Source organism: Helianthus annuus, chromosome 3, assembly GCF_002127325.2.
Source record: "Helianthus annuus cultivar XRQ/B chromosome 3, HanXRQr2.0-SUNRISE, whole genome shotgun sequence".
Taxonomy (NCBI): Eukaryota; Viridiplantae; Streptophyta; class Magnoliopsida; order Asterales; family Asteraceae; genus Helianthus; species Helianthus annuus.
Genome location: NC_035435.2, coordinates 148,170,408 through 148,242,496, shown reverse-complemented (window position 1 = coordinate 148,242,496; position 72,089 = coordinate 148,170,408). Strand labels below are relative to the sequence as shown.

Below are 72,089 nucleotides of genomic sequence, written 5' to 3'. Positions count from 1 at the left end.
ACTAAAACCTTTTGAATCTAGGTCCCTGTAGTTTCAATTTTGTTGCCATTTTTCATGCAAAAGCAAAATCTAGTCATATTTTACAGTAAACATCCAACTTTTTGTCTTTTTTTCCTCTCTTTTAATGAATGTCAAAATGGTTACATTTTTTTTAATTTGTTATAACAAAACGTTAACAAACCATTTGTCCTTCATTAAAAGAGAGGAAAAAGACAAAAAAAAAAATCTGGATGTTAACTGAAAAATCTAACTATGTTTTGATTTTGGATAAAAATGATAATAAAATTGAAACCACAAGACCCAGATTCAAAAAATTTAAATTTTAGACTAAAATGATAAAACTAAGCAAACGTTTGACTGTTTGAGGCTATTTTGGAGTTTACTCTAGAATCTATTAAAAATTTCTAAAACCGCCGTGTAAAAGTGTAGTTTTACTTATAAGGCAGAAATGATAAATACATCGTTTTCCTTTGTTGGAAGTTGAAAAGAAGAAATGATAAGTTTCCTTTCTGTTTCCTTTTATATAATTTGATGATGGATCATCACACGTAAATTCTTCTTTCTTCAATATCGTTTACTTTTTGGTTTACGTCCGATTCATCGCTTCGTCTACCAAAACCCTAACTCCCTCCCACACAATTAATTCGGCATCTCATCTACTCATCTGTTATGTAGGTATGTATGTATATTCTGCTTCTCATTCACAATCATACTGCCATTTTAGAATATCTTAGTGTTCTGGACCTTACCTTTTATGCAATCACAAAACTAGTAATTTAGTGTTATCAACATGCAACTACTGATTCTTCACAGAACAGTTGCTTTGCTTTGATTTCTAGCTCTTTAATTGCATTATTGATTCGATTTGATTTGATTAAATTCATATATGATAAACAACTTCCATTGTGACGTCATCTTCTACAACAAAAAACAAAAGGGTTTTGATAACCCTAGCCATAAAGAATGTGGAAAGAAGGAGATGAGAGAGAGAATATCTCATGTTTGTGTTGCTATATGCTTAAGATGTCATAAGTATTTATATTTTGTGTCTTGTTAGTGAAATAATTTCATTTTAGACAATAGGATTAAAAATCAAACATCAAATAGGAGATAGATACGAGTAATCGGAGGCCTACTCAGGGTGCAAATTGCTCTGTTGTCATGGAATCTGGTGATTGGAGGGCTGAAGTGTCAGCGGATTCACGGGAAAGGATAAGATACAAGATGTATGTACTTATATTGCTCTTAAGTTTCTTGTTTTATTTGTGCGATAAAAATTTGAAACGTGCTTGGAGTGTCAATTGCTTGGTTGAGTTCTGTGCACTCTTGATTCAACAAATGATGTTTTGCTCTCTGCTAAATATTTGCATACGTGTGTTGATCTTGTGTAGATCGGAAACCTTGAACAGGCATATTCCATTCTCTACATACGAGGGACTACAGGAGCTTAAGAAAGTAGCTGTGAGGTTTGAAGAGAAGATTTATGCTGCTTCCATTAGCACGGTTTGTTGTGCTGTGTCCTTTAATATTATATAAATAGTTAAGTAGGGTTTGCTTTTTTTTTTTTCTCTTTTGTGGAATGAAGATTTTGCAAGTGTTTATGTACAGATGATTTGAAATAGCACAAGAAAGTGATATCATGTTTCATTGCGGGACCTAAACTTATGTATTTTATTTGGTTTGCAGTCTGATTATTTACGGAAGATATCCTCGAAGATGCTGACTATGGAGACTAGATCAGAAGATCCCATGTCAGAGTCAGACCCCATGCAGTCAAACTCTGCTGCTAATAGTGTAAACCCGCCGATCATATTTCATAATACACCATCATTCAATAGCCAGGGTGTAAGTGGTGCTGTTGATGACTGGAGGGCTCCATTGGAACGGGAACGGGTCGTGAACAAGATGTATGAACTTTTATTTTTCTTTTGAATTTCTTAGTTTATTTGTGTTCTAAAATTTTAGTTATGCTGATCTGCTCGAGTGTCACTGTGTCAGTTGCTTGGTGTGACTGGTTCAATACACTTTTCTTTACTGAAATGATGTTTTCCATCTAATATTTGTGCGAAATATTTTCTTATTTTGACTGACATGCATTGACCTTGAGTAGAATGGATAGCTTGAAGGAAAATCTTCCCTTCACTAGATATGATAGACTACATGAACTTAAGAAAATAGCTCAGAGGGTTGAAGCGGAGATTTTCACTGCTGCCACAAGTCAGGTTTGTTGTGTTCTTTATATAATTTAGAGTAAAATGTCATTTTCGTCCCTGAGGTTTGGCTAGTTTTGGGACTTTCGTCCAAAGGTTTGTTTTTCCGCATCTGGATCCAAAAGGTTTGAAATCTTGGCATTTTCATCCGGCTTGTTAACTCCATCCATTTTCTCCGTTAAGCTAGGGGTATTTCTGTCTTTTTTTTTTGTTAACTTAAAGGGCAGTTCGGTCTTTTTTAGGGGTATTCGATATATGTACATAAGGTAAAGACCGAATTGCCCTTTAAATTAGAAAAAAAAAGACAGAAATATCTCTGATTTAACGGAGAAAAATGGATGGAGTTAACGAGCCGGATGAAAATGGCAAGATTTCAAACCTTTTGGACCCAAATGCAGAAAAACAAACTTTTGAACGAAATTCACAAAACTGGCCAAACCTCATGGATGAAAATGCCATTTTACTCTATAATTCAAGTAGTTTTTGGTTATTGCCTGTTTTGCTTTTGTGGACTGAAGCGTTTGCAAATCTTTATGACACAGAAGTGATATCATGTTTGGCGTACACCGTAAGGTGTTTCTGGACCTAAAATCATGTAATTTATTTGGTTTTCAGTCTGAATATTCACGGAAGATATGTTTGCATATGCTGACTATGGAGACTAGATTACAAAACTACGTGTCAGACTCCATGTACTCAAACTCTGCTGCCATAAGTGTAAACTCCTCGGTACCATTTAATACGACAGCAAATGGCGGAGATTGGCAAGAGGAAGTGTATCAAAAGGTGCTGTATGTTATCTTACATTTCTTAGAAACCGTGAAAGCACCTGACGTCATAAATGGCCATTGAGTTGAACAAAATCATCACCATTAGTATTAATTAAATTAAAACAATTATTATTAATTAATTAATTAATTAATTAATTAAATATATATTAAAAGGTGTAGGTCGATGAATAGTGCCATTGTCATTTAATGAATTTTCATTTTCACCCCCTGTAGTTTACTCAACTTACTTTTTACACCCTAAATTTTAATATAGTTATCAAGCAGCCCCTAAATTTCAATAAACTTTTATTTCCACTTTGTTTTTGTGTTTTCTCTTTCGGTTGTTATATCGGATCCTTTTTTTGTTTTTTAGTGATCTTTCACTTTCACCCCTTGTAGTTTACTCAGGTTAGTTCTTACTTCTTACACCCTAAACATTAATAAAGTTATCGAACAACCTCTAAACAAACAACCCCTAAACTTCAATAAAATTTTCTTTCAACTTTATTTTTATGTTTCTCTCTTTCGGCTGTTATACCGGGTGCCGGTATTGTATCGATACCATAATGAACCGAACCGATGTCGACCAAACTCCTGCCGCAACGCGCGGGTAATTTTACTAGTTGTACTATTAGTTTGAGTAGCATTAACATTATGACTAAAAATGATAAGCATTTAAAGGGGAATCATGTATTTTTACTTTACTAGTGTTTTTGATGAACTGTGAATGGTAACATTAATCTTTTTCCATTTACTGGCTCTATAACCGTGATCTTTTTTTCTTCTGATGACAGATAAAAACTATGAAGGATCTGTATCTACTAGATTTGAGGCCTACTCAGGGTGCAAGCGGTGCTTTTGGTGAGCCCACCTTGGAACATGGTGATTGGAGGGCTACAGTGCAAGCAGATTCACGACAAAGGATCGTGAACAAGATGTATGTACTTATATTCTTCTTTTAAATTTCTTATTTTTTGTGCTCTAAAAATTGGTTATCCTCCTGATATTTTTGCCAACCTTTTCCATTATGTTTGACTGACATACATTGACCTTGTGTAGAATGGAGACCTTGAAGAGGCATGTTCCATTTGATGGACCCGAGGGACTACAGGAACTTATGAAAATGGCTATGAAGTTTGAACAGAGGATGTATACTTTGTGCACAAGCCAGGTTTGTTGTGTTCTCTATATTATTAATGGTTTTGTAGTTTTTTCTTTTGTGGAATGAAGATTTTGCAAGTGTTTATGTACAGATGATTTGAAATAACACAAGAAAGTGCTATCATGTTTCATTGTGGGACCTAAAAGGCTAAAATCATGTATGTTATGTTGTTTGCAGTCTGATTATTTACGGAAGATATCCTTGAAGATGCTGACTATGGAGACTAGATATCCTGCTGCTAATAATGTAAACCCTCAGATCCAGGTATTTCATAATACGCAATCATTCAATGTTATGCCATTAATTAATTTTTATAAATATGATTTTTGCAGGTATAAGTTTATAAAAAATACAGTGAGTGTGCTCTGACAACTGCACTTTCATATTGTACGATATCTTGGGAAAGCTGCCTAATTTTGTTATCATCATTTGAAGTTCTGCTACACTGGGTGGTAAGAAGTGTAGCTATTTCCTCTTTTGTTACACGTGCATATTTCAACGAGAACTTATCAATCACTTATCTAAACTTTCATCTCGTATGATATCCTGGGTGTACGTGATGAAAGTTGATATATTTATGTCTGTAGATGTATTTGCATTTATTGTGAAATCTGATTGCCATATTGAAGCTTGCTTTAAAAGCTAGGCTCATCTATGGAATGGCCACTTGGGATATATGTGAAGTTCTTGATTGCTTGTTATGTGCACAACTTTCGTCGTGCCTAAATAGTGTTGTGGTTAAGAGGTAATTTGTTGAGATTGTTGATTGTGGGTATTTTATCGCTCAATTATACCTGACATACAACAAGGGGCGGTTTAAGAGGGAGTGAAATAAAGCTAAGACTTTGGGCCCCCACTTATCTACGGTCCTAAATCCTAAAAAGAAAAGCTAAGGTTTGTGGTCAATAATCATTGAATCAAAAACAATTTTTTTTTTTTTTTTTTTTTCTGATCAAAAAGGCCCCAATTTATTTAAACGAGCCGAGCCCAACCAATTAATTTAATTTAAAGGGCTTTAGGTGTTCCCTATGGTAATGATGATATATCTACCCTAATCCTTACACCGTGGTGTATGGTGGGGCAGGGGTTTAGGGCATGGATTGACACGTGGCTTGTGGGGGCTTTGCTGGGCTGACCCACATTGAAGACAGTATGGTGGGGCGGGGGTTTGGGGCGTGGCCAGCCCAAACGGGCTATTATATATCTTTTAAAACAAAAAAATTAATTTTTTTTAATGTTTTTTAAATAAAGAAAATTACATAAAAAAATTCCTAGTGCTTATATTTTTTCTTTATCTCTTCTCTCGTCTCCAACATTAGTTCCAACTCTTCACCTGATAGGTGATCGATGGGTTGGGCTAGAAATTTCATATCATCTCGTTTTTGTTTCAGGGCATCCCTAGCTTCTTTGGTCTTCTGAATTTCGGCCATTTGTTGTTGGAATACGTTGAATGTATCTAACTTGCTTGCAATGTCATCCAACTGATCGCTGTATACTCCCCTACGCGAGCCCGAACTTCCAACTGAAGGCGATGCCGTACCCGATCTTGATTTTAGAGCGCGCCTTTTTGCGGCATCTCTTCCGTATTAAGGCCGGTTTGGCGAATCATCCAGAAAGTCCTCCAACTCTTGATCTCGTGCATCCGATTGGGCTTGAAACGAGGGTCCTTGACCTTTTGGAAGACGTGTTAGTTTCGCTACCTGATGTGTGTAAAATGCAACATATAAATTATATCAAATGAGGCATAAAACTAACCCTTTTTTAGTACTAATGTTGGAAAAAGAGTGTTTTTGTCTTCCTTTTGTATTTTCAGGATTAAATGAGCTCAAAGTCACAAAAGAAGCAAAAAGACAGCTAAATCTAACATAAATACAAGAAAAGGAACATAAGTGGATTGCCCGACCCCTCAACAGCATCCTCCCAAGCAAAATAGAGAAGGCAGAAGACTGAACACGCCCCGTGCTCAGCCAGCACGGGGTCATGCCCAAGAAGCAGCAGAAAAGACAAACCTATAGAAGCTTCTATTGCCCTCCACGGGGCCGTGTCCAGCGGACACGGGGGCGTGGCGAAAGTACAGCAGGCGCATTAATTGTAATTGCGAATTACAATTAATGAAGAGAGAGAGTGTCGGACAGGCACGGGGGCGTGTCCAGCGGACACGGGGCCGTGCCCAGCCTTCTGTTCAGCCTATAAATAAGAGTGCTTGGCTTCATTACAACTCATCCCTTGGCACACCACCTCTCTCACACTTCATCCACCACCCACCACCATCACAACACCATCATCCACCACCATCATCCATTGTCCATCATAGAGTGTGTGAGTCGTCTCGGGATCCAAGATTGATCGTAAGAGTTCTTGACAATCAAGGCCATGTTTGCCTAAGTCTCTTACATCACTTGGTGAAGACAAGTGTTTAGTATAATACTTTTTATTTTTAATCTTTTACACTTTTTATTTGGTTTTGTATTAATGACTTTAATAACTAGTTGCTTATGTTGAAGGTGATCTTTCCTTATCGTTTGTCCGTGGTGTCTTGGCATTATTTTACTGTCTATATAAAATAAAAGATTTTCACCATTCATATCTCCACGGTCTATATGGAGGTATGTTGGCTACCTGGTCGGGGGTTAAGGGAACGGTTTGGTAAGGGTCTTGCCCTTGTTCAGCGTTTAGAGGTCCTGCAAGGGACCTGGGTCAAATTTAGTAGGATCTCCTTCAATGCCCATAGGTATTGGATGGCGGGGATCCAAACTCTTTAACCCCCTCATAAGTTAACTACTATTAATATTATAACCCGGCTATTTAAGACTGTATCCCTGCTGACTCAGACTACTTAGCCGAGGGTAACGTCACCGCCAAAAGCGGGGCCTACCATAATTTGCATTAATAACTTAATTCATTATCTTCCAATAATCCAACCCTTTAGGATTGTATCCTTGCTGACTCAAACTACTGGGTTGAGGGTAACGTCGCCTTCAAAAGAAGGGCCTACTACAATAACTAAGATAATCTCTTAAACAAGTGCAAAAGTGCGAAAATAATCAAAAGTTATACTAATACACGAGTCGGATCCAAGTGATTCATCTTGTCTATCTGTTTTTGCTTTTATTTTTATTTTTCAGCATTTAGTTAGTTTTTATTTTCTTAGTTTAAAAAACCTTTTCTAACATTTTGATTTGATTAGACGTTGAGGATAAACCGGTACTAAAAGCTCTTGTGTCCTTGGACGACCTCGGTATCTTACCAACACTATACTACGTCCACGATGGGTGCACTTGCCCATATGTGTGTTTAGTGTTAGTAAATATCGTGTTTTATAAATTTAAAACTTGGCTAAAAGTGTAAAAAGGGCTTAAATATACATCTAAAATATAACACACTTCACGCACATTACTACCACTGGGGATATTCGCCCACTTGGGATGGAACTTACAAATCTCCCAACAATGCATGAAACGAAAGTCGCTCCCCACATTCGTTTTGTATGTAACCAATGCATTTGTCACAAAGTCGGCTTCGGTTTCACCACTTTTTGGGATATGCTTTGCTTTATTTAAAAAACCACTAAATTTGGTGAGTTGCCCGCTTATCTCGGTCCACTTCGAGGATAAGCTATCGTTTTCACGATAAACCTCCCTTTCCGTTTCTGCGTGGAATGCTTTACTAATCGCTTCCCACAAATGGCTTCTATGTTGAGAATTTCCTATTTTAATCAAAACAAAATTTAATATATTACAAAGTTATATAAAAAAACATAAATATTAAAATAAGTGCTACAAAATATTTGAAAATACCTAAAGTTGGATGTTGAGATTTTTGAAGTCAAGCCCTCGCCAATGCAAGTTCTTCATTAACGACCCATCTTTGTTGTTTTCGTTTGGCGCTTTCAAGTGCTTTCTCGGCCTCGGTTTTTTTCTTGTGACTTCTCTTCTTGATGGTTTTGGATGCGGAAAGACCCTCGATGGGGGGTTGAGTTTCGGGGACGGTTTCGTTTTGGGAAAGGTTGATGGACGTTTGTGAAAGGTTGATGAGCGATTGTTGAAAACGGCTAGGTATAGAATCGTCGGTGTAAGAGAAGTTAGTATAGACACGATTCGAGAGATACGATGCGTAACCCGCCATATCAGGCATATTGGAGTGTATTAAAAATGGAGGATGAATTGGACGATTGGGTGGTGGGCTAGGACGATTGGGTGGTGGGCTAGGATTTTCTTGGAATGCCCACGGGTTGTTCGGGTCAAAACCACGATTATGAGGATTCATTTTTCGTATTGTAGAATGAGAATAGAGATGATTATAGAAGAGATGGAGTGTATTGTGGTTAGATGTGGTAAAAAAAATAGAAGTGTGAGTTTTATAGTGAAAAAATAAATTTTTTTTTACAAATAGCCGTTGGCCAACGGCTAGCCCAACGGCTAGTTGGTTGCCATTGAGAGTCCGTCATGTAATATTGATAGACCCGCCCAACACCCGGGCTGAAAGTCCCGCCCAAGGGGCCACACCCAAATCCAAACCCACCCGAGGTGGTGACTTGAGCGTTTTTACCCAACCCACACCCAAACTCCCGCCCCATACCCCATACCCACGCAACTTCTAATAAGAGCAATATAGAGATTGTTATGAATTTACCTCATCTTTTCTTAAATACAACCTACTATTATTTTAGGACGCAACTTCTAAGAGCAAATTTATTATTATTAAAACTAGGTTTATTCATACACACGCGCTGCGCGTGAACTTTGGATTAACCGAGATTGTGTGTGTAAACTTCATTTTCTCAAAAGGATTACTTACAGTTTCATATCAAAACTAAAACATCCTACAAAAACAAAATTCATCACCTTAACATTCTATTTCCTATGCTCCAACCTCCTACGCTTGTAGCCATTGTCACCGATTCACAGCCACAGTCAAAGCCCCCTCTCAGCACCAGAACCTTTTACCTATCAAAAACCTTGAGGTAAACGGTAGTGAATACATACATATTAGTTACAATATCTTACCTGCAAACTCAAACACGGAAATGAGTTAAAAAACCGGCTCTCACTAAAGGGAAAATAACAGATGCACAAACTTGTAAATTTGTATTATTTATTAATCCAAACTTCCAAATACCATGCAAGAGCAGCTCCTTGAAACTGTTTTTATATTCAAAATAAGGTCGCTGGCCAGTTTGATGAGTTAGTACGTGTCATAGTCTTGTCCAATTATTTCGGTCATCTTTTGGTTATTTGAGCTCTTTGCATGTTGGTTATCCGCATGTACTTTTTCGGAGAAAAAAGTTGATAAAAGCCTGTGCCGAATATTTTTAGATTGTTCATCATTTCTTGTTTTCAATTCGTGAGTTAAGAAAGAAAGCTCATACCAACAACCGTCACCGCCACACGCCCACGACCTCCTCTCACCACCGCAACCTTTCACCTATCACAAACATTGAGGTTATCATTAATAAATATATACAAATTAGGTGTAAGATTCTACCTTTAACTTGAACACGGAGATTAGTCAAGAAACTGTCGATTGCGAGAGGAGAAATTTGAGATGCGGAGATGAGGAGAGTCCACAGAGACTTACAACTATCGCGGATACGGCTTGCCTCGCCATCAACGTCCTTGCCATTTTACACTAGTTGCAACATGCGGGGGTTCGCCGATGGCAGACCACTCCCTCTTTCTCTTTGCAAATCCGTGAGAAGCATGTTTGTGAACTGTGAATGAACATTTTGGGAAGGAGTGGCCATTCTTGCCGAGTCTCACCTACAATAAGAGATGTAGTTTTTTAACCATCTAACGTATAATTCGTATCATTTATTGGCAAAATACACAGCTTTTAACCGTTTAACGCTTACATACTTGCCATTAGTTAACTCGCCATTGTGTGATAGCAAGAGAGCTAAATTTTTCCTTTTAACTTCTAATTCATGGTGACAACCAAGTCCCTATCAATTGAGAAACATATGGACTATTACCTGCACTTACAAGCTAACAAAAAATCAGTTTATATAGTTTAATGTAAAACTATCATGATCATGAAAATGAGCGGGCCGTGGTTCAGAATGGGTTTGGGTCAGAATTGGTCAATTTAAAATTGGATCAATTAAGTTCGGATAAAAACGGGTTCTAACCAAAATAGGTTCAGGCCAAAACGGGTTCTTACTAAATAATAATCAACAATCATAATTTGTATGCTTGAAAAATAATAACCTAATCATGTGTTGCTGTAACACAAAAACATATTAATAAATTATATAGAAAAATAGATTCAATTACCCATAGTGTATAAGTTTTTCTCTATGCTCAATACGTATTAAAAATTCAATAGAAGCTCCCAGAAAAAAAAATGGTGGTTTGATGGCCAAGAAACAAACATGATTAAATGCTCGAAATTAATTACAAAGCTTCATATTGTATGATATCTTGGGAAAGCTGCCTAATTTTGTTATCATCATTTGAAGTTCTGCTACACTGGGTGGTAAGAAGTGTAGTTATTTTCTCTTTTGTTACACCTTACACGGACATATTTCAACGAGAACTTATCTAAACTTTCATCTCGTATGATATCCTGGGTGTACTTGATGAAAGTTACAATATTTATGTCTGTAGATGTATTTGCATTTATTGTGAAATCCAGTTGCCATATTGAAGCTTGCTTTAAAAGCTAGGCTTATTTATGGAATGGCCACTTGGGTTATATGTAAAGTTCTTGATTGCTGGTTATGTGCACAACTTTCGTTGTGCCTAAATAGTGTTGTGGTTAAGAGGTAATTTGTTGAGATTGTTAAATTATGGGTATTTTATCGTTCAATTATACCTAACACTAGTATTAAGCCACCGCGTTGCAGCGGTTCTCATAAAACTGTGTCAAGTAGTATCAATGCTATACTACTATCAACAATCACCAATATCGGAAAAGCTCGTAAAAACAAAATAAATAAAAACGGAAAAAAATAAAGCCACGCGAAAAGCAGACGTAAAATCTTTGAATCACGCACATTCGTTGCAGAGAAATTAAACCGAAACGTAAAACATAGAAAAAATAACTAAGTCAATCCAGGACTCGCGCGTTGCGACGAACCTTTCAAATGGAGAAATATTGATGTGTTGCGACAGGGCAAACAGGAAAAAATACACGAAAAAATGTTGAACCCTACAGGCACGTTATGGTGCGTTAACTCACAAAATTTAGAACGAAATGGAAAACTTGGAATGATGAAAAATATGGTGGACCAAAATTGAAAAATAAAAAGAGTTGGGGTTAAATTGCAAAAGATGAAAAGCTTTATGTTAAAAGTGAAAAACAAAGGGTCTAAATTGCAAAAGAGTAAAAGTTTTGGGTTAGAAATGAAAAAAAGAAAAAAAACCTATACATGAGGTACAATACCATAAATTACAAAAAGTTAAAAATTTAGTTTTTGTAAAATTTGAATAAACTATTATATTAATAGAGTAAACTCTAGTTAATAGTTAAATAATTATTTATTATCTGCATAATACACAATATGGTTTCAAACTATTTATTATTTTTTTATTAGTTTAGTATTTATAAATTAATTATTTTCATATTAGTTCAAGAGATATAAATAATTTATTAGATATTAGATTTAGATATTTATAATATTATTAATTGAATTTATTAATCTTCATCTTCATCTATACTTTCTATAAAAGGAGAAATCCAAGTGACATAAGAAAAGCTGATGTGTCAGCAGGGGAGCATGTCCAACAAAGCTTTTCTTATCTCATTATCTATTACTTATATTAAAACAAAACAATTTTGGCCACTTGTCATTTGCTTAAACCTGTTTTTGCCACCTGTCAACTTAATATTCCACACAAATCTTCTTTGGGCGGCAATCCATTTCTCTCTCTCTCTCAAATTCCCAAGAACCTAGATCCAGATTTTCTCTTTCTCTTTATATTCATATTCATTCACACAAACAAATTAGGGCTCAATTCCGCAATTTCACCATTGAAGCAGCTTCAACAAGTTAGGTTTAATACATTCAGATTTCTCAACTGATCATCGTTATGATAACAACAACAACATCTGCATTGTGATTGTAAGATGACGATCATGGCGAACGGCAGTCCTCCGTACGAATGGCGGTTTGATGATGACGATGACGTTTTGACGTAACCGCCATGGAAGATGAGCCGTTGGATTTTGAATCGATGTTCAATTCGATTGGAGAACAATCGCGTGGTGACTTTTCGGAGGTAAAATTCTGAGTTTGTTTGATTGTTTGTGTTTTAAAAGTGTTTGTGAGTTTGATTGTGTGAATACGTGTTGAATGCGTGATGTGATGGTTTGGATTGAAGGATTAAGTGTTTTTGAAGAGATTTTGGAGTGATTAGTGGTGAATATGACTATATGAGTGTTGTTTTGTGAATCTGTTATGGATTAGTTTGAATATATGTGTGTTTTGGTCGCGGTTTAAGTGTTTGGGAGTTTGATTGTGTTAGTTTGTGTGGAATGTGTGATGTGATGGTTTGGATTGAAGGATTAAGTGTTTTTGAAGAGATTTTGGAGTGATTAGTGGTGAATATGCCTATATGATTGTTGTGTGTCAAATCTCAAATTAAATGGATATTTTATTTCCAGTTAAAGAAAGATCAAACCCAAACCAACATGAAAATAAATCCTGAATCCATTGAAAGGGGAAAAGAAGACTGAAATAGGTTTACTAGGACCCAAGGTTATTAGACAGTTGTGATCGGTAGTAGTACCCTTTTACTGAACCATGTGTAGTGTGAATTTGATCAGACCTTTAATTACCAAGTTTGACTATGACTATTGTAGTGGAAATTATTAGCATCAGATAAACTTGATAATATAAAAATCTTTGGTCCTATTAACCAGGCATGACAGGCATGACATGGTGATAGAAAAGTTTTATGGCATTTTGCCGTTTTATGTTCTCTTGCTGGCATTAAACTTTTGAAATATTATGCTGTTGTTGGGATTTAGGAAGAGTGAATTGATTGGGGAGCACACATGGGGTATACGGTGTTACCCATGGCAATTTGGCAAGATACGATAGTAGCTATTCGGAAAAGGGACGCAGGGGAATCTGAAAAACTCCTTACGATTGCAAATGTTAATGACAAGTACACTGTGTGTACCTATCCTGTCGATCCCGACCAGGTAAATAAATGGCTCTTTTATGTTGCAGAAAACACAGATGTTGTCTCATGTATGAAAACACCATAGTGAGATTTTTGAATTTTTATGTATTATTAATTGTTTGTGTGGTTTGTTGTTGTTGTTTGAATCGATTCTTGACAAGCGCAAGCGTTTTATCAAGTGAGGTTTTGCGATTGTTGTTGTTGTTGTTGTTTGGAAGCATGTATCCCTAAATAAGTTAATTGCAGTTTTTTATTTATACTTAAGAAAACTAACCTGTTTTTTGTTTCTGAATACAGGAGTGACTTTTTTCCTGTGTGCTGGCTATAACAATGCTTGGGACTGCCGTCAATGCTCCAACCGTCATGCTCGCCAATTGTTGGCTACTCCAATAGAGCTGAGGTCAACTCATCTTATTTTATCTAAACCACATTACTTTTACTTTCTTCTTTTGTGCTGGCCTTAATGTAGGATTGTTCAAGTTTACGATTCTCAACTCTATTGACTATGTTGAGTATAGGTGGCAAAAATGTCAACTAAAAAATTGCTTAAATAAAAATGAGTCCAATGGGCTAAATGTCTTCCAAAAAAGTATTTTAAGTAAACCTGAATGGCTCAAAAGTTAACATGCACACTCAAGTTGTAGAAGTAATTAAGGTTCTAAATCTTGTAAAAGGAAAAGTGCTCCATTTATGTCGGCTTGATGGTTTAATGAAATTATTTAACTTATTAAATTGTTTGTTGTAGATGTTTTAACATCAAAACTTTCCAAAAAGATAAATCGTTGTAATTTAACAAAACAGATGATGAGCTTTAGTATCGATTCTTACATCAACGCATCATGTCGTTTGTTTTCTCATTTATGTCTGTTTACGGATACAGTTTGATAATAGTGTTCCTACAGTTTAGTGAGTTTATTACGGGAGAAGCTCATTTTCCTTTAACCTCTGATGCTTTAAAGAAGGTATTGACTGGCAAAGCATCAAATGAGATATTGCTAAGCATTGTTTACACGGTATGTACTACCTGGCTTATAAGTAAACTGATTGATTTTTTAATACTAACATGTATTTTATCAGGTTGCAAAGTGATGTGTGTAAAATGCAACATATAAAACACATCAATTAAGGCATAAAACTAACCCTTTTTAAGTACTAATGTTGGAAAAAGAGTGTTTTTGTCTTCCTTTTGTATTTTCAGGATGAAATGAGCTCAAAATCACAAAAGAAGCAAAAAGACCACTAATTCTACCATAAATACAAGAAAAGGAACAAAAGTAGACTGCCCGGACCCTCAACGGCACCTCCCAAGGCAAAAAGAAGGAAACAGAGTCTGAACACGCCCCGTGTCCAGCGAACACGAGGGCGTGCCCAGGAAGCAGCAGAAAAGACAAACCAGTAGAAGCTTCCATTGCCCACCACGGGGCCGTGTCCAGCGAGCACGGGGGCGTGGTGAAAGTACAGCAGGCGCATTAATTGTAATTCGCAATTACAATTAATGAAGAGAGAGAGTGTCAGGCGGGCACGGGGCCGTGTCCAGCGGACACGGGGCGTGTCCAGCCTTCTGTTCAGCCTATAAATAGAGGAGCTTGGCTTCATTCTCTCTCATCCCTTGGCACACCACCTCTCTCACACTTCATCCACCACCCACCACCACCATAACACCATCATCCACCACCATCATCCATTGTCCATCGTAGAGTGTGTGAGTCGTCTCGGGATCCAAGATTGATCGTAAGAGTTCTTGACAATCAAGGCCATGTTTGCCTAAGTCTCTTACATCACTTGGTGAAGACAAGTGTTTAGTATAATACTTTTTATTTTTAATCTTTTGCACTTTTTATTTGGTTTTGTATTAATGACTTTAATAACTAGTTACTTATGTTGAAGGTGATCTTTCCTTATCGTTTGTCCGTGGTGTCTTGGCGTTATTTTACTGTCTATATAAAATAAAAGATTTTCACCATTCATATCTCCACGGTCTATATGGAGGTATGTTGGCTACCTGGTCGGGGGTTAAGGGAACGGTTTGGTAAGGGTCTTGCCCTTGTTCAGCGTTTAGAGGTCCTGCTTGGGACCTGGGTCAAATTTAGTAGGATCTCCTTCAATGCCCATAGGTATTGGATGGCGGGGATCCAAACTCTTTGACCCCCTCATAAGTTAACTACTATTAATACTATAACCCGGCTATTTAGGACTGTATCCCTGCTGACTCAGACTACTTAGCCGAGGGTAACGTCACCGCCAAAAGCGGGGCCTACCATAATTTGCATTAATAACTTAATTCATTATCTTTCAATAATCCGACCCTTTAGGATTGTATCCTTGCTGACTCAAACTACTGGGTTGAGGGTAACGTCGCCTTCAAAAGAGGGGCCTACTACAATAACTAAGATAATCTCTTAAACAAGTGCAGAAGTGCGAAAATAATCAAAGGTTATACTAATACACGTGTCGGAACCAAGTGATTCATCTTGTCTATCTGTTTTTATTTTTATTTTCAGCATTTAGTTAGTTTTTATTTTTCTTAGTTTAAAACATTTTTCTAACCTTTTTTATTTGATTAGACGTTGAGGATAAACCGGTATTAAAAGCTCTTGTGTCCTTGGACGACCTCGGTATCTTACCAACACTATACTACGTCCACGATGGGTGCACTTGCCCATATGTGTGCTTAGTGTTAGTAAATATCGTGTTTTATAAATTTAAAACTTGGCTAAAAGTGTAAAAAAGGGCTTAAATATATATCTAAAAACATATATACACTAACACGCATCAAGTTTTTGGCGCCGCTGCCGGGGACACAAGGATTTTAAGAAAGTTAGGAATCAACGGCCTAATCATATTTTTATTTTTCTTTAATTTTTTAGGATTTTTTTTTAGATTTTTAGCTTCTGCAGAGCTCAACACGGGGCCGTGCTTGCTGAACACGCCCCGTGCTCAATCATTGGAACTGGTAATCCTGTTTTAAATCAGACAGTAGGCTGAACACGGGGCCGTGTCCACTCAACACGCCCCCGTGCCCAAGATTCAGTTGCTGAAAACAGAACCGTTAGATCCCGGCGGTTGGTAATTTCTGATACAAACATGAGTGATAGTAATTCTTTTTACTTTCGGCACTCTTATGGTTTGTGGTGTCGAATATGTGGAGGCGAACATGAGGAATTAAAATGTTTCTTCCTCACTTATAGGCCCCACTATATAGACCCACCGATTCCTTGTAACCTTAAGAGGGGCGAAAGTAAAAATAAGCACTATTTCTCTCTCGAATGCGCCCAGCCAGATATTCTAGGAGAAATGCTCCTTGACGAGCTATTTCAACTAGAAGAACTACTTCTTAATTGGTCAAAAGAACTTAGGAAGGATTTTTTAGATCCATCCCAAGATGATGACCATGAGGAAATGTTGGAACCGCATTCCGACAACCTCGTTGCTCCCGAAAATACCTTTTTACCTAAACAAGACGCGGACGATAGTCGTCCCTGTGCCGATTGTGCCGTGAAGGACTCCCCATCGACTTCGTTCGGTGCATACATAGACCTGAGCGATTCGGCATACACCTTCTTTAACGAGAGCCCGGGAAAGGGTTGGACTTGTCCACCTAGAATGAAAATAGGAATTACCCTCACCGACAACCTCTTGCGTTCTCGCCTTAGTATAGGACAGTTAAGGTATCTTAGGCACTATGGGGTTGTTCCAACAAGTCAAGAGCCACCCGATATAGATTAACTCCTTAGTAAGAAACAAAACTCCATAAAACAGCCTACCAACACGGGGCCGTGCCCGGTCAACACGCCCCCGTGTTCACTCAGAAGATTCTCTGCTGATTCTGTCAGAATACGGACAAAATGTGTCAGGATTTTCTCTGCACACGGGGCCGTGTCCAGCGGACACGGGGCCGTGTCCAGTGTACTGTCGTTTTCTTTAAATGCAGCCTGAATTCTGCTCATTTTTGACCACTTCACCAAGCAGAGATTCCTGGGATCTTCACATATACCATCCTAGGTAAGTGCTAAAAGAAGGTTCCTAAGGACCACCTTGTCTTTTCCACTTTTGTTCATTTCTCCTTCTTCCAAAAATTTTTCAAACCTTACCTCCATGGAAGCTTGGAAACCCATGATTCCAACCTTCTATGAAAGGTTTGTAGGAATTTTTGCCACGGATTCTTGTCTAAAGTTAGTTCTATAACTTTGTTTTAAATTATCTAAGCTTAAAACGCAGTAAAAGTATATTAAAATAATTTAAAAACCTGGAGTCGTTAGGCAAAAACCCTGCAGATAGCTGAACACGGGGCCGTGCTCACTGAGCACGGGGCCGTGTTCGAGGTACTGTTTTGAAAAGTTTAGTTATCTTCGGATTATTTCGCAGAAAATGGCCAGCAGAAACAGCGGAACATCTTCAAGAAATAACCGAAATGGAAAGAGGTCGTCTACGGCAGAGGATTCCCTAGTAAACTACGTTTACGCTTTGAGGGAAGCCATAGACGAGATGACGGGAGTAGAAGAAGCTTTGGTGGATCGTATTAATCATCTGACGGTAGGTTTGGAGCGTTGCCTACGGGAAGTAAATCTCCTGCACCAGAGATTAAACCTTCTCGCTTCCCCGCCTTTGGTCCCGGTGATAACCCAAAGGGCGTGGAATGTAGTACCCGAGGTTATCATTCCAGCAGAATGGCACGCCATGCACCAAGTACCTCAACCGAGGGTGGTGCAAGGAATCCCGGTGAGCGTTCCTCCTCGAGACACCGAAGAGAATGAGGCTACCTTTTACCTCCCTAGGGAGATAGAAGAATGGCTTTGAATGACAACCAAGGAGCCATCGGCTAAAGAGAGTTAATACATCGGGAAACTATTCCCGAAATTTTCTTAAATAAGTAGAACTCTTATGATAACCTTATGTATCCCCTAGTATTTAGCTAACTTAGTGTAATGTCTCTCTATGATTTGCAATGTTATGATGGTTTTTATGATTGATGGTTGTTTTGAGAATAAAACACACTCATGGTGGTAATGGATGAAAAAGGGAACGAGAAAAATGGAACCATGCATGAAGAACAGAGCAACCCGACAAAAATCTCCATCACAGAAGGCTCAACACGGGCCGTGCCCAACCAACACGGCCCCGTGCTGAGCCCCTGCAGAAAAATCACCCAGTTCAGGTAACTGGACACGGGCCGTGTTCAGCGGACACGCCCCCGTGTCCAGGCTTCTGTTTCAATTCTGAAATTTTTGTTACTGGCACTTGACCACGGGGCCGTGCCCGGTGAACACGGGGCCGTGTCCAGAGTGCCAGTAACATAAATATTTGCTTTTTAACACACTTTTATACATTCTAATCACCCAAAAATATTGTTTTTGGACACATTGAGCAATGTGTAATTTAAGTGTGGGGGGGATGCTAAAACCTTGAAATTTTGCAAAATCCTAAACACAAGCCTTACACAAAACTCTATTGGAACCGCTAAACACCCCAAATTTTTTCAAAAACTTCTTCATTTTTTTATTTACTTGTCTTAAGTTTAAGTTGGGAAGAACAAGTCTAAAAAGGTTATATTTTTACAAGTTTACAACCGATAGCGTCGTGATAAAAAAAAGGAACCAACATAAGAAAATTATGAAACGGCATAACAAATCTAGTTTAAAATTCGATTATATATGCTTGGTCACATTAAAAACACATTCCCACAAAAGTGAGTTTTGAGCCTTTATTGAGCATAAAAATACACATATTTAGATTAAATGCTCATTTTTCGTTTCTTGTGTGAATAGCCGCTCGGTCCTTACAAATCTAGAACTTGCCACGACGATACATTCCCGGTCCTTACCAACTTAAACCCAAGTAAGTAAATGATGGAGGCATTAGGACTAACCATTTTTCTTTCAAAACCATTATTTTTCAATTTTTTTACCTACCCAAAATCCCCCTAGATAGCCCCTTTGAGCCTAAACCTTTCATTTCATTACCCCAAAAACCATTTTTACCCACCAAAAACCTTTTTCATTTTTTTCCCCTTTATTTTAGTAACAAGCTCGGTTTTTCGTCAACTTGCCCTTTCAAGTGACATCAAAAAAAAAAAAAAAAAAAAAAAAAAAACTAGATGATGAAGTCAAAAACAAACAAAAGCTACAAAAGCTTGTTTGAAGAAATACTTCAAAAATAATAAGTCACTAAAAACAAGGTATTCTACGAAAACCGACACTTGTTACGATTTTCGCCCTTTTTACTAACCACTAACCAACCACCCACCTTTAAACCCAAGCCTTCACCCCAAAAGTCCTCTTGATATTTACAAAGGTAAAAAGTTAAAAAGGAGGAGGATTGATTGCTTGGCAAGCCTATGGAAGACGTAAGTTCCGTGCCGCTCTCGAGTGATTCACTAAAATATACACCTTCGGCCGAGTGTTGAGTGATCTCCCGTAAGGTATGTGAACTTGTATATAAATGGAATTTTAATAAGGCATGTTATGCCCAACTAAGTAGTTTATCTTGTGAAAAGTTCAAAATAAATCATAACGAATAGGATTGTAAATAACTAAAAATAAAACCTATAAAAACCTTGGATTCCCGACACTCTAGGACAAGCTAAAAAAAACTTCTCTTCTACCTATTCCATTTGGGAGTGTAAGCCACATTTAAAGAGTTTTGCTTGAGGACAAGCAAAAGTTCAAGTGTGGGGGTATTTGATGTGTGTAAAATGCAACATATAAAACACATCAATTAAGGCATAAAACTAACCCTTTTAAGTACTAATGTTGGAAAAAGAGTGTTTTTGTCTTCCTTTTGTATTTTCAGGATGAAATGAGCTCAAAATCACAAAAGAAGCAAAAAGACCACTAATTCTACCATAAATACAAGAAAAGGAACAAAAGTAGACTGCCCGGACCCTCAACGGCACCTCCCAAGGCAAAAAGAAGGAAACAGAGTCTGAACACGCCCCGTGTCCAGCGAACACGGGGGCGTGCCCAGGAAGCAGCAGAAAAGACAAACCAGTAGAAGCTTCCATTGCCCACCACGGGGCCGTGTCCAGCGAGCACAGGGGCGTGGTGAAAGTACAGCAGGCGCATTAATTGTAATTCGCAATTACAATTAATGAAGAGAGAGAGTGTCAGGCGGGCACGGGGCCGTGTCCAGCGGACACGGGGCCGTGTCCAGCGGACACGGGGCCGTGTCCAGCCTTCTGTTCAGCCTATAAATAGAGGAGCTTGGCTTCATTCTCTCTCATCCCTTGGCACACCACCTCTCTCACACTTCATCCACCACCCACCACCACCATAACACCATCATCCACCACCATCATCCATTGTCCATCGTAGAGTGTGTGAGTCGTCTCGGGATCCAAGATTGATCGTAAGAGTTCTTGACAATCAAGGCCATGTTTGCCTAAGTCTCTTACATCACTTGGTGAAGACAAGTGTTTAGTATAATACTTTTTATTTTTAATCTTTTGCACTTTTTATTTGGTTTTGTATTAATGACTTTAATAACTAGTTACTTATGTTGAAGGTGATCTTTCCTTATCGTTTGTCCGTGGTGTCTTGGCGTTATTTTACTGTCTATATAAAATAAAAGATTTTCACCATTCATATCTCCACGGTCTATATGGAGGTATGTTGGCTACCTGGTCGGGGGTTAAGGGAACGGTTTGGTAAGGGTCTTGCCCTTGTTCAGCGTTTAGAGGTCCTGCTTGGGACCTGGGTCAAATTTAGTAGGATCTCCTTCAATGCCCATAGGTATTGGATGGCGGGGATCCAAACTCTTTGACCCCCTCATAAGTTAACTACTATTAATACTATAACCCGGCTATTTAGGACTGTATCCCTGCTGACTCAGACTACTTAGCCGAGGGTAACGTCACCGCCAAAAGCGGGGCCTACCATAATTTGCATTAATAACTTAATTCATTATCTTTCAATAATCCGACCCTTTAGGATTGTATCCTTGCTGACTCAAACTACTGGGTTGAGGGTAACGTCGCCTTCAAAAGAGGGGCCTACTACAATAACTAAGATAATCTCTTAAACAAGTGCAGAAGTGCGAAAATAATCAAAGGTTATACTAATACACGTGTCGGAACCAAGTGATTCATCTTGTCTATCTGTTTTTATTTTTATTTTCAGCATTTAGTTAGTTTTTATTTTTCTTAGTTTAAAACATTTTTCTAACCTTTTTGCTTTGATTAGACGTTGAGGATAAACCGGTATTAAAAGCTCTTGTGTCCTTGGACGACCTCGGTATCTTACCAACACTATACTACGTCCACGATGGGTGCACTTGCCTATATGTGTGCTTAGTGTTAGTAAATATCGTGTTTTATAAATTTAAAACTTGGCTAAAAGTGTAAAAAGGGCTTAAATATATATCTAAAAACATATATACACTAACACGCATCACAAAGCTAGAGGATTTGATTTCATGTGCCATTTCAAGGTATATTGATGTTTATCTTCTAAAGAATTTAACCGAAGCAAACCGAAAAGAAAGAGTTAAAAGATATTCTGTTAAGGTACAATTACGTTTTATATCGTACGTTACAACGATTGTCAGTGCAATATTGGTATCGTGACACGAGTAGCTATATGATTGTTTTTATTCTAATATTACAGATAAGCACATAAGATTGTGTTTACGGATCAAACCAGCAAAACAGCCGGGTAAGCCAGCATGCCGGTTCAAAGTAGATTCGGGTAAGATTGGTTTTATGTCAGAATGGGTTGATTAAAAAATTTTATTTTTAGTTCAGGTCATAACGGGTCGATTAAAAAAGTTTTGGTCTCGAAAATGCTTCACAAGAATGCATCAAGAAACGATTTAAAAAAAGAATCTTTGTATTCGGCCTGTGACAAATGTTTGCATTTGTTACAACACCATTTCTTGAAAGCTTCTAAAGAGACTTGCAGGATGTGGATCAAATCACACGACAATCCGGTAACTTACATTTGCCTCTTGATATTTTAATCGATAGACAAATTTCCGAGGATTTCTTGAAAATATGGGCGTCACAAACCGAGTTGTCTTAGGTGCATTCTAAAGTGCCTGCGATTCATCGATACGAAATTAGTACAGTTACAGCAAGATTATTTGTTGGTATTGGAAAAGGTCAACTAATGGCTTCAAAAGAGTCAAGATGCTTGCTTTTACAAACATGGCTGGTCCCTTTTTATGATGATTTCACTTGGATGAGAAGAGGGTCAAGGGGGTTAGACCGTAATCTAATCGAAGAAGGGTTGAGTAATATTATTTTGACTTTTCCTCTCGCTTGGCAACAAGAAATCTTGATGTCTTGGTTTGACCGGTTTTTGAACTCGGGTGATGATTGCTCGAATACACAAAAAGGGTTTGAAATTTGGTGCAAACGCGCGTTTTGGAGAAATCCTGAAGTGTAAAGAGAGTTTCGTGTTACAAATGCAAATGGCGGAAACTCATGAGATTCGGGTATGCTAGCTTGCCTCTGTTCTTGATCACAGTTGGTTTGTTTTGTTTTTTTTTTCATATAGTTTAGGTAAAATGAAACTTGCATTTGCTCACTCAAGTTTATATTGGAGACATAATTTCATGAATAAAAGAAGTCATTTGGTCAAAGTCAAACCTGTCATGCTCATTCACTTAACATTTTTTTTCTTTTTTTTTTAGTTCCTGATAGCAATATAAAAACTATACATACTAAATCTACTATCTTACATGAGACGATTATATAACCAACATGTTTTTTTCTCACGCTTACCACAAATGCTTATGTGAGTCTCGGGCACTACTTTCAAAATGCAAACATATTTCTCAAAATTCATCTCACACAAACTATTAAACTATGAACGAACGCTACACTACGTAATTACCATTTTCAACCAAACAAACATTTCATATGCTGTCATCGCAACTTTAACATGCTAAAGTTATTTTCTGTTGAATATCTAACTTTACCCTTTAAACTTTCTGAATTTGGAACAAATACTGGGTGTCGTGTCGGCAATATCGGTGGGAATAAATCATTTAATCTGGGTATTTAAATTAAAGAGTAAACTTTCGTTTTGCTCTCTATGTTTTGGCCGCTTTAACAGTTTTGCTGAAATCATTTAAAAACAGTCATTTCCTCTAATACCTTACTATGTTTTTTTCCCATTTTGCTCTTCGCCTCTAACTCCATCCAAATTGTTTGTTAGCTAAAAAGGTATTTTAGTAACTTCAAGTATAAAACTAAGGGTATTACGTAACCAAAATACCATTTCAATTAACAAACAATTTGGATGGAGTTAGAGGCGGGGAGCAAAATGGAAAAAATATAGTAAACAATTAGAGGCGTGTTGCTTGACTTCTTCTCCTGTTTGGGTAAATACTAACCTCCCATATTAAGGGTGATACTGTAATTTGCTACAAGTAATATGATTTAAATCAAATATAATCTTTGTTTATGCCAAATCATTTAAAGTATATTATTCTTAAGCGTATCGAAAATACAGTATGTTCTCATGCCATCTTTTGTTTTAGGAATGTCCAAGTTGCATTTCAAGCCGGCTTACAATCCGTACACTGAGCCGAGCATGGAAATATTCGGGTACAATATTGTTATTTTAGTTAACAACTGTAATATGGAGACAATAAATGTAATGTATTTAATTTGATGTGACGGTTATCATGAAGGCTTAAAGAAATGGGTTGAAGTAGGAAATTCTGGAATGTTCAGACCTGAAATATTACTTCCTATGTGCAGCAGTATTCAGTTTATGTGGCAGCGTGTTTATATAGTCCTTCTTGCTAGCTGTTGGATCAGGAATTGCATTTTGACAGGATATACAAGCGATGTTCATAGGGGGTCAAAGTTTGGGCTTCAGCTGTTCAGTATTGTCACTCGGGTTACATCCTTTTGGGTCTCCTGGTGCAATGTCCATCATTTGAGTTGGGTTTTATGTTGACTGGCTTCGGGTTTGTTACATCCCAGGTTTGCTATACCGGATCATCAGTTTTGGTTTGCAGTCCAAAATCCTTATCATGATATATGGGCCTCGGTTTTGGCACCTGTTTCGTACCTTCTAATCACTGATACATCGGATCCCATTTCAACTTTAATTGATTTTGTGTATCCTTCAATTCTTGAAAACTTCAACAATCAAAATTATTTCAGTGAGAGGGCTATACTTGCATCTGGATATATTACATTATTTGTCTCATTGTAGTTTACTAATTTATTATTACTTGAACGGTTATTTAATTCAAACGATTACTTCAATAAATTAAAGTTATTCATTTGTGTTTTAGTCCACCCGCGAACCTCGCGGGTTCTTAAACTAGTTACATCATAAAGCCTAATATTAAAAGACTTTATAATTCAAAGTTGGCCCACATCAAACCACTGCCTTGTGTATTTTCAAATTTTAAAGGTCTGGCCCACATTCTAACCACAAAGTAAGCAACCACTGCCCATCTACGAGAAAATAGCAGCTGGTTCCTTTGGCAAATGTATACTTAGCAGCAGCAGATGTTATCTTCCGTAATACTTTTAGATCAGCAGATGTTTAACGCTAATTACCGGGAAATTCAAATTTAAATATGCATGGAATAAGTAATGAGCAATTAATGCATGTCACTTAGATTCAAACTCCTGTCAATCATCCTTCTTATATAAGGCTTTTCTTCTCATTTCCCTCTTCATATTTTATCTTCTCTGATTTTGAAATTTGAAATTTAATCACAACCCGAATTCCGAATTAGAAGCATGTCAATATCACTTGACAGTAATAATCTTAGTTTTGTTAACGATTTGAATCCTGCTAAGGATATGTGGAACATGAAGGCGAGAATTATACGAAAATGGAATCAGGGTTACAAAATGGAGATAATCTTCATTGATGAAAAGGTAATTTATATCTCTGCTTTTCCGTTTTATTTTAGAAAATGTAGTGTTTTATGCTAAAAACATAATTTCTTTAAATGTTCTTCAGGGTGTTAAGATTCAAGGAGGTATTAAGAGTCATCTGATACCTGTTTTTGATGGGCAGCTGCAAGAAGATGCTGTTGTGATTCTTTCGAAGTTTGGTGTTGGTGAGAATAAAGATTTATATAAAGTAGTAGTGCAGCCTTATAAAATCAACTTTTATAGATGCACAACTGTTACTCGTGTGAGAGATTGGCAAGGTGTTGAGTATGGTTTCAATTTCAGAGCTTATGAAGATATTCTTCAAGGAGAGGCGTTAAACGCTTTGAGTGTTGGTAATATATATTTTTGTAATCATGTCTTGCTTGTATAATATTAGAGAGTTTTACTTATATTCTTGTATAATGTGATCATGTAGATGTTGCTGGATCTGTGATTTCTTGTGGAGATCTTGAAATCTTTGATCGACCACCAAAGGAGACTAAGAAGTTGAATTTCGATATTGAAGATTTGGAGTAAGTTGTTGTTTATATGTTCAGTCATGTAGTGATCATAAGCTCTGTATTTAATGTTAATAAATAAGATGAAGAATGTTTGTATTTAATGTGGGATGATTTAATGGTAATAAATGAGGTTTATATTGTTTGTATGTAATGCTGAATCATGGTAATAAATGAGGTCTACAGTTTATTCTTAGTGAATATAGTACTGAAATTGAAACCATATGCTACTTTAATAAATGTTATAGTTTTCCTGATTTGTTTTCTGTTTTTATTCATTCAATGTTGTTTTGATATGAATATTCTTTTCATGTAGTGGTAAGGTTTTGCGGTGTACTGTGTGGAATTATTATGCTCTGCAGATTAAGGACTTCATTTCTAAAGTCCCACCTCATGAGCATGTGATGGTTGTTGTACAGCATGGAAAGTGTAAGGAATTGAAAGGCATTTTTGTTACTTTCTGCAAATCATAACTATATTGTTTATTTCTGGCAATATAAAGACAGGTATACATTAAATATTTATATACTTTTCCGTGTAGGTGAATATACTGTTCAAAGTGACAAGTTTGCAACAAGAATTTTTCTGAATCAAGAAATTCATGAAGTTGATGAGCTAAGGAGGAGGTAATTGTTATTATAATTTCTATTATATATAGATGGTAAAGTCAAATGCTTGGTTTCATGTCATTTGTATACTAATTCTAATCATTTGTGGTATTCAAAATGCATATATTGAGGTTTGGACAAGGGAGTAGTTCTACTTCTTATCGTCTCAGAGTATTTTTCCATTACATAAAGAATTTGTAACGGAAGGTGTGAAGAAACATGTTGATGAGATTAGCGAGATAGAAGAGGTTTCACTTCTTTGTATATAGTTTGGTTATTTTTTTGGTTTGTCACCTGCGTGTTTTTACATGAAGTGTGTTGTGTTTTTACAGGAAATGTCTTGTGTTGTGGTTGCGACAATTAAGATTGTGCAAGAAGAGTATGGTTGGTTTTATGTTGCCTGTCGTAAGTGTTTCAAGAAGGTGATGGGTAAAAGTGAATACTTACAGAATGTTGAGAATGTTTCAGATGATATTCTTCGATTGCATGCGACTTCTTTGGTTTGTATCAGATGTCATACTGAATGTACATCGATCACCACAAAGTAAGCAATGATGATTAATTAGAGTTATATTTATATAGATAACATTCTAAGACTCATATTTGAATATAGTTTTGCAGTTTACTTAGTTAGTTGTGTATATTTCAGGTTCAAGGTGCAAGTGCGGGTGCAGGATGAGAGTGGTAGTGTTTCTTTTGTTATGTTTGATAGAGATGTTCAGAAGCTTCTTGGATTAGCGGCGAGTGACATAAGGGAGAGGCAGGTTAAGGCCAATGATACTGGATTCCCTCATGAGATATTTCGATTGGTTGATAAGAAGGCTGCTTTTAAGATTGATGTTTCAGAGTTCAATCTTAAAAATGACTATCGTGTTTATACTGTGCAAAAAACAACTGAGGATCCAGTAATAATTGCTGAGTTGGTTGGTGGAGATGGTAATGGTGATGAAAATACTGATGAGGTAGCATATAAAATTACTCTTTCAGTCTATTTATTTTTCTTTTGAGTTTTAAACACTGGATTGTGTACTTTTTTATATGATATCAGATATTATGATCCTTTAGGTTACTCAAGAGGTAGCTGACGTTAAAGACGTAACCTTTCAGACTCTTCTCAGGTGTCTGCTGAACGAACTTCAAGGGTGAGTATTTATTTTTAAAGTATGTTTAGTATGTTTAAAAAGAGTTCATTATTTTATTAAATGAGATCAATAGTTGTTTTGTGATCTGTTGGAAGGATGTTGTCTCTGTTACGACCGACTCTTCAGTCGTTGAAGTTGAAAAGGATTCTGGATCAAGTTCGAATGGAAAGCGGGTGGCTCAAGATGCTGATGTTGCCAACATTGGTGAGCTATCCACTAATGTGAGAAGAACCCGGAAGAAGCTGACTAAGGTTAACTATTAGATGCTTATGAAAAAAGAATTGTTATGAGAGATAAGTAGAAACCACTTATTTTTGAAGAATCCTTGTGGTTTTTATTTATGTCTGTTAACTGTTGTTTTAACAAACTGTGGTTAAAAGTTTTGTTTGTAATGGCTACAATGATGAATATGTTATGTAATGTCTATTGGTTGAATATCAAGTAAGGTTAACCTTTATTATACATGTTTGGTGATATTGATGGACTGGATAAGTAGTAGGGTTGTATATTATTGTAAGATTGATGAATGAAAATTTAATCAATTGTTTAGTCGGAAAACTGTTGGTGTCTGAGATACATTAACATCTGTTAGAGGCTAAGCACTGTTATAGTGTGCTAACATCTGTTAACCCCTAAGCAGTGTTAAAGATCTGTTAAAGGTTAAGCACTGTTATAGGGTGATTCAACAAACTATATGAGCTGTTGATCATCATCCGTTAAACATCTTATATTATAAATCTTTTGTTCACTTGTGTAATATGTGTTGGTGCATAGCAGAACTTAGGTTCATCATACATTTTGCTTCATCAGCAGAGGTTATAGCGTGCTATAATGTGCTAACATCTGTTAACACTTAAGCACTGTTAAAGATCTGTTAAAGGCTAAGCATTGTTATAGCGTGCTTCAACAGACCTTATAAGCTGTTGATCATCATCTGTTAAAGATCTTATATTATAGATCTTTTGTTGAATTGTCTAATATCTGTTGGTGCACAACAGAACTTAGGTTCATTATACATTTTGCTTCATCAACAGAGCTTCTCTTTAGCAGACTTTTGCTTCTACAGTCTGTGTTAACAGACCTTTCGGTTCATCAGCAGAGTTTGTTTGCCTCATGTGCTAAGGTTGTTTCGTTTAAGTAACAGACTTTTCTTTTAACAGTGGTTGTCTTCAACAGATGTTTTGGTTTGCAAAGTTTAGCGAAACAGATGTTGAGTTTGTCCCTTTGGTAGAAGCAGTTTTTAAAACACTGTTATTTGTAATTCCAATTTGTATACTATTTTATTAATTTTGAGTGTTATATTTCTTTTTGTTGAGTGAACGGGAAAATGTAATTGAAAATAGTAATGTTTAGATGCAAAATATAGTAATTTTTACTTAAAAAATATAAAAAGGTAAAACCACAGTTTTGAAAGTATATACTAAGACTACATAACTTCATTCTAAGTTAGTTTCCAAACAAGAAATTTGTCCATCAAACATGTCAACTAAAACATAAATTATACAAGGCTGAAAAGGTGTTCAAAGATCATGTCAACAAACTTCAAAGTGTATTTTATCTCCTCTTACACTTTTTTCTTCGACTATCTCAAACCTCATCTTTTTCCCCACAGATATTCCTGTTTCATCCATTATACGCTCCAGTCTGTATGCATCACTAGATGGTATTTGTCGTCAGGTGTTCTAGGATCTCTCCTAACAACCAGATGTACCAAAAACTTCACATGACCAAATGACAGCACAGCTTTACGGTAATCATTTAGCTGGTGTTCTTGAACAAAGTTCCTCGGTATTGCCTGTAAAGGAAATTTTTTTCTTTAGTTATTCATTCAAAATAGCATATACTTTAAGTAATAACAGATAGATCCAAGATTACAAGTAAAATCAACTATATTAAAAGTGGATATGTAAATACCAAGCTGTGTGTCTGTAAAACATGGTATTCAAACTGTTTTTTATAATGTGGAAGCCTTTTGCGGTGTTGGTGATTGGTACGGCTGCAGTGATGTTTTGTCTCTCCATGAAGTGCAATCCCATATTTGTTAAAAACTTTCACAGTAAAGTTAAAGTCGTCTTCAGGAGTACTTCCCATCCATTGAAACAGCAGTTGGCATCTTTCGTCAATATTATTTTCGAAGCAAAAAGTTGTCCATCCTGGTCCCATAAAACCAGCAGCTAATCCCTTTTTGTTTTCAGGAGAGAAAACATAATGGACATCAACTTTACTACTCTGCTTTGGTCCATGTACTTTGGCAACCAAGTTATCAATTTTTAATCTCCTTTGCGACAACAGCTTCAGCAAATCGTGTGGTAAATGCTATAATTTTCATAAATTTTAGAAATGTCATATTAGATTTTATATAGGATACAAAATATAAATTAGAAGTTTTGGTAACAGTTCAAAAGATACACTGGCAATATATAAAAATAAGTAGGAATTTTTAACCTGCTTGTAGTATGTTTCTTCTTCAGCCTGTATCAAGCATCCATGAACATAATCTTTGTTCGATCCATCTTTTCTAATCTCAAATCCCTCATTGTCCAAAACATTTATCTCAAATTTTGCTTGCTTCAATTTTTTTAAACACAGCTTGTCTATGTTGTTATTTCTATAAGTTTCAACGAACTGGGTCCATTCTGTCCCGTTTATCCTCTTACTTTTATGACCGATGCTCTGTACTGCAATCTTATACTTAAAACCCGTATAATCAACCAACTTTATCACTTCACACTTTCTTGGTAATTGGTTAGCCATTATCTTTGGAAGTATCTATGTATATAAAATACACAATATTTAATATATCTTTAATTATATAAATACAGTTTTTTGCATATAATTGTGATTTGAGCTAATTTGTTCTAAGAATATAGCTTACCAATCCCTCATTTAGGTCTGCCAATTGAGAGACGTTGATAATTATCATAAACTTCATCTGAAAGTAAAAAATACAATAACAGTTAAATACTATAATATAAAATCAATTGTATCTAAAAAGCATTCTATTTAAGGTATAAAAAAATATCCAACACTGTCTATGACCAAACTTATATGTTGTGTATTTCAATATGGTCCGTACAACCAACAATATGAATCTAACATTGTGTACTTAAATGGAATGAATCAAAATGTAACTAAATAGGTTGATATAAATCTTATTATAAAATAAAGAAAATAAGTTCATATAAGTTTATCTATTTTAACATCAGTTGATTATGATTTTGATGTTTATATAATTTGAATTGAGGAAACTGAAAGGAACATGTTAAAGCATACAGATGTGCACAAAAGGCAACATATAAATTACATCAATTGTGGCATAAAACTAACCCTTTTTAGTACTAATGTTGGAAAAAGGTATGCTTTTGTCTTCCTTTTGTATTTTCAGGACTAAATGAGCTCAAATAGACAAAAGAAGCAAAAAAAACAGCTAAATCTAACATAAATACAAGAAAAGGAACAAAAGTGGCATGCCCGACCTCCCGACAGCATCTTCTCAAGCAAAACAAGAAGACAGAAGCCTGAACGGGGCCGTGCTCAGCGGACACGGGGCCGTGGTCAACTATAAGATTCGCGGAATCCAGGCAAATCTTGATAGTACAGATATGCTTCTGCACACGGGTCGTGCTCAGCGGACACGGGGGCGTGGTCAACTAATGCAGACAAACTGCATTTAATCAAGAAAGAGAGGAGAATGGACACGGGGCCGTGTCCAGTGGACACGAGGCCGTGCCCGAGCTTCTGTTCAGCCTATAAATAAGAGTGCTTGGAGCTCTTGCAACTTATCCCTTGGCACACCACCTCTCTCACACTTCACCCACCACCCACCACCATCACAACACCATCATCCACCACCATCATCCATTGTCCATCATAGAGTGTGTGAGTCGTCTCGGGATCCAAGATTGATCGTAAGAGTTCTTGACAATCAAAGGCCATGTTTGCCTAAGTCTCTTACATCACTTGGTGAAGACAAGTGTTTAGTGTAATACTTTTTATTTTTAATCTTTTGCACTTTTTAATTGGTTTTGTATTAATGACTTTAATTACTAGTTTCATATGTTGAAGGTGATTCTTCCTTATCGTTTGTCCGTGGTGTCTTGGCATTATTTTACTGTCTATATAAAATAAAAGATTTTCACCATTCATATCTCCACGGTCTATATGGAGGTATGTTGGTTACCTGGTCGGGGGTTAAAGGAACGGTTTGGTAAGAGTCTTGCCATTGTTCAGTGTATAGATCCTGCAAGGGACCTGGGTCAAATTTAGTAGGACCTCCTTTAATACCCAACGGTATTGGATGGCGGGGGTCCAAACTCTTCGATCCCCTCATAAGTTAAACTACTATTAAAACTTTAACCCGGCTACTTAGGATTGTATCCTTGCTGACTCAGATACTTAGCCGAGGGTAACGTCGCCTTCAAAAGAGGGGCCTACCACATTATGCATTAATAACTTAATTAATTATCTTTCAATAATCTGACCCTTTAGGATTGTATCCTTGCTGACTCAAACTACTGGGTTGAGGGTAACGTCGCCTTCAAAAGAGGGGCCTACTACAATAACTAAGATAATCTCTTAAACAAGTACAAAAGTGCGAAAATAATCAAAGGTTACACTACACACGAGTCGGATCCAAGTGATTCATCTTGTCTATCTGTTTTTACTTTTATTTTACTTTTCAGCATTTTAGTTAGTTCTATTTTTCTAGTTTAAAAAACCTTTTTTTCTAACATTTTGATTTGATTAGACGTTGAGGATAAACCGGTACTAAAAGCTCTTGTGTCCTTGGATGACCTCGGTATCTTACCAACACTATACTACGTCCACGATGGGTGCACTTGCCCATATGTGTGTTTAGTGTTAGTGAATATCGTGTTTATAAATTTTAAACTTGGCTAAAAAGTGTAAAAAGGGCTTAAAATATACACCTAAAACATATACACACTGACACGCATCAAGTTTTTGGAGCCGTTGCCGGGGACACAAGGATTTTAAGAAAGCTTAAAATCGACGGCCTAATCAGTTTTCAAAACGCGCGCACATTTTTCTGCATTTTAGTTTAGTTTGCATTCACAGTAGCCTAAACACGGGGCCGTGTTCACTGAACACGGGGCCGTGCTGCATATTTTTCATAAAACACCCAGATACAGAGTTTGAACACGGGGTCGTGCTCACTGAACACGCCCCCGTGCTCAACGAAACCAGTAACTTTAATTTAAACGCCCAGATACAGATCCTAAACACGAGTCGTGTCTACTGAACACGGGGCCGTGTCCAGCCTCTGTTTCCGTCTTTATTTTTTATTTTCTGGTCCCGAGACTCTGTTATGGTCTGCTGAGTGATTCTTATGGATCAATACTCAGGAGGCTACAACTACACCTATGAGGAGGATGATTATAGGAGAGACTATTGCAGTAATTGTGGTAACCCGCACTCGGTTCAATATTACAACTCATCTCAACCGTTCACTTCATACAATTATTATGAGGAGCCCAGGTACAAGCCATCGACTTCATACACATCCTATGAAGACCAAATGTATGAACCTTCTCCCTCATACTCATATTTTGATGAACCAAGGTATGAACCTTCATATTCATACTTTGAGGAATCAAGATATGAGCCACAGCCTTCATACTCTTACTATAAGGAACCATGGCGTGAACAACCCACCTCATATGAGTACTATGAAGAACAAAATTACAACCCTTATCCATCATATACTTACAATGAGGAACAATGGTGTGAACCATCTACTTCATATGAGTACTATGAGGAACCAAGGATCGAACAATCAGATTCAAGCTTTGAGGATCCCGATCCTTTTTCTATCACCGAAGTGACCAATAGGATATTAGAAAAACTTAAAACTATCGAGCGATACATAAAAGAATCTCGCGCAAGGGAAGAGGAGTCCCGCGCAAGAGAAGAATTAAACAAAGAAACGATAGTTGAAGAGTCAAAAATGGAAGAACAAATAAGTGAGAAAACGACCCATGAGTTAAACAACGAAAGGGGTGAGGACGATAGCGTTAAAATTCAAGAAGAGTCTAATTTTGAAGAAATTAATCTCTTGTCACCTTCTTTTGAAAATCATTGTTTAGTACCAACTCATGCTAAGTTTTTAAAAGAGTTAAACACTAACACTAAAATTGAAGAAATGGTAAGTGTTAAGTTAACTAATGATCAAACTTCGCTAATAAAAGAAGACCCATTTGAAATTAACATTACACCGATTCTATGTTTCTTTCAAAATTCATTTATTAGTAACGTCACCATTGATAAAGATCTTTGTGTTAACATAATGCCTAACTACATTTTCGAAAAATTAAGTATTAGTGATTTTTCTCCACTTCAAATACCCATTTTTCTATCAAATCGAAAAATAATAAAGTCAATCGGTATAGTTGAGGATGTCTTGGTTCAAACAAATCAAATGGTAATCCCAACCGACTTTGTCATCCTCGGTGACGCTCCTCTAGTGTTGGGAAGACCTTTTGTAAAAACTCACGAAGCTTTGAAAAATCGGAAGTTTAACAATCTACCTCTTCAATTAGGGGCATTCAAAAGGAGCATAGATCTTGAGCGCTCAATGAAATATCCTTTTGGCAACAATGATCCCCTAATTGAAGATGAAGATGAACCACCCGATACAAGTGAAAAGATTGACCACTTTGTTGAAGAAGAGGTTGCCATAGAACAAACTTTTAAAGTTCTTGATCAAAATGAGCAACCAAATAAGGAGTCTCCTAAAGACCCACCTCTTGAGCTCAAAGAACTTCCGAAAGGTTTGGAATATGCTTTTCTAGACAAAGATGGTAAATCACCTGTAATTATTTCATCTAAATTAAGTAGTTTAGAAAAAGAAAAACTAATTAAACTTCTGAAAAAACACAAAAATGCGATCGCTTGGAAGCTTGTAGATATTAAAGGAATAAGTCCTTCCATGTGCACGTACAAAATTTTAATGAATGATGACTACAAATCGGTAATACAACCACAACGTAGAGTAAATCCAAATGTGCAAAAGTGGTTAAAAACGAAGTCATCAAATTACTTGACGCTGGACTTATCTACCCTATCTCAGATAGTCCCTAGGTAAGTCCCGTCCAACTAGTTCCGAAGAAAGGATGTATGACGGTAATAACTAACGAAAAGAATGAATTAATACCAACAAGAACCGTCACAGGATGGAGAGTATGTATAGACTATAGACGATTAAATGAAGCAACAAGAAAAGATCACTTTCCTTTACCCTTCATTGATCAAATGTTAGAAAGATTATCCGGTCATAAATTTTATTGTTTCTTGGATGGTTTTTCAGGTTACTTTCAAATCCCGATAGCACCCGAAGACCAAGAAAAGACAACTTTCACATGTCCCTATGGAACTTTTGCTTATCGACGCACGCCATTTGGTCTATGTAATGCCCCCGCAACATTCCAACGTTGCATGGTGGCCAACTTCCATGATATGATAGAAAAGACAATGGAAGTCTTCATGGACGACTTTTCTATCTTTGGAGATTCATACGACCAATGCCTCGATAACCTTGAACGAATGCTATCCCGATGTGAGGAAACTAACCTCGCCCTTAATTGTGAAAAATGTCATTTCATGATAACAGAGGGAATAGTACTCGGTCACAAGATCTCAAGCGAAGGAATGGAAGTTGATCGAGCAAAAATAGACACTATTTCTCGATTACCTCCACCATCCTCCGTTAGAGCAATCAGAAGTTTCTTAGGGCATGCCGGATTTTATAGGCGATTTATCAAAGACTTTTCTAAAATTTCAAGACCTCTAACAAAATTACTTGAAAAAGATGCGCCGTTCATCTTTGACAAGGATTGCAATCAAGCATATCTAACCCTCAAGGAAATGCTAGTCAATGCACCTATCATGATAGCGCCTGATTGGAAATTACCTTTCGAAATCATGTGTAATGCAAATGACTTTTATAACAATCCTCAAGAAAACCGACACCCTTATAACTTTTCCGACACCCTAATATATTTAAAATATCCCAAAATGTCTTTAAATATACCCCGTATGTGAAAACCGAGCCCGAAATATAACATAACATTAAAAAAAATTAAAAACAAGTTTATTTAAGTTTAGGCGGGCCGCGTAGACCCACCCCAACACTTACGCGGGCGGTATTAGGATCAGAACCTGATCCCGTTTGTTTTCTTTAGTTCAGGCGGGCCGCGTAAGCTTAAGCTTAGACTTACGCGGGCCGCGAGAGAGTGAAAGGTGGCTAAACCCTGGGCCGCCACGTGGCCCAACACTTGTCGACCCTACTCGATGACCCGGATCACCTATGTTGTTGACCGTCTTTGACGCGGGCCGCGTAGGCCTTAGCCTATGTTTACGCGGGCCGCGAGAAACCCAAAATCAGCTCCTACATAATGGGAGCTCGGGCCTTCAGTTTCCGTCGCTCAATTTCGAAATCGCTCTCTCAATTCTGAATAGTAGAAGTTATAGCCGGGTATTATACCCCCTAAATAGCGAGGTTCTGCTACGATGTAAGTATTATAACCCCTGGAGACGTATTAGATACTCTGCCCGATTGATCTAGGGTTCCGTAACGGCTGTCGTGGTTCTGTCCGACGTAGTCGTTGGAATGCTGTCTCGGGGAGGGTATTACTAATGTTAAAATGGGTTATTACACTAACACACGTACATTTGTGTAAATTATAGATTATCACCAGGAAACCCTGAAGGATAATCTAAAATAGCAATGTGAGTGATCCTTCTTTTTATGTACTCATTTTTGTGAGTAATCCTCTTTTTATTAAATGTTTTTACAAAACCTCACTCAATTAAATATATACAAAGCAGTTATTGAGTATTTGTAAGAATACAATTATAGTGGGTATGTTGGGGTTTTGTATACAAAATTTGTTACTGGCGTGGTAACATTCCACAAGTTGAATATGACAGTACCACTGATGTTAATTGTTATATATTGGAAACAAATGTAATTGCGGATGCGCCCTCAATACTGTAAAATGATTGGTATTTCAACTTGATTAAACTGGGATTCACTCACCAGTATTTCCCACTGACAAAATGTTTTTAAAACGCGTTTCAGGTAACAAAACGTGAAAGCCAAATAGAAGCCAGCTGGACAACACTGAAGGCTTGGAAAAGTGGCAATAAAGTTACCTAAAAAGAAATAGATGTTTTTCTTAAATAAAATAGGGTGTATCCCTATGAAATTATGTATACTGAAAACTTGGGTTTTACCCACGTGTTTATTGTTATAAAATATGGTGGTTTACTCTGATAATTATTTCCTAACTACGGTCCTGATGAAAATTTCCGCTGCCAAATTAGACAATAATGTGATACCACCGAAATTGGCTCGCGGCCGCCCGTTCACGGGAATTAGGGATCGGGGTTTGCGACAACTTTGCAGTTAGAGCAGTCTTGGGACAAAGAAAAGAAAAGCATTTTCACCCAATTTATTATGCTAGTAAAACACTTAACAATGCACAAGAGAATTACGCAACAACTGAAAAAGAATTACTAGCTGTGGTATTTGCTTTTGATAAATTTCGTTCTTATCTTGTTCTTTCTAAAACAATAGTCTATACAGATTATGCAGCCATTCGATACCTTTTCAAGAAACAAGACGCAAAACCCCGTTTGATCAGGTGGATTTTACTCCTCCAAGAATTCGATATTGAAATCAAAGACAAAAGAGGAGCAGAAAACACCGTTGTAGATCATCTTTCACGCTTAGAAGACCCAGCTTTGGAGGCAACTAGGAACGAGCAAATCAACGAAAAATTTCCAACGGAGTCCCTAGAAATGGTGGAATACAAGGAAGAACCGTGGTATGCCGACTATGCTAACTACTTAGCTAGCGATATAGTCGCCAAAGGATGCCCACCTCACCAAAGAAAAAAAATTCTTTGCTAATGTGAAGCATTACTTTTGGGAAGATCCCTATCTTTTCAAAATGTGTGCCGACCAACTCATCTGATGGTGCGTACATGGTAGTGAAGCAAGAAGAATTCTCCGCCATTGTCATGAAGGTCCATACGGAGGACATCATGGTGCCGCTAGTACCGCACGAAAGGTATTTGATTCAGGATTTTATTGGCCGACCATTTATAGAGACGCGCAAAGTCTAGTTAAGACATGTGATGCTTGCCAAAGATCAGGTAATATTTCTTCCAAAAACGAAATGCCATAAAATGACATTCTTGTTTGTGAAATTTTTGATGTGTGGGGACTCGATTTCATGGGACCTTTCCCACCGTCAAAAGGAAACAAACATATACTTGTGGCAGTAGATTACTTGTCTAAATGGGCCGAGGCCGAGGCACTTCCAACAAATGATGGAAGAGTCGTGGTAAGATTTCTGAAAATTATTCTCTCGTTTTGGAACACCTAAAGCATTAATAAGTGATAGAGGTACCCATTTTTGTAATCATCAACTCGAAAAAATCTTAACAAGATATGGGGTCTATCACCGGATCTCAACAGCATATCACCCTTAAACAAACGGACAAGCCGAAGTGACTAATAGAGGTTTAAAACGAATACTTGAAAAAACCGTAGGATTAAATAAAAAGGAATGGACCGATAAATTTGATGATGCTTTATGGGCTTTTCGAACTGCTTATAAAACAACAATAGGCACAACCCCATACAAGCTCGTCTATGGAAAAAGTTGTTATTTGCCGGTAGAAATAGCTCACAAGGTCTACTGGGCAATAAAAAATGTAAACTTAGATTTAGAATTTGCCGGTAAAAATTGATTTTGTCAAATAAATGAATTAGACAAATTAAGGAATTATGTGTACTCTAACTCTGAAATTTATAAGGAAAGAATAAAAAATTTACACGGCAAACACATTAAAACTAATGAATTTCGAGTAGGAAATCAAGTTCTATTGTTTAATTCACGACTTCGATTATTTCCAGGTAAACTAAAATCTAGGTGGTCAGGACCTTTTTCCATCACCCATATTTTTCCTCACGGTGCGGTAGAAATTAAATCTCGGAATGGTATTCCATTCAAAGTCAATGGCCAACGGCTGAAACTCTATCAAGGATTCATTGAGGATGAGGAGGAAGAAATCTCGCTTCAAACGGTTGACAAATAAAGGCATCAACATCATACCTGGTAGGTTACGAACAAGCGGATGAACATCGAAACTGGTAAGTCTTCTAACCGAGTTTTGGGAAAACAGGGCACTCACACGAGCACGTTTAAAAAAAAACTTTGCTCGGCACGGGGCCGTGTCCGCGCAACTGTCGGGATAAAACCCCTTTTTTCATAACAGTTACATCATTCCACACGCCCCGTTTCCCCGCAAAACGCTCTGGTCCAGGCGATTTTCCGCAGATTTTCGACGTCTCCTCTCATTCTAACAACATCAAGGTATGATTCTATCATTATTAGTAGTTAGATTAGTTACTTGCATGTAGTTAAAACATTAAAAATTTGGGGAAAAATCTAGGGTTCTTGAAGTTCATCCGGATCAAACCTCAAATTTTTGCTTAGATCTGATAGCATTAGTTTAGATTAGTGTTATCGAAAGTAAACCCACTTGTATTGTTGATAGATTTGCCCGATTTCTCACAAAAACCCCAAACTCTTATTTTCGAACCGAAAAAGATAAAATCGAAGGGGTAAACGGTTTGTTTTGGGAAAAACGGCACTTGGGGTTTCATTTTCGGGGGAAACCGCACATACTTAACCAAAAATTTTCAAGTTTTCGGGACCGGGTCGAAAAATGAAACTTTTGAGTAACAGACGCCTGGACACAGGGTCGTGCCCGCTGAGCACGGGGCCGTGTCCAGCCCACTGTTTTCAGTTTTCTCCGAAAAGTTTCATTATTTCGTGCTAACTTTTGATGTATTCCTTAAGATGTCGAGGAAGTTCACAAGATTCAACGCAAATGAGCTCGATGCTAGGGCCAGATATGACATACTTCAAACAAGACCAGAAGAATACCCAAGACAAGTGTGCACGGATCTCTTAGCCATGGTGAACCAACTTGACCGGTTTAACAACCTCGTTACCGGCCCACTAAGGATTACCCTAACCACTAGACTTCGTTCCGTCCATGAGTGCACTATGGAGTTCTATAGCACCTTCACTTTCAATTCAAGGTGCGACCCTTTCGACAATGATGGGGTGGCATTCAGATGTGGTGGAACGAAGTACTCGATCTCAATGGCACAATTCGGGGCAATAGTAGGGCTGTATACGGAGGAAGATTCGGGGAGTGAAGAGAACACCGGAGGGGTGCGAGATTTGGATGAGAACGAGCGCCAAGCCGCGTGGGCTCAGATTGGTGAAGGGCACTACAACCCAAGCAACACAAAGAGTACCAAGTTGAGGGACCCACTCCACCGATACATCCATAGGGTCCTCGGTTACTTTCTAAGCCAAAGGCATGATAGTAGTGGCGTTGTTGGGTTAAGAGATTTGATAGTCCTTCACTGCATTCATACCCGAAGACACCTCGATGTTCCATTTCTCCTACTCCGAAACATGCATCTGAACCGGCTAGCTCATGCACCAACCCCTATCTTCTTCGGGGGATGGGTGTACCGCCTCTTCAAGCACTTCGTGAACATACCTAGGTCTTTCGAAAGGAGCCCATGGTCGGGACGAGTCGATGTACACATCTGCCGCTCCATGAACCTAATCTATGAGGCGGAAGACGGGTCGGTTAGCTTTCAGAGGATGCAAGGGCATACATGGAACCCTCAAGAGGCGCTAGTCCTTCACGCTCCACAGTTTCAACAACCTCCCCACTACCAGTACCACCCCCATGGTGATCCAGGCCAATCCTCCTCACAAGGAGGTGGTTTTCCTAACTTTCAGAGTTTGCATGATCTTTTGCAGGAAAACCTTATGTGCACCAAGAACACCTACAACCTCGCCAACAACACATACAACCGGGTCAGGGCCATTGAAAGAAATATCTCCGATATCCAAGATGACATCGGAAGCATCCGGGAGTACATGGCGGAGCATGGAGGAGGAGGTGATGAGGAGGGCAGTGATGATGACATGGACTAGGCGGGTGGAGTAGGAGCAGGAGCAGGTGGTTGGTGATCCCACATGTTAAACCCCCCTTTTCTATCAAACAATTTCTGGCCTACGTGCCGAGTGTTAAACAATTTACTTTCCCTAACTCTTTTTATTTTTTCTGCATTTGTTTTTTTTTTTTTTTTTTTTACTTTGTGACATGGATGTTAAACTTGGTAATCTAGGATGTTTGGTATTATTTGGTGTGGTATTTATTGATAAAACAGGTACATACGAGGCTTAGAGTACTAAACATTAGTACTACTAAAGCCGGGACAGGAAAACCGGAACTAGAAACCTGTTTTTCAATCTTGTAGACTGTCTACACGGGGTCGTGTCCGGCCGACACGCCCCCGTGCCCACCTCCCAGACCTGCTGTTTGTTTAATTTCTGCAGATTTTTGCCAGACACGGGGTCGTGTCCAGCCAACACACCCCCGTGTCCACATTCTGTAAGTTTTCATTATTGGCATCTGAACACGGGGTCGTGTCCATCCGACACGGGGCCGTGTCCAGAGTGCCAGTAACATAAAATTTTGCTTTTTAACACCTTTTACACATTCAATAAACCTGAAAACTTATTTTTGGGACACATTGAGGACAATGTGTAATTTAAGTGTGAGGGGATGCTAAAACTTTGAATCTTGCAAGTCCTAATTAACAAGCCTTACACAAAACTCTATTGAAACCGCTAATCACCCCAAATTTTTTCAAAAAAAAAAATCATTTTTTTTACTTGTCGAAGTTTAAGTTGGGAATTTCAAGTTCTAAAAAAAAGGTTATATTTTTACAAATTTACAACCGATAGCGTCGTGATAAAAAGAACCAACATAAGAAAATTATGAAACGGCATGACAAGCTTAGTTAAAATTTGATTATATATACTTGATCACATAAAAACCCATTCCCACAAAAGTGAGTTTTGAGCCTTTATTGAGCATACAAATACATATCTTTACACTAAATGCTCATTTTTCGTTTCTTGTGTGAATAGCCGCTTGGTTCTTACGACTCTAGAACTTGCCACGACAATGCATTCCCGGTCCTTACCAACTTAAACCCGAGTAAGTAAATGATGGAGGCATTAGGACTAACCCTTTTTCTTTCTACACCATTATTTTCATTTTTTTTACCACCTACCCAAAATCCCCCTAGTTAACCCCTTTGAGCCTAAACCTTTTCATTTCTTAACCCAAAACAATCACCCTTTTTACCCACCTAAACCTTTTTATTCTAACCTTTTCTTTTAGTAACAAAGCTCGGTTTTTCTTATGACTTAAAAAAAATGATGAAACCAAATAAACAAACAAGTTCATAAAAAATAACTTTGTTTGAAAGGAATGGTTCATCAAAATAAAATAAAATTGTGAAAAATAAAAAGTCTTTCAAAAACCGATGCTTTTTACGCTTTTCACCCTTTCACTAACCACTAACCCAACCACCTACCTTTAGCCCAAGCCTAACCCTTCACCCCAAAAGTCCTCTTGATATTTACAAAGTTATATAGTTAAAAAGCAGGAGGATTGATTGCTTGGCAAGCTTATGGTAGGAGTAAGTTCCATGCCGCTCTCGAGTGATTCACTAAAAATACACCTTCGGCCGAGTGTTGAGTGATCACCCGTGAGGTATGTGAACTTGTATATAAATGGAATTCTAAAAAAAGGCATGTTAGGCCCTAATAAGTAATTTATCTTATGAAACGTTTTTAATAAATCATGACGAATAGGATTGTAAATAAATAAAAATAAAACTTGATAAAGAATCTTGGAAATCCCAACATTCTATGACAAGCCCAAAAACCTTCTCTTCTACCCATTCCATTTGGGAGTGAAAAAGCCACATTATAAAGAGTTTTGCTTGACGACAAGCAAAGATTCAAGTGTGGGGGTATTTGATGTGCACAAAATGCAACATATAAATTACATCAATTGTGGCATAAAACTAACCTTTTTTTAGTATTAATTTTGGAAAAAGGTATGCTTTTGTCTTCCTTTTGTATTTTCAGGATTAAATGAGCTCAAATAGACAAAAGAAGCAAAAAAAATCTAACATAAATACAAGAAAAGGAACAAACGTGGCATGCCCGACCTCCCGACAGCATCTTCCCAAGCAAAACAAGAAGACAGAAGCCTGAACACACCCCGTGCTCAGTGAGCATGGAGGCGTGCCCAAGTGTCAGCAGAAAAAACAAAGTGGTAGAAGCTTCCATCGCCCACCACGGAGCCGTGCTCAGCGGACACGGGGCCGTGGTCAACTATAAGATTCGCGAAATCCAGGCAAATCTTGATAGTACAGATATGCTTCTGCACATGGGGTCGTGCTCAGCGGACACGGGGGCGTGGTCAACTAATGCAGACAAATTGCATTTAATCAAGAAAGAGAGGAGGATGGACACGGGGCCGTGCCCGGGCTTCTGTTCAGCCTATAAATAGGAGTGCTTGGAGCTCTTGCAACTCATCCCTTGGCACACCACCTCTCTCACACTTCACCCACCACCCACCACCATCACAACACCATCATCCACCACCATCATCCATTGTCCATCATAGAGTGTGTGAGTCGTCTCGGGATCCAAGATTGATCGTAAGAGTTCTTGACAATCAAAGGCCATGTTTGCCTAAGTCTCTTACATCACTTGGTGAAGACAAGTGTTTAGTGTAATACTTTTTATTTTTAATCTTTTGCACTTTTTAATTTTGTATTAATGACTTTAATTACTAGTTTCTTATGTTGAAGGTGATTCTTCCTTATCGTTTGTCCGTGGTGTCTTGGCATTATTTTACTGTCTATATAAAATAAAAGATTTTCACCATTCATATCTCCACGGTCTATATGGAGGTATGTTGGTTACCTGGTCGGGGGTTAAAGGAACGGTTTGGTAAGAGTCTTGCCATTGTTCAGTGTATAGATCCTGCAAGGGACCTGGGTCAAATTTAGTAGGACCTCCTTTAATACCCAACGGTATTGGATGGCGGGGGTCCAAACTCTTCGATCCCCTCATAAGTTAAACTACTATTAAAACTTTAACCCAGCTACTTAGGATTGTATCCTTGCTGACTCAGATACTTAGCCGAGGGTAACGTCGCCTTCAAAAGAGGGGCCTACCACATTATGCATTAATAACTTAATTAATTATCTTTCAATAATCTGACCCTTTAGGATTGTATCCTTGCTGACTCAAACTACTGGGTTGAGGGTAACGTCGCCTTCAAAAGAGGGGCCTACTACAATAACTAAGATAATCTCTTAAACAAGTACAAAAGTGCGAAGATAATCAAAGGTTACACTACACACGAGTCGGATCCAAGTGATTCATCTTGTCTATCTGTTTTTACTTTTATTTTACTTTTCAGCATTTTAGTTAGTTTTATTTTTCTAGTTTAAAAAACCTCTAACATTTTGATTTGATTAGACGTTGAGGATAAACCGGTACTAAAAGCTCTTGTGTCCTTGGATGACCTCGGTATCTTACCAACACTATACTACGTCCACGATGGGTGCACTTGCCCATATGTGTGTTTAGTGTTAGTGAATATCGTGTTTATAAATTTTAAACTTGGCTAAAAAGTGTAAAAAGGGCTTAAAATATACACCTAAAACATATACACACCGACACGCATCACATACATATAAAATAGACAAGAGAACAAAAAAAATACCTGATTTAAAACTTCAAACTTTTGATCGTCAAGTCTGATGAAGAAGAAATTATAGAGTTTTTTCGCCGGAGAAGAAGAGGTGAGATTGTATTGGGATTGTTGAAAATAAGATATTTATCTATTAACTTCTAATTGTTTATTTATTTAACTTATAATAATCTTTAATATCGGGATTTAAAAACTATTTTTAATTATATAAATATAAATATATTAAATTAATAGATAAGTTTTTCGTATTTACCAATATAAATTTATATTCAAACAGTGGTTATTGCTGTCTAAAAATTGTGATATTTCAATGTAAAAGGGGGTAAAGTATAAATTTTACAAAATTTAATTTCAACCAACCAGTGTAAATGTAACATCTGTATTAACTCCATTTAATATACTTTTCAACTCCATTATTGAATATAATCTCCAGAAAAGATATTCGAAAGTTTTCTTAAATAACTTTCTTATCGAAATCGGTAAGGTTCTATTCCATATTATAGATTACACGCTATAAAATCAAGTATTGTTTTTTTTGAATTTATTCTTTGTATTATATATGTTAGATTAATCATTATTTGATCTTATGAGTATGTGTTTGTCACTGACGGCGTTTCATATTCTCTCTTGAAGCAAATAATAGTTTCTGTAATCAGGTGTATTTTTATTGATTAAGTATTGCATTAACTTAAATGAAGTTACTGATAGCATTCTCTGTCACAATTTGTGCATGCATCTTCGTGATGTTGTCTTCTACATTACGATTGATAAATTAACTATATAGTTTTTGGTTAACGCTCATTTGCTTAATTGTTGTGAGAGATGATGATTTTCGTTTTGTGCTTTGTTTTTATAATACCTTAAGTGTGTGAATATACCACTTGATTTTTATAATAACTTGTAAGTTTAAATTGTTTATTTGCAGATATGAATGTATCCAATCAAACACCATCATTTTTACAATTCCTTAATGAAGATGATATTATATTTTTGGTATGTTTTTTAACTTTCTTGCTACTATTAGGAATCTACGTTAATTTTTGATGTAAGATGTTTGTTAAATACTGTTGCAGAATATACCACTTGATTTTCAGACTCTGTTGTGGGGCAAGGAGGTCCCGTATGGGCGACTCGTAGAGTTACTTGATGGTGACAAATCATGGTTAGTACGAGTAAAGAAGAGAGATGATCATTGTATATTTACAGATGGATGGACAAAGTTTGTTAGAGATTGTTGTTTGAAAACGAAAGATGCTGTATTGGTGAAAGCTATTGGACATTTGTCGTTCGTTGTCTCATGTTTTAAAGAAAAGTGTACGAGAACTCTTACATTTCAGCAAATATTAGCCCTGAAGTTGGAATGACTGTAAGTAACGATATATTATTTCGTTACTTACTCTAAATATTTTATGCTATCTCAACAACTTGCTAACATCTATTTGCCGTTTTAACGTCTGTTTCCTTATAATCTTAACATCTGTTGACTAACCTTTTTAACTTCTGTTGACTAAGTCTTTTAACCTCGGTTGACTAACATCTGATATTTAAGATCTGTCCACGTTGGAACATCTGCTGGACATAATGGATGACAGTTGTTACGAAACCTCTGTTGGATAGCAACAGAGGTATGTAATGGTTGATAGCCAAACAGTGGTTAGGTTGTGTGTAAATACTGTAACTACTGTTGACTAACTCTGTTGAGTAATTCTCATTCTAACTTTTGTTGACTAATCCGTTGTAACTTCTGTTGCTCAATAGTTCATATCAAATTTGCAAGTCTGCGCTAAATATTCCTTTGCTTATTCTATAGCTAATTGCTGACAAATTTGGAAACAATTCTATGGTAAAAATTACGAGTATGGGATGGCAACTATCTATGTTGGCGAAATGTTTTGGAATGTGATGATGAAAGGATGGACTGATGGATGCGGATTTACTGATGGATGGTCAAAGTTGATTGAAGAAGTTCCCATACCAGTTGAATCTTGGTTGGTTTTCACCATGATTGCATCTAAAACATTTGTGCTTTCTGTTTTTCATTCCGAGACTGGAACTGAGGTTTCTTTCAAGAAGGCTGATGTAGTTGTTTTGGATGATTCAGTTTATGGAGATGATGGATTTGATTTATTGGCTGCGGTATAAAATTTTGATGATATAATACATTGTTTGATAACATGAGAGTGATAAGTGACTTTTATTATATTATGCTAATAACTTTTGAAATCTCATTTTGTAGGTTAAACACAAACAGCTTTTGGATTCTGGGGAAGTTGCTTTGGATGATGAGGATGCTGGAGCTTTGGTTGGTAATCCTAAGCAGCTTACGAGTTTTGAGGATATTTTTAATGTATATATACATATGTAATATTTTTATATTATTATGATTTAAAATATGGTTTCTTATATATGAATCTTTTTATAAATATAGTTTGCTGATGATGGGCTATTTGATTCAAAGATTGCGTGTCTGGTTGATGAGTCAGATGTTAAAAATGTTGTAGATTTATAGTTTTCTACGCATATATTTTATTGTATTATAAGTATAAGAAGATTTTTTTTTAAATTTTGTTGTAGCCTGAAGATCATTCTGTAAAAATAGCTGATGATGCATACCCAAAATAATCATCTAAATCTAATTTAAATAACGATGAATGAAGTCATGTAAGTACTTGAAAGAAAAGCAATTTTGTATTCACCGTGAAATTCTAGATTTCAGGTGACCTTAATTTTAAATCATTTTGCAGTATCTTCGCGTTGATGCAAGGAAAAAGGTGAAATCACTTTAAGATTTTATAGAAACCAAGCTTCGAAGATGGAAAACGAAAGAGCATGGCTACAAGAACTTAATGGATTTCCAGTACTGATCTCTTCTTAAGGCTTATGCAAGATTCGAAAAATGTCAACTAGGTCAAGGTATTATTTACAAACTTATTGTAGAATTTTTAATGCTTTTAATTTAATTTAGTTGCTAATAGATTAGTAAGTATTTTAACTGGGCAATGCAAAATGTGGTCACGTGTGCGGCCTTTATGATTCTGTTAATGAATTTCTCAGTCTCACTTTGAAATATGCTTAAAAGGTGTAGTCACATCTGCATATTGTTGTCTGATGGAATATGCTTAAAATTTCTAAAAGGTTAACCTAAATCGCTTTGGTTTAGATTTGGTGTTGTATGGTTTGGTTATGTTAATTGAATTTTCCGTTAAAAAAATTTTTATTCAACACGGGTTTATAAAGTGTAAAAAGTGCAAATAACAATTTACTTTCCTTCATAAAAGCCCACCGACTTACACACACCAGGTGCGTAAATTTGAGGAAATTGAAAGGCCCATTTAACATCTGTCATCAAATATGTCTGCACCCACTTGATCTACATAAAAAAGTTAACCAATGACCTTTTTTTTAGTCTATTATCAATTTAGCAAATTATCTATTTAGTTTCATTCGTAATATTCATCATAAAGTTCGTCTATCTATCAAAACATTAACTATACATTCATATGTAGGTGTAGCCGTATTCTTCATTAAATGTGACTAATCAAATTCTTACTGTGGTTTGCGTGCGGTTTGCATTAGGCCCGATTGTACTCCCCGCTATTTACTTTGTGGGACCAAAGCTGTCAAAGGAGATTGTCGAAAGCTTCTCACTTAATTGTGTTCGATTCCTATGTTTAATAGTTTCTTATTTGGTTTGGATCCGTATCAAGATTTGCCCATATCTCCTTCATTTTGATTCAACTCAAATTGCAAGTACCCATCTTCGATTTCGATAGATTTCGCTAAATCGGTTATAGTTTTTTTTTTCAAGAATGTTTTCTTTCAATTGATGTCAAAACGAATGTTTGATTGTTTGGTGTTTTATGTTGCGGTGATTGTGGAGAAAAAAATGAGACCGGTGTGTTACATCAGTCTTGGTCCGGGTCAGGTTCTAAGGCGCTCATTAAAGTGAAATCGAATGGAGTTTGTTGTTGGTACGGGAGAAACCATTTGGGTTGGGTTTGTTGCTGAATTATGCAGCATAGGTAACCAGAAAATTGCATGTATCCATGTCTTTTAACTGCGTTAAATCTTGGCCACCTGCAATATACTCTGCCCGTCATTGCAGCCATAGAGCCCCAACTTAACACGTCATCCCTGAGTGATGAACTCAAAGAGGTAAGAGCAAATATTATTTGTTACCATGCATGCACATTTTAACTATAGAATAAGCATACTAAATCTCTTCGGTTTTTTGCATGTCGCACTCGCACAAATTGATGGGTAATATGATAAAGCTTTTGCACTTTATGCTGATATAAGACCTCACTTATATAGGTTCTGGTTGAGACGATTCATTTTCTTATTTTTGTCAAAACCACGACGGGTTGTGTTTCCAATGAACACTTTTTTCTAGACCTGGCAAACGGGTCGGGTCGGGTCGGGTCATCGGTCAAAACGGGTTCGGGTCAGAACGGGTTCGGGTCAAAACGGTTCAATTAAGAAAAGGGTTGCTTTGGTTCGGGTCGGAACAGGTTCGGGTCAGAACGGGTTCGAGTTGAAACGGTCCGGGTCAGAACGGGTATCGGGTCGGGTCAGATTTTTTTTGAACAATCACATAGCCTAGAACATTCAAAACTTGCTCAATAATGAACCATCAAATGGAAAGAAATCACCACTAGCTGTACTTGATTCCACAATACTAAATGCAACATTAAAACTACAGCAATATCGATTTGGGGCCATTTAAAAAAAATGATTTCAATTACCTTTTCAAACAATATTTTAACCTAAAATTACAACTTCTTCAACTCAGCATCACAACTTATTGTTAAGAAAATGCAATGATAAAAAAATGGTCAAATCACTTCCACAAAGTTGTGTGTCAAGCACAGTGGATACATGGAGAATGCAAGTTGCGACAAAACAAATCGTCACAGTAAAGTTCTGCTTCTTCTTTGTTTTCAAATTACCATTAGATTCTCTTCTTCTTCGTTTATCACTCAAATGGCAACGAAGAAGGTGATGATAATGGTACACCAGTGTCAGTGTTCGGAGTTTAATGGTGATGGAGGTTCACGTCGAAACGGTTCGATTCGAAACGGTACTGGTAGAAACGGTACGGGTCGAAACAGTTCGATTCGAAACGGTTCGCGTCGAAACAGTTGCATCATATAGAATATGGTTTTGTGAAGGTCTTTCTTTATGATTACTCATTAACTCCTTTTTTTCAGCTTATGAAACCAGATATGTTTGAGTTTATTGAGAAGAATAACTTGCAGAAATGATAACCGCAAGAGTAGAAGAGACCTTCAGCAGCAAGTAAGAACCATAGGGTGACGTTACAATTTTTTTTTCTTGGTGAATGTTGGTTAATTGGTTTTTTCCTTCTAATAGGTCTATGTTCAATGGTCATGTGCAACTCTTGCAATGGGTCAAGCTGATTGATGCTGCTGAAGCAAGTGTGTTGTCCGGCTCACCTATACCCACCTTTTTATACTTTAATTTTCCTTAAGTAAATGATGGTTTTTTTAATCTTTTAATTATGAATATTTACTTTTACATTGTTGCCACGTGTATGCGTGTTTGTAGGATGTGGTCAAATGGGTTAACTACGTGCTTGAATGGTAAAGCGGTTTGGGATTGGCAATGGAAGCACATGCCCACATTGGAAAATGAGAAGATTCAGCTTATAAATATGTTTATCCAACAGTAAATAAAGGACAAAGAAGATAGGTTGTATGGGATGGAGGTGGAGGCACAACAGAGTTCTCATATGGGATAATGTATCTATATTTATTTGTTTATATCCTACCTTAAAAAAGTATACATATACACACCATATGTTATTTTTTTAAACTTGATGGCCTAACTTATTGACTGTCCTTTACTTTAAAAGGGTGTGAGCCGTTTCGCAAAGCTTATATGTGAGGATAGAGTACTTCACGCATGCGACACGTTTGTATTTATAAAACTACTAATGGTTTCTCTACTTATCGTATTTTAACTTTTTAATTTTTAACACACTAACGAGATTAAAATATTAAACTAAAAAAAAAACTTTATGTAAAACCAAAAAAGGTTTATGTAAAATCAAAAGAAACCTAAGTCTCAAGTATTACTCATGTATAAGTAGCTCATGCATAAGATACAAGTAATCTGTACATATTAATAAAATTGATTTGGGTCATTTTAGAATCCAGAGTGGCAATCTTTACACTTAAGAATTAATCGTTTTGTGTTGTATTCTTTCTTAATGAGTCAAGTGGAAAAAAATGACGATTAAAATTTCTGTTGTAAATATAATTTTTTTAACACAACCCATAACCCATGAAGCTCACGGGTATATAACCTAGTATTAAAATAAAGATAAGGATAAAGACAAAGATAAGTAATCTATATGTTGGTTATGGGGACCGCTAAAATGAAAACCACATTCAGTTGTAAGAATCGAGAGAACTACTTTCTAGCCACTAGATCAACAAGATGGATGGACAACATTAAAATTATTTAAACTTAATATTAAATATTTTTTGTCTTATTATATCTTTAATATTTTAATCCAAAAGGTAGTTTAGTAAAATTACTCTTTTTTGTCTTTTTGTCTTTATTGTTTTTTTATTACTTTTTTTGTATTATTTTATTAGTTTTTATTTTTTAAACATAATATTTTATTAAAAACATTTTTAAATTCAGATTTTTTACTTTTTCATTTTACGTTTTACGTTTTACGTTAAACTTTTTACGTTTTACGTTTTACATTAAACTTTTTACGTTTTACGTTAAACTTTTTACGTTTTATATTTTACGTTTTACGTTAAACTTTTTACGTTTTACCTTAAACTTTTTACGTTTTACGGTAAACGTTTTACGTTAAAAAGTTTAGGTTTTATGTTAAAAAGTTTACGTTTTACGTTAAAAACTATACGTTTTACGTTTTACGTTAAAAACTTTACGTTTTACATTTTACGTTAAAAAGTTTACGGGTTTAACTTTTTTTTTTACAAAAACTTTTTTACGCAAAAACGAACGCACCCAGAAATCGCAACTCGGTAGGTGTCTCAGATAGATTGTTATCATCATCGACTGGGAAAAAAAATGTAAAAAACAACAACATCAAAACAATGTGTGGATTCTCGAAAAAAAAAAACGGGGTTTGGCTCAGATTTTCCGATAATCAAAAGGCTGCAAAGTGGGGTTGCAGGTTCAAAAACCTACCCTCCACCATCCTTGTCGCACCATCGTCATCAAAATCTACGTGTTTTTTTGTATCATCACTGCCAAGAAGGCCATCGTCAATATCAATTGTCGGAAAAAAAGTTTCGCATTATCAGTACCAAACGACACAAAAAAACTCACTCCCTGATCCGACAACTTTTCGATCAGCACAACGGGGCACCACCGGCACCACGGGGCACCATCGGCACCGCTTGCAAAATCGGTCACCTGTAAAAACAGTCGACATCGAAGCCGACCAACAGAAGCACACAAAAAAGCATCTCTAATAAAACATCCAACAACCATTTTCATAAAGAATACCCAACTCAAGGAAAACAAATAATCAAATTTCAACAGTATTCTACCTTCAAAACTGCCATTTCAGATATATATCTCAGAGAAACAGAGCTAACCAAACAAGATGAAGGTGCAAACCAAAATCATAAAAAGGTGTTTGATAAAATATCTCAGAGAAACAGAGCTAACCAAACACCACCGTAGCCGTCAAAACCCACCACCACCGTCTCTGTCAATCCTCACCACCACCACCACTGTCGTTATCAAAACCCACCACCGCCACCACCGTCTCCGTCAATCCTCACCACCACCACCGTCTCCGTCAATCCTCACCACCACCACCACCGTCTCCGTCGCTGTCAAAACCCACCACCACAGTCGCCGTCAAAACCCACCACCACAGTCGCCGTCAAACCCACCACCACCGGAAGAACCCCCCCAGAAAAACCCTAAAGAAAAACCCACTACACCGCCTTTCAAGCTAGATCTAATCCTTTAATAAATTATTAGCTTGAACTACGGCCATGGAGAAAGACAGAGGGTCGCCGGAGAAGGAGGGGGTCGCCGGAGAAGGAGTGGGTCACCGAAGAAGGAGGGGGTGTAGGTGGAAGACATTTTGGAGTTTGGGTGGAGGTGGGAGACGGTGGTGTTTGGGGGTCGCCGGTCTTCATCTTCATCAGAGATGAAGAAAAGAGAGATGCTCTGATATTTTCAAAAGTTGAAAATGAAGAGAGAGAGAGGAAAGTGATATACGAGAGATGAGAGATGAGAGAGGTATTAAGATAGTCGGATGACTTTAAATGAAGAGAGAGAGAGAGAGAGAGAGATTGGACATTTGAAGGAAATGACCAAATTACCCCTTATTCTGATTGGTTGAGAGTGGTTCTCGCGGTTCTTAAAACTGTGGATAGTTTCTATTTTAGCGGCTCCCTATTGGTTATTAACATTAAAAGAAATATATTAAACAAATATAAATAAAATTTATGAGCTTGAAAGAGAGAATGACATGTGACATTATTTGTAGTCTTTTATTAATATTTAGATTAGATTATATTAGATTAGATTATTTTTTTTAAATTAAACTTCATTAAACAACCTTCGACCTAAACGGCAAAAAGCCAAACGAACAAAACACCCCGACCCAAACGGGCAAAGGGCACAGAAATTACAAACTGTACATAGACCACTCCGACCATCTAATACATTTACAAGAAGCTCTATTTTTCACACAAGCGAAACCTATAGACTTTATCTCCCCTATGATGTCTTGAGGGCTACATCTTTTCTGATTAAAGACCACTTCATTCCTTTCTTTCCATATGCACCAGCACGCTATCAAAGTCAACCCGTAAATGATTTCTCTTCCTTCTTGCTATGATTACTGAATTTGTGTATTTCAAGGATGTCTTTATATTCGAAAAGGTAAAGCGGTGATATGTTACACCAGACACTAAAAGCCAACCACACCCTCAAAGCCACCGGGCAAGCAGTAAACAAATGCTCCACCGATTCCTCGATGTCTTCGCATAGAGGGCACAATATTTAGATTAGATACAACTATAAGCAATTTAAGAGGGAGTGAAATAAAGCTAAGGCTTTGAGGCCCACTTATCTAGGGCCCTAAATTCTAAAAAGAAAAGTTATATGTAGATAATTCTAAAAAGAAAAGTTATATGCTACAAAAGTACTAAAAAGTTCACCCTGTTGTGAAACAACGACATACTAGCAACCAACGTGTAACTATAAACATAAAGAAAAAGTATTATAGAAAGTAAGAGAGAAAGAGAATAGGAGAACTCATTCTTATTCGTGTGTATGTATGAAATACAAAAGCCACTATTTATAGGGCAATCATTCAACACAACTTAAATGCCAATGGGAGTTAGGCCTGTGGATAGTCATATCATAAAATATATTTATAACAATCATAAAATACATTTATAACACTCCCCCTTGACTATCCGCATGATAAAAGAAAACAATGTATTATACGCTTGGTAGTGCTGCCTCGTTAAAAACCTTACTAGGAAAACCCAGTGGGACAAAACCTCAGCTAAGGGAAAAAGAGTTCAGCGCGTATTGTCTCCCCCTAATACTTCTGGATCAGGTATGTTGCCTCATTAAAAACCTTACTATGAAAACCCAATGGGACAAAACTTAGTCAAGGGAAAAAGAGTGTGCAACTTGAATAAATCTCCCCCTCATTATAATATGTATCCTTTAAGTAAAGTGCGTCCATCATCCTCGATAGTTGCTCAAAACTTTTGTAGAATGATTTGTCGTTTGATACCTTGAAGTGCAATCCTTTATATTGAGTAATATTGTAAAATCTTCTTGTGAGACTTCTAGTGCTTTCTCTTGCGAACAAATACCGTAAGATCCAAGACTATTTGTGTTACATTCTTTATATCTACAAGACTAATAGAACTAGCTTTCATGGGTTAGTAAAATATAGACACATATCATTCTTACCTTTAGGGTATCGACATATTTGCTTTACCATTCAAAAGTCTCTTCATTGGACATGTGCTATATCATGTTGATAAATTCAAATAAAAAATATATATTATCATGCATAGCTAGAAAGTTAAGTTAATGCACAATTGCACTTTAGCCATGGTACTTTTTGACTAAGTAGTTCAACATCCCTTTCTTGGGTTGGTAAGAATATTTTTTCTATGTTAAGCGATCAGACAATCGTTCATGTACTCAACGAATGAGCTTTTTCTATATGACATCTTCTAGATGTAGTCAGATTGATGAGCAAAAATAGTACATATATACTCGATCTACAGGTCGAGAATAACTACACTTTGTAAAGGTCATTCAGAATTTTCCTCTTTAGTTTGAGAGTTCCCTCTCGATGATGTTTACATTATCACTGTAAGAGTGAAATCTTGTTTAAATAGATGTAGCTCATTTTATCAAAATTATACCTCTCTTTTCAGAGTATAGTCGACTGTACCACATACGAGTAGTTTCCTTTAAGATTCATATATATAACACCTATGGGGTTATTGTTTCATAATGCTTTGAGCATTTTTAATCCTTCAGGGGGTTTTCATACAGATGTCATTTGCAATTATCTCATACATGTATATGGTGATGACATCCATAAGTTGTTTTATCTGAAGTCATTCTGAGATTGCGAGGCCGCTTAAACATCTAAAGATTATCGCATCCACTACAGGGGTATACGTTTCCTCGTAATCAACTGCTGGGATTTGGGAAAAATCTTTATGTTAAAATGCGTGCCTTACATCGCAAAAACTCATTATTTACGTTTCCTTTTATTTAAAGACACCCATTTATAACCTACTTGTTTGACGTCTATGGGTGTTCGAACTGCTGGTTCGAAAACGTTTAGTTTGTCGAGCGAATTTAGTTCAACCTTAAGTCATGTAGCCATTTTGGCTATTTGTGTGCGTACACTCTTGCACACTTTCTATATATGTAGTCTTTTTTTTCATCGATTACATCTATTGCTATAGCATAATCAAATATATCATTTTACACGTGTTTCATTACGGTTCCATATTGTACTTGTTTTGTACATAATTCATCGCGATCTCATATTTGTTTGGTGCTAGAGTTTCTTTTAGAACTCCATTAGCCTCCTTTGGGGTTTTGACAACAACCTTCTTTAAGGTTTAGTATGCAACCACTTCTGGGTTTTGTATGCAACCACGTATGGTGTTATGTGTGCCACCTCTTTTGGGGTTACACCAACTGCGTTACTCTGCTCTTTTTATGTTTGTGGGTTTTATCTTTTTTGGAACCGGTTTATCTCTCACAATTTATTAATATGATAATCATTTTGTGAGTACTTCCATTCGAGCAGATAAGTTTAAGCTGGTATATGTGACTTTGTCACATTATTTGTGTTAGTGAATGCATCTTGCATTTCATTTGTTATTATTTGCAAACACAAGCTCTTTCTTTTGGACTTCAGATTTGCATTGACCACTTCAGGGGTCGATATATAATATGATGCATTTTTTTATGTTACCAGTCTTTCATTTTCTTGTCTCCCCCTAAGACTGGGAATACGTTGTACATATCACATTTTATATGTTATGGTGGTGCTATTGGTACATAGGCTACACAACAAAATATATATAAAAAAATGGAAACTTGGTTCTCTTCAGGAGACCAGTTGTAATGGGGAGTATTTGTGATAAGCAGTTGGTTTTGAATTGATATAATTAATCGACGAATTCTATCTCGACTACGTATGCCTCTCACTATATTTCACATTGTGCCCAACAATTGTCCCTACAATTTGGTTGTCAAAGAACAATGTTAAACCATGTAAAAAAAACAATGTTCCATAGTGTTGGGCATATGCTACATACGGGTAGCTAAAAACTCACATGTAACCATGTATGAATGACACAATCCACACAACTGTACATTTCAATGGTCCCATATAAGAGGGATTGTTTGTAGGAGTTTATTGTTTGGAAGGGCATAAAAATTTATTTGCCACAAAAAAAAAAAAACTAACTAGACATACGATAAGGCATTTCGGGAGCAATTTTTTAGATTACTTAGAGGTGCTAAGGTGCCGATTAGCATGTTTGATTGTTTAGCATATCATGATGCTATCTTGATGACCTATTTGGTCATGCCATGTGGTGAACGTATAAATATTATAGTAACTTCTGGTTACTCACCATATTTGATTTAATGGAATATTGTGGAAAATTAGTATCATTTCTAGTAACTTCTAATATAGTCTTCTGGCCATATTTGCTATACTCCCATACAACATTCATGGTGGCATCATTACAATTTTCTTAGTTATGTTTATGATCATTACCTTTGAATTGATCATCATCACATTCATATTAGGGAATGGATTAGAACCACATAACTTTCATGCTTGTTGTTTCAAACTTTATATATATTCTTTAACAATTAATGTTATTTAACGATGGAAATTGTTTTGCTCAATGGATTATGATATATATTTTTCACTACATTCTCTTCAAGGAATGGAATAGGGTTAGACAACTTTCATAATGACTGTTTCAAACCTTATATATCAAGAGCGCATTTGAGGTTTGACAAGTGGAAATTGTTTTATTCCACATGTATAACTAATCTTTTCACCACATAACATCAATTATATGACCGAATCATTAAGATTTATCAGTCCAAAATCTTACAAGCATCAAAAAATTTACAATAAGCTTTAGTGAGTTTGAAACTTCGAATGTCATATTATAAATAAATCTTGATCACTATTCAATCATGTTTATAACATGTGATCATATACACAACTTTAATTTAGATGCTTCATTGAAGATTGTTTATGTACATAAACAATGGCATATTAATGTACAAAGTCAAATTGTACAATATATAATTGATATAAGATGTCTTCTCATCAAGTACAATATAAGAAAATATATATAATTAATTTGCCTTACTGTCATGATTGAATATTAAAATATATCAAGAACACTATTAAAAAGGTTTATGGTAATATGTAAAGGTGATGATTATACAATGCATCACTTTATATTATGTCTCTATAAGAAATAACTTATGACACAACCTTATGAAATAATATTTTTTCATCACTTGTAAGAAATATATAATTTTTTTTATTTAACATATCATCTACATAAATTAAAGCATATAAAAGACGCAATAAATTGCAATAGTGATAAGCCTATTATTATAGGTTATGCTCTAATTTATCGACATCGTATGCGTTAGCTTTCAAATTAGTGGTGTTCTATAAAGGACAAAGTTGATATATGATGAAAGCCACAATAAAATCATACATCTTGATTAATAGTAAGATAACATTTATAAAGAAAGATGAGTAAATCAATATATGATTTTTTTTTACTACTAAAATATAGCTATAACTTGTCATCAAACGGATTAAAAATTATATGATAACATCTCATGTAATGCCATATAAAGCACTAAATTTCTTATTCTTATATATCAAATAGAACACTATAAACATATACTTATCATATTGTATTTCTAGTTAAATTGTTATGAACAATCACATTAAAATTTATATGTTAAATACAAGTTTTACACATCAGAAGTGCATGTACATGAACATATTAAATACTAAACAGACTTTTTCATAGTATAATAACCTGTCAACTATTGTATACTACAAATTCATCTCCATCAAACGTTATAATGGAGAGTCACTATCACTTCTTAATGATGTATTCATAACATAGTCGCTCTTAATGATGTATTCATAACATAGGAGTTAAGGATGTGTTAATGATGTATTCATAACATAATTAACAATATAATTAAAATTAATAAAGAATGAATTAAATGATATTCATTGACTTTAATTTCTAAGCATTAACCAACATGATGGGAAAAATGATATTTAATGATTTTAATTTTAAGCATTAACCAACATTAATATCATTTAAAACGTTCTTTAATTTCTTAAGAATACAATTGGTTTATGCATAAATAAACGTATAACCAAATATTTAATCCTATAACATCACTAAATCCATTTAAATTATAAACTATACAAAATGAAATATAGTATATACATCATTTATATCTTACCACCAATACAAGCAGATATACCTAATACAATTGCACTATTTAGTCCATAAATATTGAGTTCCATACTTTGTGATATTGAATTTAATTATTTTTCATGAGTTCTAAAAACACATATAATATTCTCTAGATTGCAAATTAACTTCCTCAAATCAAAATAATTCAACAGTTTTACTTATAACTTAACAGGGTTAATCTTTAACATCCTTAAATCAAACTAATTCAACAATTTTATTTACAACTTAACAGGGTTAATAAAGAAGGATAAATGTATGATCATGGTGGCTCAAGGAATATGCAGATGAGCATCACTAGATTGTAAACATTTTAGTTTATCGATAGCGATCATGTGAGGAGATCAATGTTAATAATACTCATATTTATTGGGATAGAAGACAACCCAAGTATGTTTATTTAAAATTTGGAGATCATGCAAAAATTACTAATTACTGACACCTTAATAATTAATTACTGAAATTTACATAAAAAATCTAGTCCACATTATACGAATCTTTTTTTTTAATTTTTTTTAATATTGGATCAACATCTACCTTTTTTTATAAGGTTGTATCATATTCTTTCTGATTAGAATACTAAATATATCAACCAAAAATTTTATAGAAACCATTGTTTTTTGTTAGCATCGTTTTGATTTGTTCAAATTAATTAAATAACATCTCAATGATTGAAATCTTCAATATTGATCCAAAAGATTTGTTTTATGATATTCAAAAATTTCTTTTCAATATTTTTGTGGTAATATGTATGATGGCTTTTGGATGCTTGAAATTGAAAATATAAATTAATCATCCAAAGATTTAATATGGATAAGTAATACAAGATTAATAATTAATAAATCTCATGAATCAAAATAAAACTTACTTGTAGGATAGTCACGCCGACTAATAATCTTTTGAGAACTTTGATTTTTGATGACGACCTGGATGTGAATTACCAGAATTCCGTGTTTAGAGTTTCGGGCTGATAACGTGTTGTGAAACAACGACATACTAGCAACCAACGTGTAACTATAAACATAAAGAAAAAGTATTATAGAAAGTAAGAGAGAAAGAGAATAGGAGAACTCATTCTTATTCGTGTGTATGTATGAAATACAAAAGCCACTATTTATAGGGCAATCATTCAACACAACTTAAATACCAATGGGAGTTAGGCCTGTGGATAGTCATATCATAAAATATATTTATAACAATCATAAAATACATTTATAACACACCCACATATTTTATAAAAATAAAAATTAAAGTTCACCCAAATTGCGACACACTTAAATCGTGATTTCCAAACACCTCCCTTTCTCTTCACGGCATCACACCCTGAACTCCATTACTCCGGTCGCCGTCGTCTCCCTCACTCAATCCCTCATCTCCGATCACTTTACCGGCCACAATCACCATCAATTTCACTTACATTTTATGTATGGACATCGAAGCAGAAACCACTTGCAACGGAATCAAGCGAAAGAAACCCTACGAGGAGCTTAAACCTACCGCTTCCGGCGATGACGATCGTACGGCGGAACATGAGGCCACATCGGAGAAGAATTCCGATAGTGACGGTGGTGGAGTAGACGCGCAGGAGAATAAAACGGAGGATTTGGAACTTATGTTGAAATCGGACCGTGAAATTGCGGTGTGTATTGAAAGGATCAAGAGAACTTTGCAGACGATAGGTGTTATGTTGCCTGATGGAGGTGAAAAGTTCAAGGCGAATTTAAGAAGACATGAATATGAACTCGAACGGAGGAAGAAACTTCAGTTAGAGAAGGTTTGGCTCTGTGAGGAATCTTAGATTTTACGCATTGCTTTTTGTTATGAAATAGAAATGATCGATGATGATTATGTGTGTTTTAGTGCTTGTATTGTCTTTCTATCTTGAAAAATTAGGGATAAATTGGGAGATTTGGTGTGTGTGTGTGTGTGTGGGGGGGGGGGGGGGTTATGTTTGTAAGAGGGGAATTTTAGTTTTACTGTCAATATGCTGTGCTTGCTAGTTGATGTTTTAAAGGCATTATAATATAATTTTAGCAACGCCATATGTACATTGCAATAGCGGCTTGATAATATATATACTTTTTGGGCTGTTGTATTTTCTTAAGACTGGAAGGTATGGGGCTCGTCCCCTTGCCGCCGCCCCAAACCTTCCACCCCCTTGCTCCGTCGCCGCCCCAGCCTCGTCCCCATCGTCCGCCCACAGCCGCCCAAGCTGGGCCTCATCCCCTCACACACACCTATAAAGGGGTTCATCCCCCAGCCCTTAGGTCCATCCCCTTTAGGCCCATCCTCACACCCGCTTATGTGGCGGTGACGTGGCGGCCCATCCTCCCCACACCATACCTTCCAGTCTAACAGGCGGAGAATGGATGTGATGAGACAGTATAGCTTTCTCAGAAGAGTGAGAGAGAGGGAGTTTAGTTTAGAGAGAGAGAGTGAATATGCAGACTTTTCATTTTATACATCTTCTCTTTTAAATTTTACACAATAGTCCTAATATAAATTGTTTTACACAATGGTCCTTGTAGGTGAAATGACAAGTATGCCCTCATGACCATACTTAACATAAAAATCTGACTGAGTTAGGCTCAAAGGACAAACCGTGCATGATTTTGAAACATAAAGTACAAAATTCGTCAACTTTTGTTTTAAAGGACAGCGCCTGCAGTTTGGTATAAACATAAAGGACAAAACTTGTAATTTATATATATTTATTGAAATTTTGGAAATTTTGCCGTTTATTATTAATAGTTGAACAAGTTGGTTATCTATTTTACAACAGTTAAACTATGGAATTTAATTAAAAATTATAATGTATGAATTTGTATCTTTTTGATACACTTCCTCTTGACCTAAACTTATGTATTTTATTTGGTTTGCAGTCTGATTATTTTCGGGATTATTTTTGGAAGATATCCTTGAAGATGCGGACTATGGAGAGTAGATCAGAAGATCCCATGTCTGACCCCATGCAGTCAAACTCTGCTGCTAATAGTGTAAGTGGCGCCGTTGGTGACTGGAGGGCTCCATTGGAACGGGAAAGGGTCGTCAACAAGATGTATGAACTTATATTTTTCTTTTGAATTTCTTGGTTTATTTGTGTTCTAAAATTCTAGTTATGCTGATCTGCTCGAGTGTCAGTGTCACTGTGTCAGTTGCTTGGTGTGACTGGTTCGATACACTTTTCTTTTCTGAAATGATGTTTTCCATCTAATATTTGTGCAAAATATTTGCTTATTTTGACTGACATGCGTTGACCTTGAGTAGAATGGATAGCTTGAAGGAAAATCTTCCTTTCACTAGATATGATAGACTACATGAACTTAAGAAAATAGCTCAGAGGGTTGAAGCGGAGATTTTCACTGCTGCCACAAGTCAGGTTTGTTGTGTTCTTTATATAATTTAGAGTAAAGTGTCATTTTCGTCCCTGAGGTTTGGCCAGTTTTGGGACTTTCGTCCAAAGGTTTGTTTTTCCGCATCTGGATCCAAAAGGTTTGAAATCTTGGCATTTTCATCCGGCTTGTTAACTCCATCCATTTTTCTCTGTTAAGTTAGGGATATTTCTGTCTTTTTTGTTAACTTAAAGGGCAGTTCGGTCTTTTTAGGGGTATTCGGTATATGTACATAAGTTAAAGACCGAATTGGCCTTTAAATTAGAATAAAAGACAGAAATATCTCTGATTTAACGGAGAAAAATGGATGGAGTTAACGAGCCGGATGAAAATGGCAAGATTTCAAACCTTTTGGATCCAGATGCGGAAAAACAAACTTTTGAACGAAAGCCGCAAAACTGGCCAAACCTCAGGGACGAAAATGGCATTTTACTCTATAATTCAAGTAGTTTTTGGTTATTGCCTGTTTTGCTTTTGTGGACTGAAGCGTTTGCAAATCTTTATGACAGTATGACACAGAAGTGATTTTATGTTTGGTGTACACTGTAAGGTGTTTCTGGACCTAAAATCATGTAATTTATTTGGTTTTCAGTCTGAATATTCACGGAAGATATGTTTGAATATGCTGACTATGGAGACTAGATTACAAAACTACCTGTCAGACTCCATGTACTCAAACTCGGCTGCTATAAGTGTAAACTCCTCGGTACCATTTAATACGACAGCAAATGGCGGAGATTGGCAAGAGGAAGTGTATCAAAAGGTGCTGTATGTTATCTTACATTCTTAGAAACCGTGAAAGCACCTGACGTCATAAATGGCCATTGAGTTGAACAAAATCATCACCATTAGTATTAATAAATTAAAATAATTATTAATTAATTAATTAATTATTAATTATATATTAAAAGGTGTAGGTCGATGAATAGTGCCCATTGTCATTTAATGAATTTTCATTTTCACCCCTGTAGTTTACTCAGCTTACTTTTTACACCCTAAATTTTAATAAAGTTATCAAACAGCCCCTAAATTACAATAAACTTTTATTTCCACTTTGTTTTTGTGTTTTCTCTTTCGGTTGTTATATCGGATTCTTTTTTTTGTCATTTAGTGATCTTTCACTTTCACCCCTTGTAGTTTACTCAGGTTAGTTCTTACTTCTTACACCCTAAACATTAATAAAGTTATCAAACAACCTCTAAACAAACAACCCCTAAACTTCAATAAAATTTTCTTTCAACTTTATTTTTATGTTTCTCTCTTTCGGCTGTTATACCGGGTGCCGGTATCGTATCGATACCATAATGAACCGAACCGATGTCGACCAAACTCCTGCCGCAACGCGCGGGTAATTTTACTAGTTGTACTATTAGTTTGAGTAGCATTAACATTATGACTAAAAATGATAAGCATTTAAAGGGGAATCATGTACTTTACTAGTGTTTTTGATGAACTGTGAATGGTAACACTAATCTTTTTCCATTTACTGGCTCTATAACCGTGATCTTTTTTTCTTCTGATGACAGATAAAAACTATGAAGGATCTGTATCTACTAGATTTGAGGCCTACTCAGGGTGCAAGCGGTGCTTTTGGTGAGCCCACCTTGGAACCTGGTGATTGGAGGGCTACAGTGCAAGCAGATTCACGACAAAGGATCGTGAACAAGATGTAAGTACTTATATTCTTCTTTTAAATTTCTTATTTTTTGTGCTCTAAAAATTGGTTATCCTCCTGATATTTTTGCCAACCTTTTCCATTATGTTTGACTGACATACATTGACCTTGTGTAGAATGGAGACCTTGAAGAGGCATGTTCCATTTGATGGACCCGAGGGACTACAGGAACTTATGAAAATGGCTATGAAGTTTGAACAGAGGATGTATACTTTGTGCACAAGCCAGGTTTGTTGTGTTCTCTATATTATTAATGGTTTTGTAGTTTTTTCTTTTGTGGAATGAAGATTTTGCAAGTGTTTATGTACAGATGATTTGAAATAACACAAGAAAGTGCTATCACGTTTCATTGTGGGACCTAAAAGGCTAAAATCATGTATGTTATGTTGTTTGCAGTCTGATTATTTACGGAAGATATCCTTGAAGATGCTGACTATGGAGACTAGATATCCTGCTGCTAATAATGTAAACCCTCAGATCCAGGTATTTCATAATACACCATCATTCAATGTTATGCCATTAATTTTATAAATGTGATTTTTGCAGGTATAAGTTTATAAAAATACAGGGAGTGTGCTCTAACAACTGCACTTTCATATTGTATGATATCTTGGGAAAGCTGCCTAATTTTGTTATCATCATATGAAGTTCTGCTACACGGGGTGGTAAGAAGTGTAGTTGTTTTCTCTTTTGTTACACGGGCATATTTCAACGAGAACTTACCAATCACTTATCTAAACTTTCATCTCGTATGATATCCTGGGCGTACGTGATGAAAGTTACAATATTTATGTCTGTAGATGTATTTGCATTTATTGTGAAATCTGATTGCCATATTGAAGCTTGCTTTAAAAGCTAGGCTCATCTATGGAATGGCCACTTGGGTTATATGTAAAGTTCTTGATTGCTTGTTAGGCTATAGGGTGTGGGGATCATGGTTGGGACATGATTTGCCACCTAGGAACATGAATGGAAGGCTACATCACCCCCTTGATTGATCCGCCATGGTTTGCATGGATTAAACCATGGCAACCATGATCCTCCTTTCCATTTTTCAACAAATCATTTCCTTTTTCTTTAGACAAGGATAATAAATAAGAGGCTAATGGTTTAGGTCATGACCACACCCTTAGGATAGTGGTTTTGGATGATGGATTAGAGGTGAGTTACATAGCACTAACATGGAGGGTCATGACCACACCCTATAGCCTTATGTGCACAACATTCGTCGTGCCTATATAGTGTTGTGGTTAAGAGGTAATTTGTTGAGATTGTTGATTGTGGGTATTTTATCGTTCAATTATACCTGACATACAACTATTAGTGGTTTAAGAGGGAGTGAAATAAAGCTAAGGCTTTGGGCCCCCACTTATCTAGGGCCCTAAATTCTTAAAAGAAAAGTTATATGATGTAGATAATTTGGGTTTTGAGATTGTTAGCGGTGGGGATTGTGGTCAATGATTATGCTACAAAAGTACTAACATATATAGTAATCATTGAATCAAAAACAAATTTTTTTTGAGTTAATTGCCAAAATTGTCCCTGAGGTTTGGGCAGGTTTGCCATTTTCGTCCAAAATGACACTTTTGTTCCAAATTGCCTCCAAGGTTTATAACTTTTTGCCATTTTCATCCAAACTACTAACATAGTTTATTTTTTTTGTTAAGTTGAGGATATTTGGATGAAACTGGCAAATATAAAACCACATGGACGATTTTGGCAATTTTTTACTCAAACCCTTTTTAATTTCTTTTATTTAATTATTTTTGTTACATATATAATAAAAAAGAATATACATAGAGTTTTTAGAAAAAAAAATTAATAGTTTTGTCACGTAATTTTTATAAATTTTCATCCAAATCACTAACTCAGTTTATTTTTTCTGTTAAGGTGAAGGATGTTTTAGATTTTATAAATTGAGACAGAAATTAATTTACAGCTTCTTTATATAAATCAGTTTTATAAAGAGAAAACGTCATTGGTGTGCAACACATAACAATCGATTGCAACTTTTAGTATTTATCAGTTGTAGAGATAGAAAAAAATTATAAAGTGTTACATATTTTTTAAATGTGTTGAGCACCTAGGAAATATGTTGGTAGAAATAAAATATTTATTTAAGTAAGATTATGAGGGTAACTAACTAATACTTATTCTGAGTGGCTTGAGTAAACTTTTGGTTCATAGCATTATAATTACAATTTGGTGGGTAATTTTAAGGTTTAGTAACGATACGTTGTTTGAAAGAGGTGGGGGCACTGGCTTCTGTTTTTCCTTAGGAGCGAATTTAAAAGAGTAGAAGATGAATTACAAACTTGGTACATATAATAAGATTTTTTATTTGACCTTTTTCAATAAGGTTACCATCATTTTAGTTTTATAAAATTTAGAGGTTTAAGTAGATTTTATTTTTATAAAACTGATCTATATAAAAAATTAGAAATTAATTTCTGTCTTAGTTTATAAACATCTTTCACCTTAATAGAAAAATTAACTTAGTGGTTGGATGAAAATTTATAAAATTATGTGACAAAGCTATTATTTTTTTCATACAAAAATTGCATGTATATTCTTTTTTTATTTTATTATATATGTAACAAAATTAATTAAATAAAAGAAATTTTAAGAATTTGAGTAAATTGCTAAAATCGTCCATGTGGTTTTATATTTGCCAGTTTCATCCAAATATCCTCAACTTAACATAAAAAATAAACGAAGTTAGCGGTTTGAATGAAAATGGCAAAAAGTTACAAACGTTGGGGGCAATTTGGTACAAAAGTGTCATTTTGGACGAAAATGGCAAACCTGCCCAAACCTCAGGTACGATTTTGGCAATTAACTCTTTCTTTTTTTTTCTTTTTTTTTTTTTTACCAAAAAGGCCCCAATTTATTTAAAGGAGCCGAGCCCAACCAATTTATTTAACTGAAAGGGGTTTAGGTGTAGATTCGTTCCCTTTGGTAATGATGATATCTACTCTAGTCCTTACATATACAATCTAATGATTTTAGGGGTCTCTGCAGAACTCTGCCTAGGCATATAGTGTCATGATGGTCACTGGTTACAGTGAAGAAGACAAGAATGTACATGAACGTGAAGGGTACGATGATAACCTAATGGTACGAGTGGAACAAGCCTAACGGCTAACGCATCCAAACTGAAAATCCAATTCCTTAACATCGACTGTGCCTACAATTCATCGCACATGAGAAGTGAATGTGTTATCCAATACAAAGGCATTTCAATTTAATAAAAGTCCCAAAGTCTAACGAATTACAACGAAAAGGCTAGGCTAGTGACATCCAAAGAAGCTCCAGGTTAACCTTCATGAATCGTAGTTCATCACCAGTTGCCCCTTGGTTGTCCTGGAGCCACCGAGCGGTGTAAGCTATGGCACACTTCAATTTCTTCAAGCTGGAGCGCCGCATTATCTTCTTGATATCGTCATTATTGATCCTATACCTCATGATGTACATCAATTCCTCCAATGCATCCACTCTGTACTTGTATACTCATTCCTCAAGTTCATACCTTTCACCATCTTTTACAATCTTTTCAATCTCTTCCATTTGCGTTGGTTATCACCAGTTTCTTTGTCACCGGTCGATAATATCTCAGCCGTGACTCCTTTAGGAGCGCACGGTATTCTAGAAACTCTAAACTTCCCCAACTAATGGTTATCTGTAGATCTTGCTCTTTCACCTTGATATTTATAAAAGTTTGGTTATCTTTGGTTGTAGAATAAACTTGCGCCTCCTTTGTCTGTATGGGAGTGTTTCGCGGAATCACAATGTTCATTAAGTTTCCAATCGTGTCCACACCGAGTGACAAAGGACTGAAGGAGTGACATCTAACAACAACAAATCTGTATGACCGTCGCCACTTAAATATGGGGCAGGATTTAGGGAAAACGCCTAAAAGTGTAAAAATGACGAGAACGCCCCTCATCCGTTGGATCAAAACAATCTGTAGATTAGAATGGCACGGTGGCGTTTTCGTAAATAACATCAACGTTCTTACTTGGGCGCGCTTCATTAAGGGTAAAAGGGTCTTTTTATTGCTCTAATACAAAACGCCAAACTAATGAGCAAAACACCATTCAAAATTCCCGCCTTAACCTACAAGCCATACACATCAGTCCCTTCCAGATGAAACGTCATATTTAGAGCTGTAAAGGAACCGAACGTTCAACGAACTGTTCGTGAACCGTTCGGTGGGAAGTTCGTTTATGTTCGTTCAATTAGCTTAACGAACGAAGACGAACAAAAAGTTTCGCTCGATTAGCTTAGCGAACGAACAGGAACAAAGGTCTCATTCGTTCGACTGCGTTCGTGAACGTTCAGTAATATGTTTGGTTACGTTCGTTCATATTCGTTCGTTTACATTCATTCTGTTTGTTTGATTATATTAAAAAATAACAGATAATAAACCTATTATCTAAACATATTGAAACCTTGTTTTTTTAAGTTAGCTAAAATTATGTCTAAGTTAGTTAAACTTGATTCATCGTTTGTTGATTGTAGTAAACTTCTTGTGTGTTTGATTTATCATTTAATGGTTGTATTTAATTACTCATGTCTAATGTTTAAGGTTAACAATGTTTTTATTTTTTATCTTCAAGTTAAATGTTCGTTTACTTTCGCTTTATTCATCTGTGTTTGTTTTTATTCGAGACCAGTGTTCACGAACTGTTCGCAAACAACTGAATTTCCTTAACGAACGAACACGAACATAAACTTATGTTCGGTCTGCGTGCATGAACAATTCACAAACACGTTAATTTTCTTAACGAACGAACATGGACATGGACTTGTTTGCGTTCATTCGGTCCGATTACAGCCCTAGTCATATTTATCTAAAACGTCATTCATACAAAAACGCCAAACTTAATGATGAAACGCGTTGCAGATTTAACAGATAGAGGTGAACAAACAGTAACTAAAACTTTATTACTAACGTTTATTATAAACAATTTCCTCCTAAACTGCCATCATCAGTTCCATTGATCCTACTAAAAAATGTCATCTTTAACCAAAACGCCAAATTTCAAAACAAAAAAAAAAAAAAAAAAAAAAAAAACTCTGAAAGAAGAAAAATGGCAAACATTGTTTCATGGAGATTCAACCTTAGAATCAATAGATTCCTAATCCTTTTTGACAACAGAAGAAGAGTGTTTGTGAAAACAATCAAAGCCGTAATGAACTTGAAAGAAGAAGTACAGAGGGGGATCCTAGCACTTGGCGTTCTTCTTGATAACCTTTGTTAGAAAACACAGACGATTATAGGAAGATTAACCAAAAAATTTGGATCAAACAATGCAAATGCAAATGTGTACCGAGTCATCCGATCATAGCGTTTTGATGAAGACACTGACATGGTGACAGTTGTATGTGACAACGGGAGCAGGAAGACTACACGCTTGAAAACATCATGACCAAGCAGAGTGTTGGGTTCCTAGAAGAGTTATACAATGCAACATGTTTGAACACATACATGACAGTAAAAATTGGCATTGTTGCATGACATGTTCACATGGAGGGTTCAATCAAGGATGGTGAAAGTGATTTATCAAAACGGGGAGGAGGATTCGTTGACGACACTTGTTCACACTTTTAACCCTAAGTGACAAAACAACTTTCACTAAAGAGACAAGGCTACGACACGTCCCCGAACACTTTCCATGCTCGGGATGCACGCACCTGGTTTGCTTTCTTGGTTGTTTAGGACTTGGAGTAACACCAAGTAGCTTCAAAGAATCAAAGTAACATAACCCCACCGCACCTCCAACATTTGCCATGATGGGCATGGAACACCCGGGTTGATCTTACTTGGCTACTTGATGAACTAGTTAGTTGTATTTTATTTTATTCATGACCAGCCAGTTGATGACTTTGTGCTTTGGTGAAACATACAATGAGGTTAATCTTACCTCCATGCTTGACTTACATGATTTATATGAGATTACATGATGGACTAGATATATATCCTATATAATATATTTAACCGAATTCTTGATACTAACTGGATTATGGTTTAGATGTCATGAACTTAGGCTATATTATCTTTGTTCTAAACTCCTCGTTTGTGATTCTAATGGACAAGTTAGGACCTATGAAAACAAATAAAACTTAGTGTCCAAACGAGTATTTAGACAAGATATATTTTCGTGTACATATACTTTTTATACTTAATTTTGAATCCAAACTCCCTACGAACTCCGAATACTCTTACACCTTCGTTTCCCCGACGTAGAGTAACTTTGGTGCTCTACTCTCAACAACACGTCAACTCGCGGTTAAACGGGAAGCTTAGCAAACCGTGAGTATACTCGATCTCCTTTACCGTTTTACACACTTTGGGTGCAACATGTACACTATATTACAAATTCACATGCTCACGATTAAACATGTTTACATACATACTCTATCTGTCAAAAAACATGATACTTGTTATATTCTTGTTATTACATGCTGTACTCATTCTTGTGTTCTATACGTTCATTAACTTTGCAAGCCTCCTTTAACAATTATAGCGCTACAGGATTAACGCACCGCCCGTATTCTTGTGGTATTGTTAAGTAAACTCTTTTACAACCTTGTCGTTTCGGCGACAATGGTATACACGATTGCGGGACACCTTGGTTTGATTTATGATTAGCACATGTTAGTATGATAATGAACAATGTATGCAAATTACCATGTTGGATATGAGACGATTTTTAGTCACAATTATACTATGTATTTAAACTTGTATACTCGCCAACTTTTGTTGATCTTTATTTTAATACATGTTGCAGGAAACTAGTTGATGATGAATGAAGAAACATGCTTAGGATGGTTTAGAAACACACTTAGACTTTTAAACTTATGTATTTGTTTCATGTTGTTACGCTATTTGCAACTTGTTCTACTTTCCTTTCCAAAACAATCTTTATTTTAGGGGCTGTTTGGCAACATCTGAATGTTTAAGTGTTGAACTAGTAAGAGGTCTGAACCATTAAGTGCTGAACCACTAAGGGGTCTGAACCATTAAGAGCCTGTATAATGCTTAACCGTTCAGAGGCAAATGTTTGACCAATTCAGATTAGAGGTCTTATGTAACACCCCGTGTTTCGAAAGTCAAAGTCAAAGTCAATAATGAAGTCAAAGAGAGACAAGATTGCTAATTGCGGATCTGTCACTCCTTGCTCAATTCCTGTTTTGACTTCTTTGACTCGTAGATATCCTAATTTATGTTTAACGTTAGTTGTATTATGTGGAGTACTTTATTAATAATCGAGGTTTAACCGATATTTATCGCTATTTATCGCATATTTGGTCGCTTATCGCGTATTCGCAATCGCACTCGCAACTCGAATTGCGCATTTTAGCTATTGTTATACGTGTGTGTGCTTTTTATGTGTTACTTGTGCATGCTTATTTATGTATGTTGTGATGATTAACCGAAACGCAATCGAAACTCAATCGCAATCGAATCGCAAACGCTAAACGCAAGTTAATTAAGGATGATTGTATGTTGATATAGTAGTTGGGATTAAAAGTAATTTGAATAGGAAACTCTATCGCATTCGAAACCGCAAAACTCGTCGCACCGAACACTCAAACCAACTAGCCAATCGACCAGGTGACCAGCCGTTCGATCGAACTGCCGTCTGATCGAACATTCAGTCGACCAGACTGCCACCCGATCGACCAACCCTTTCAACTTTGGGAACCCTATAAATACCCCCTGTCACCATCAAACTTACTACTTTTGGCACTCACTGTCCGACCAGCACTCCAACCCTACTTTTTCTTCGATTCCTCACAATTCCAGTAAGATCTCACCCTAAATCTTGTACATCTTTGATCCACACTTGATTCTACACCTTTCTATCTTTTGAATCTTAACATTTAACCGTGAAATCACTAGATTTGAGGTGTTCTAGGATGATGTCATCATGGTGTTCTTGAAGAACTTCATGTTTTGGCCCCAATCCACCGAGAACAACTTAGATATAACCGATATCCACATAAACCAACAAAGATCTTTCATAGATCCAAACATATTCACAGTAAAAAGGATTGAAAGATGGTTTTCCAACTTTCTTTCAACTCTTTTACACTCAATGCACTCAAAACCGATAGAATCGGAGCTTGTTCTAACCGTCTACCCTTCCTGTTGAGGTGTTGGTTCAAGATCTAAGTTCTATCCACAAGACCACCGATTTCGGGTTAACCAAGAACAACCGTCTTGAACCGGTTAACTGGCTGAACTTGGATGATTCCTGTTCAATCGGGTCCCTGGGGTCAAAACTGAGTTATGTTGGTTAGCACGTTATTACACCGTCTCGATAAAATGACAAACAATCAAAACAACCAAGTGTAAGGAGAACGGAACGACCAGGACGGAATGTCGCCCGATCGGATTACCGTCCGATCGGACTGTTATCCGAACGGGTTGTGATGTGTGTCGGAGTGTAATATATTTTTAATATATAATTAAGCCCTTTTTACACTTTTAACCAAGTTTTAAATTTATAAAACACGATATTCACTAACACTAAACACACATATGGGCAAGTGCACCCATCGTGGACGTAGTATAGTGTTGGTAAGATACCGAGGTCGTCCAAGGACACAAGAGCTTTTAATACCGGTTTATCCTCAACGTCTAACCAAATCAAAAAGTTAGAAAAATGTTTTAAACTAAGAAAAATAAAAACTAACTAAATGCTGAAAAATAAAATAAAATAAAAACAGATAGACAAGATGAATCACTTGGATCCGACACGTGTATTAGTATAACCTTTGATTATTTTCGCACTTTTGCACTTGTTTAAGAGATTATTTTAGTTATTGTAGTAGGCCCCTCTTTTGAA

General features: G+C 36.3%; 2 protein-coding genes and 1 long non-coding RNA gene across 12 annotated transcripts; all 3 read left to right on the top strand.

The window, feature by feature from the left end:
- The first annotated feature begins 425 nt into the window (after window positions 1–425).
- On the top strand, window positions 426–6,660 carry LOC110929993. Of its 8 annotated transcripts, none has more exons than XR_002587579.2 (11): window positions 426–675; window positions 1,077–1,226; window positions 1,392–1,503; window positions 1,687–1,907; window positions 2,111–2,222; window positions 2,826–2,996; window positions 3,775–3,917; window positions 4,040–4,151; window positions 4,320–4,406; window positions 4,475–4,594; window positions 5,534–6,660. XR_002587579.2 is itself a non-coding variant. In XM_022173197.2 (10 exons), exons 2-10 carry the CDS (start codon window positions 1,162–1,164, stop codon window positions 4,478–4,480), a joined length of 1,011 nt encoding a protein of 336 aa, XP_022028889.1. In that variant the 5' UTR covers window positions 426–675; window positions 1,077–1,161; the 3' UTR covers window positions 4,481–4,843. The 8 variants fall into 8 exon arrangements, 6 of the variants coding, with proteins under 6 accessions (XP_022028889.1, XP_022028884.1, XP_022028888.1 ...); XR_004888574.1 differs by having other exon boundaries at window positions 4,320–4,388; window positions 5,534–6,656; XM_022173197.2 differs by lacking the exon at window positions 5,534–6,660 and having other exon boundaries at window positions 4,320–4,388; window positions 4,475–4,843.
- A 16,898-nt stretch (window positions 6,661–23,558) lies between these two features.
- Window positions 23,559–24,514, top strand: LOC110929994. The gene is made up of 3 exons (XR_002587580.2): window positions 23,559–23,590; window positions 23,750–23,816; window positions 23,903–24,514. It is a non-coding gene; the product is annotated as an uncharacterized LOC110929994 (long non-coding RNA).
- Window positions 24,515–59,385: 34,871 nt separating this feature from the next.
- On the top strand, window positions 59,386–70,208 carry LOC110929991. 3 transcript variants are annotated; one of them, XM_022173191.2, is made up of 8 exons: window positions 59,386–59,938; window positions 61,047–61,222; window positions 61,432–61,543; window positions 62,149–62,319; window positions 63,083–63,225; window positions 63,348–63,459; window positions 63,628–63,696; window positions 63,778–64,127. In XM_022173191.2, exons 1-8 carry the CDS (start codon window positions 59,591–59,593, stop codon window positions 63,781–63,783), a joined length of 1,137 nt encoding a protein of 378 aa, XP_022028883.1. In that variant the 5' UTR covers window positions 59,386–59,590; the 3' UTR covers window positions 63,784–64,127. The 3 variants fall into 3 exon arrangements, with proteins under 3 accessions (XP_022028883.1, XP_022028881.1, XP_022028882.1); XM_022173189.2 differs by lacking the exon at window positions 63,778–64,127 and adding an exon at window positions 70,026–70,208 and having other exon boundaries at window positions 59,428–59,938; window positions 63,628–63,714; XM_022173190.2 differs by having other exon boundaries at window positions 59,432–59,938; window positions 63,628–63,714.
- Window positions 70,209–72,089: the final 1,881 nt, after the last annotated feature.

Excerpts from the sequence above, each read along its gene's own strand:
- LOC110929991 (XM_022173189.2), top strand. The coding sequence starts at position 59,591 with ATGGACATCGAAGCAGAAACCACTTGCAACGGAATCAAGCGAAAGAAA. Across the intron at positions 61,223-61,431 it reads GAAAGGGTCGTCAACAAGAT|AATGGATAGCTTGAAGGAAA; the intron begins GTATGAACTTAT and ends GACCTTGAGTAG. Across the intron at positions 63,460-63,627 it reads ATACTTTGTGCACAAGCCAG|TCTGATTATTTACGGAAGAT; the intron begins GTTTGTTGTGTT and ends TGTTGTTTGCAG.
- LOC110929993 (XM_022173192.2), top strand. The coding sequence starts at position 1,162 with ATGGAATCTGGTGATTGGAGGGCTGAAGTGTCAGCGGATTCACGGGAA. Across the intron at positions 1,908-2,110 it reads GAACGGGTCGTGAACAAGAT|AATGGATAGCTTGAAGGAAA; the intron begins GTATGAACTTTT and ends GACCTTGAGTAG. Across the intron at positions 2,223-2,825 it reads TCACTGCTGCCACAAGTCAG|TCTGAATATTCACGGAAGAT; the intron begins GTTTGTTGTGTT and ends TTTGGTTTTCAG.